This window comes from Pongo abelii, chromosome 23 (genome assembly GCF_028885655.2).
Source record: "Pongo abelii isolate AG06213 chromosome 23, NHGRI_mPonAbe1-v2.0_pri, whole genome shotgun sequence".
NCBI lineage: Eukaryota > Metazoa > Chordata > Mammalia > Primates > Hominidae > Pongo > Pongo abelii.
Window position 1 is genome coordinate 27,823,524 of NC_085929.1, and position 69,660 is coordinate 27,893,183.

Sequence of the window (69,660 nt, forward strand, 5' to 3'; positions counted from 1 at the left end):
CGATCGTTCTCCAGCAAGAGGCTTCTGTGGAGGGGGCGGGGGATTCATGGGTTTCGTGAGGCCAGGAAGGGAGTGGGTCAGGCAGAGGCCATTCCCAGGCCTCGGGACAAAGCCCTTGCCCGCTTGGGGACCGGGCCAGCCTAGGCCGCCACACCCTCGGGCCCGCGCCCCGGGCCCGCGCCCCCGGCCCGCTCCGGCCCGGGCCGCCATCCCCTCCGCCGCCTGCAGGGGCCGCCGCCTCTTCAGGAATGCGCTGCCTTTGTCTGGGACCGCGCGGCGCCGGTGCACCGGGCGGGCTGAGCTGAGCTCCTCCTGCGGCCCGGCCTGCGCGCCCCGGCTCTCCGCGCCGCCCACGCCCCAACCCCGGCCCGCGCCCCTCAGCCCCCGCCCGGGCCCGCGCCCAGGTGAGCGCTCCGCCCGCCGCGAGGCCCCGCCCCGGCCCGCCCCCGCCCCGCCCCGGCCGGCGGGGGATCCGGGCGGATTCCTCGCGCGTCAAACCACCTGATCCCATAAAACATTCATCCTCCCGGCGGCCCGCGCTGCGAGCGCCCCGCCAGTCCGCGCCGCCGCCGCCCTCGCCCTGCGCGCCCTGCGCGCCCGCGGCCCGAGCCCAGCCAAAGCCGGGTGGAGCGGAGCGCGCCGAGCCTCGTCCCGCGGCCGGGCCGGGGCCGGGCCGAAGAGGCGGCGCCTGGATGCGGACCCGGCCGCGGGGAGACGGGCGCCCGCCCCGAAACGACTTTCAGTCCCCGACGCGCCCCGCCCAAGCCCTACGATGAAGAGGGCGTCCGCTGGAGGTGAGTGTCCGCGCTGCACCCGAGCCCGGCAGGCGGCGGGGCGCGGAGTGGGGCGGCTTGCCCCCTCCCCGGAGCCGCAGGGCCCGTCCCGGGCTGCCGAGGCGGGGGAAGCCTAGCCGGGCGGCCGGGAAAGCCACCGCAGTGCCTCGCCAGGCTGGGGCCGCTGGCGCCCCGGCCCTGGGAGGGCGGAGCCGGAGGCGGCAGGAAAAGTTACCGCTTCCCGGGAAAGTTGACGGCGACGGCAGGGCCGAGGGTGGCGGTCCGGGGGTCCCCGATGCTGGGCCAAGTCCGGGGCGGGGGCCGCGGGCTGGAAGGGCGGGGCCCGGCCTCGGAGCACCCCGGCCACCAAGGGGTTAACGAGCGGGTTTTGCAGAAACGTGGGTACCGAGGGTGGGTGGGGGTGTCAGGCCGCCTCCACCCCCGCCTCACGGTCTGGGCTCAGAACCTCCCGTTTCTCCGAGGTCAGTCCACAGTGGGATGAATGGGGGCGTTGGCGACAGTAGAGGGCGTGGGGGACAGGGTTGTCCCAGCGCTGCCTCCAGGGCGGGCAGTGAGAGGAGGCAGCAACGCCCGCCATCCGCAGCCCGAGGGACATTGAGAGGCTTGGTTGGGGGAATCAGGGGCGGTGGGGCAATCAGCAACCCCTCCCTAGCAGCCCTCGTGGGACTCCCCCGCCCCACCGGGTGTGAGGTGCCACGGTGCGGGCAAGGGAGGGTGGGCTCCATGTGAGTTGGGCATGCCCTGCCTGGAGGGTGCTCCCCGGGTGCTCCCCAGGTGCCCACCCAGGCTGCCCTACTGATGTCCATGGTGCCGCAGGCTGCACACACGTTTCCTTGCACGTGCACGTGTCTACACGGACTGCACACTTGCACACCTCTGGTGCACATGCGAGCCAACGCCGCCCCAGTGTGCACATGCACAAACACTGGGTGCACACACGGACTCTGAGGGTGCATATCTGTGTCCTCGCCCCCGCCTGCACGCCCACGGCCACACATGCATGCACGCGGCATGCCTGCTGTGGTCTCCACGGGTGGCACATGCCGGGGCCCCTTTCGCAATACCCACTCCCGCACCCACATGCTAGTGTGTTGAGTGGGGAGGCCAGGCCCACAGACAGGGGCAAGACATCCTGGGCCCCACCTCTGCCTGTCTGTCTCCGTGTCCTGGGGGTCCCCCCGTCGGGTGTGTGTGTGCATGTGTGTAACTTGGTATGCGTCTGCACGTGTGTCTGTGCGCGTGATCATGTGTGCCTGCGGGCACATAGGCATATGTCTCTTTGCCTCCAGGGTGTGGGTGTCCCTTGTGTGCCTAGACAGGCTGTGGCCTAATCTGGAACAGAGGCCCTGGAATGTGTGTTGGGGGCTCGTTGAATACCGCAAAGCCCAGGGTGTGAGGGACAGGGTCTCCCAGCCACTCCCCACCCACCAGGGCTGAGGCAGTGATAGATGATGGTGGGCTGGAACCTGCCTGGGCAGGGAAGACCCATTTCAGGCCATGAGGTCAACACTGTGACTGACAGGCCAGACCCTGGGCACCCTTGGTGGACGCTGCAGCTTGGCTGACTGGAGCACCTGACCCAGCAGGACTGCAGAGGCTCTGCCTCCAGTGCCTCAGTTTCTCCATGGTGAGGACTTTCTTGGTGAGGGGTACCGTGGTGGGCTCCCCTGCCTCCGGTGTTGTGTAGGGTGCTGAGCAGATGGATGCCATGCTACATGATGGGCAAGGGTGGCCCACTGGCACTGTGGCAAGGGCCCTGGGCTGGGGCTTGGATTGGCAGGCCACACCTCCTGCTCCCTTGGCCACCACCAGTGGCTCATCTATAGAGTGGAGACCAGCAGGTTATCCTTGTAGGTTGTGTGAGGGTGAAACATACTAGCAGAGGGGCAGCTGAAGCAGGGGGGCTGGCCAGTCTCTTTTTCTAAGCCTCAGTCTTCCCATCTATAAAGGGAGTACTGTTCCCTGTTCTGCTCTACTGAGGTGAGGAGGAAGTGAGCTCCCATGCCGGGGGTGGGAATGGGTGGCCATCAGCACCTAGACCCTACCTGACAGAGGGGCACGTGCAGGGCCTGCCGTGGCAGAACCGTGACCTGGATTTGGGTCCTGGCTCAGCCACCTGCTGGCGGTGTGAACTTGGGTGTGACACGTCACCTCTCTGCCTCAGTCTTCCTCACCTACAACATGGGCCAGTCATCAGGGATTATCGGGGCACTTCCAGGCTGAGGCTGGGCGGAATTGGCCCGGCTTTCCCTGTGGAGTTCCGACTCCGGTGCTTCTGCGTCAGAATACCCAGAACACCTCCCCACACCCCGACTCAGCAGAGTCCTCCTGGGACCTTTGCACGGCCAGCTGGCCCCTCACCCCATCCATTTGCAGAAGGGACAATAAAAGCCCCTAGTCAGGCAACTCAGGCCACAGGTGAGTGGAGGGGGGACAGGGCAGGGATGCTGCCCAGCTTGGGAGACCCTCCCATAGTACCTTCACTCCCTCCCTGCCCTCCCCCTGTTCTTCACCTGGGTGGCTGTGGAACCCCTGAGCCTCAGTTTCCCTGTGCCAGGGTCTTTCCACTGGGACTGGCAGAAACGTAGGTTTGCATGGAGTGAGAAGCAGGGGAGAGGCTGAGGGAGGGCCTGGCCTAGCAGGTCTCTGAAAGCCAGAGGGCTTGTGGAGGGTCTATGGAGGACACCCCCACAGGGGCTGGGGCCCTGGAAGGTGGGGGAAGGTCCTGCTGTTCTGGGAGGCTGGGGACTGGCCCACAGCCTGTGGAGGGGCTAGGGTTTGTTTGCTGTTGCTGTGAGTGACAGGCGGGCTGTGAGGGCCAGGGCGTGTGGGACTGTGCCCTCCCCCTCCCTCTGCCCAGGGACAGTGCAGCCTTGCAGCATTGCCCCCTCCTCGTCCCTGCCCCAGCCTTGAATTCATGCTTTGTGGCACGGACGGCCCTGTGCAGCCGGTGCAGCACCAGGAGGGTCCAGCTGGTGAGGACAGAACGGGCGGGAGGCAGAGGAGCCCTCCTGCTGTCCTGGGCCTGTGGCCCGGAACCTCTCACCAGGAGCCTCGATCTGTGCACCTGGGAAAGGGGTCAAGAGCAGGAAGCACACGGGGAGTTCCAGGATGACCTGGAAATGAACAAATGCGTGTGTGAGCCAGGCGCCCCGCCCAGCCCTGGCACAGGGTTAGTGAGGGCTCCTGACGCTTGGCTACTGTCTGCTCAATGAGGTTCATGCTGTCCCACCCCCATTCTGGTAAGCCTGACCTCTGACCCCCAGGCTGGCCTGCCTGACCCTCTGCAGCCACCCAGGGCCTGGGCCTCAGGGTCTGCAGGAGCCGGCCTGGCCGCCTGCTGCCTCTGCAGCTGTGCAGATGCCCTCTTGGGGACCTCTCGGCACCCCTCAGTGTCCCTGCTCTGCCGCCTGGCTGCACCCAGGCCAAGGTCACAGGCACCCTCCTCAAAGCCAGATCCCAGATGCTGCATTTGCCCCAACCATCTATCTGTTCACTTTCTCATTTGTTCGTTCATTCACTCGTTCGTTCTTAGCCTGTCAGATTCTCTTCTGAGCCAGGCAAATCAAGGGGTGCGATCCTTGGCATCGTTCGTCTCTAAGATTAAATGCTTTAAAGGATGGGAGGTCACAGAGTGGCCTGGGGAAGCCTGATCAGAGTGGCGGGCATGCTGCCCCACCCCACAAATCTCCCTGCACTGTCCCTGGGGCCCAGCTGGGTTCCCCCACACCAGGTGTTGTGTGCTGCCGTTTCTTCTTTTATCACTGTATTTTAAACATTTTGCACATCGGGAACTATTCTTGTGCATCATGGGTTTTCTGGTATGTGTGGAATCCCTTCCTGAGAATGCACCATCATTTATTTATCCAAACCTGCACCGGCCTCCTGCACTGCCTACAGCCGTGGAGCTGGGCACCGGGAGATGCAGCTCTGCACACCCACCCCACCATGTCCTCAGCTGGCACCCCCCAGGTCTGGGGGCTGGTCACGTGCCCCTCCACTGATGCTTGGGCTGATTTCAGGGGACTCGGCAGCAGGTCCAGATCCCGCCCCTCCTAGCCCGCTGAGGCCTTTGACAACCGTGGGCCGGCCGGGTGGGTGATGGTGAGTGAGTAGAGTCTGGGCGGCCATTTGTGCAGTGGGTGCCTTGGGGCCACCTCTCCGCTGCCTCTTTCACACAGCCTCTGGTCTTGCCCACTATGGCCTGCGGGGCAGCGGGGCAGCGGGGCAGCGGGGCATGGGGTGATACTGGCACTGTTCCGCAGCTGTGTCCTGTCCGATGGAGGCAACCCATGGCAGCCAGATCCAGGAGGTGGAGAAGAAAGTCAGGGCTGTTGGCACACCTCGAGAGTGGCCTTAGGAGGGGCTGAGTGGGCACAGGCCAGGGTCCCCATGTAGGTCTACACAGGCCTGGCAGACGGTAAGCCCCATTCAGGGCCCTGGCCCATGGAGCCAGGCTGATCTGGGAGTGGGGTGTCGGGTGCTGACCCAGCCTCACTCAGAGCCCTGGGCCCCCGGGTGCCTCTCGGCTCTCCAGTCGGCACCCTGGCATTCTTAGCTGGCTGTCACAGGTCACGGTCCATGGAGTTGAAGTTCTTTGGAATGTTGGGAGTATCACATAAGGGCTTTGTGGTCAAATGTGGGACCTGCTGGATGAAATGGTGCTGCTGATGGTGCTCCTTTCCCGCAGGGTGTCTTGGGCCCTGTTTTGGAGAGGGGTGGGCAGCACCTTCTCTGAGAGGCACCCCTATGCAATGTACCTCAGGGCCTGGTGTGCCCAGGAACCTGTTTTGGGAAACTGGTTGAAGTGCCTCGGAGGACCAGAGGAGGAGACCTGTGGGCCCCCAGCAAGGGCCCCGGGATGGGTAGACCCTGCCACACAAACCCCGCAACCACGGAGTGCCCAGTGGGTGGAGGGACCACTGCTTCTCCCAGCAATTTGAGGCGATGTGCAAATTTAACCTTTGGATTTATGACTCTATTTCTTTGCAGCAAATGTCACGGGAAATGTCAGGCCAAGGCTGAGGCTGGGTGAGGGGCCCGTCAAGGAAGGGGGTAGGGCTAGGCAGGCTGGAGTGCCAAGGAGGGGCTCAGGCCAGGGTGGGCTCCAGGCCCCTCACCTCCTCCTGGGAGCCTTCCTGGATTGTCCCTTGCTTGCCTGGATCCCCGGCACTGTGTCCTCAGTTTGTGCTGGCTATCACAACCTTGTTGAGATGTTGCCTTTATTTGCCTTCTGCCAGGGCCCAGATGAAGCCAGCTCGGGGACATGCCAGAAGTCCCCCATTCCCCAAGGCTGGGCAGCCATGGGTAAGCTTATGCAGCGCTGTCTTGCTGTGTGACCTTGGGCAGCTCCACCCTTCCTGGTCACTGTAGGCCTCATCTGCAGTCCACGGCTGGTAGCCAGAGGTGGTGTTCCCAGCTCAGTGCCTTCAAGAGTGGGAAAACGCCTAGGGTCCTCGGTGTGTGGGGTGTGGGCCTCTGGAGGAAGTGGGTGGGGGCTGAGTGCAGGGCTGGGGTTGCGCAGGGCTGGCCCTTGGTGGTCCCAGAGGCTAGAGCAGCCCCTGCACACAGCAGGTGCTCAGTAAACACCAAAAGGCAGTGCGTGGATGTGGAAGGTGGAGGTGGATTCCAGCTGGGAGTCCACAGTCCCCAGTTACATGTTCCCCCTCCACTGCCACATGCCAGATGTCATTCCAAGGCTCCAGCCTGGCCTGTCACCAGCTCTGCCCTGCCTCCCAGGTCCCAGCAGGTCAGGGAATGGTGATTGCCTCCTCCCTGCCGTGTGCCAGGCCTGTGCAGTGGAGCAGGGGTTCAGGCTCCCTAGTGCCCCGCATCTCTCCTGCACACACAGCTCCCCACACTGCACACCTTAGGCCTCCAGATCCAGCCCGTCTGCTAGTGTCACGTCCTCCGTACCCAACGTCCAAGCCCAGAGTCTCAGCCTCTTCCCTCTACCCATCCCCAAAGGCAAAATCAGTGTCAAACTTGCACCCTGTCTCCCGGTCCATCCCCTTTACTCCTCACTGAGGGCCAGCCTCAGACCTGGCCTCTGTCCCCGGCCTGTGGCCACAGCCGGCCCCGGCTCCCTACCTCCCATCTTGTTCCCCACCCCGGGATTCAAGTGCTTCCCTAAGACATGTTTCCAGCCAGGCACTGCCTGCCTAAACTCCCCCATGGCTGCCCCTAGATGAAGCTTTGGCCCCTTCGTTCTCAGGGCCTGGGCTAGAGGGTCTCACATAGGAACCTTCTATTCCATCCTCACCAGGGAAGTCCCTGTCCCTAGTTCCCAGTGCCTGGCACCTGTGTCTGCCTCCCCTTCTCCACTTGAAGAGCCCGGGCCTAGCTTGAGGATGCAGAAATCCATGAAGGGTGGGACAGCTACACTGGCAGGGGTGGAGGGCCCAGGCGCTGGTGAGGAGGATCAGTTGCACCTTCGTGGGCAGTGCCTGGTGCCCGTCTGTCCCTGGGTCAGCTCCGGGAGACCCCAGGGTTGGTGGCCTTCAAGGCTGGCTGTTAGGTGCAGATCAGTTGGCCCAGATGGCTGCGCAAGGGTCGCTCTGTTTCCCCTGAGGAGCCACCTACCCTCTGAGCCTCCCTGTCTGCACGTAGCTATTGTGAAGCTGGAGCGGTGGTGAGTGAGCACTGCCCACGGGACCCGGCCATAATGGCAGCTTGATTTGGGCAAGCTGGAGGCTCTTGGTGCACCTGGCTCCAGGGACCCCTTTGTCCAGGCCAGGCCCCTTGCACGCCCTTTCGTGGCCTGGGCTAAACTAGCTGTGGAAATCGAGACTAGTGATTGGGGCCTTGGGGCCTCGTGGGAAGGGGTGGCAGGGCCCTCACCTCCTGGAGGCCTCCCAGGTTTTCAGCCCTTCTTACCTGTCCTGTCCTGCCCTGGGGAGATCCAGGCTGGACTCTGGCCGGCCCGTGTGGCCAGTGGGGATGGGCATGTGCGCCCCACTGTACTGCCCGGAGCAGGAGCCTCTGCTGAACCCTGGTGGGTACAGAGAAGGAACTGCTATCTGGGGCCACTCCTCCCCATTGGTCCTTCTGCCGTGAGGGTCCTCGTAGAACATCCTGGGAGACACGTTAGTTCATGCCAGGGGAGCCCAAGTGACGGTGGGGCTGAGAGGCTATGACGGGGTGGGAGTGGGGTGCACAGGCTCCGGGCAGGGCTAGCAGCTGTGGAGTCCGGAGGGGAGGCTGGGTGCATGTGGAGAAGTCCCTAGTTCTCAGTGAGGAGCCTGCGGTGCAGTTTGGGTTCCAGCAGGAGCTCTGCCGCAGGACCTCTGCGGTGACTCAGAGGGAAGTATGGGGTCCTTTGCCTTTGTTGTGTGGAGGCTTCTGTCCTGCCCTTCACTTGTGCTGGCCTCGCAGTGCAGTTGGAGAGGATGCCTCGTCCCTGACTGGTCCTTGGGCAGAGTCCTCGGTTGTGGCAGGGCAGTGTGGGACTAGGTATTGGGAGGTTGGGCCACCTGCCCCCGGGCATGGCCCCCACCCCAGAAGCCCCTTCCACCCACTTGGGGAACTCACTCGCCCGGGCCTGGCCAGCTACCAGCACGGCTGTCGAGGGAGGGCTGAGGAGCTGGCCCAAGGTCACGCAGGATGTGCTGCACTGGTGCTCCTGGCCCCACCTGCCTCCACGCGTGCCACCAGGAACCTGGGAGTCGGCTCTGGTGCCCCCTTCTTTGTGGAGCCCAGCAGCGTTCCCTCCCACACACCTTCCACTTGAGTCTCCGCTTCCTGCCTGGCTCTCCCTGGACATCCAGGCCCCTTTGTCAGGGAGCATGGAGCTGGCCGGTCACGCCCTGCCCGGCCCTAGGGTCTCCTCAGGGCCTCCCGAGGGATGGGGCTGTATGAGGTGGTAGCCCATGAGCCCAGCAGGGATTGGCTTCTTGGGGCTCCCATGGGGGCTACAGATGAACCCCCTAAGGCCACGTGAGACAGCAGCAGGACTGCCACAGTTCCCTCAGCTGGGTGCGTCCCCCGCCCCACCTGCTGGGGCCATGGGGGACTGTGGACTTGAGTGTGGCCTGCCGGGTGAACCCCAAGTGTCCCCTAGGGAGGGTCCTCCCCTCCTCATCCTTGGTGCAGTTTCGGGCACCAAGATGCACTCCCAGGGGGCCCTGGTCCAGTCCCTGATGCAGGGGAGGCCCACAGGGGTCACTTGCTTCTCCCTTCATTCTCTTAGCAAATTCTTCCTGGCATCAGTTGGAAGACAGTCCCGTGCTGGGCCGCAGGGACCTTGAGATTCTTGACATGCTCTACCCCCAAGCCCCCCAGATTCCAGGGAGGCATGCTGAAGCCCACAAGGTCCCTAGGAGTGGCAGCGGGGGTGAGGTTGAGGACTCTGAGCCCCCCACATTGACCGCTCATGGAGGCCACACTGGCCCCAGGTCTGAAAGAGGAGCTGGAGCTGCTGGCCTGGGGGCTGAGGAGGCTCCAGTGTCCCCTAACAGAAGCCCAGTGGCTGCAGGACAGGCCACTGCCCGGGTGAGATGCTTGGAGGGCTGTGGGTTGGGGGAGGGCGGGTGAAGAACTTGTGGGTCCAGAGGGGAGTGGAGGGAGGGGCAGAGGCTACGGAGGTGGACTGCGGGGCGAGCTCCCCTTGGCCCCAGCAGGAGGCTGCCTGCGGCTCTGGTGCTCCCTCGGCCTGACACATGGGCCCTGCACACCCGGCTGCGTCCAGGCTGTCTTTCATCTCCCTGCCTCGGCCCCAATTTATGTCAGGCAGAGGCTGATACAGGGACAGGTGTGACAAGTGTCTGGCTTCCTATTTGAAAATTGGCAAAAGAAAAACTCTCCCCATAAAGATATTCCATCTACATACCTCCCGGATGTCACCGCGAGGACCCGTCATGGCTGAGACAGATGGCGGCCCTAATGGATTCCATTCTTCACCCGCTGCCGGAGCGGAGGCCGGTCCCCTGGGGTGGCCTGAGGCGGATGATGGGTGATGGGTGGGGCACCAACCTCCCTTTGTGCCCTCCCCTATGCCTTGGCCTGTCCCCAACCCCGAGCTGCCCGCCAGGGCCTCTGTCATAGCCAGGGACTCCAGGGACAAGTGACCAGGACACCTGAGGCCCCAGTGGTCCAGTGCCTCTACCCTCCTGGCTGAGAGACGGTGCACACTTGACCCCCAGCCTTGGTCCTGTGCCCCCACCCTCCTGGCTGAGAGATGGTGCACACTTGAGCCCCAGCCTTGGTACATGTCAGGACCACCCCCACGCCCCCCTCCTGGCTGAGGTATCACTTCCTCCGGGAAGCCACCCCACCTGAAGGTGCCGCCACTGTCTCCTGCAGGCAGAGCACTCCAGGAGGCAGGGTACAGAGGATCCTCTGGCCCCCAGATCACAGGGAGCTTTATGTTGCAGGACAGTCTCCATCACTGCCTCTGGGTCTTGAGGTGATGAGGGCCCTGGGAGCTGGGGGAGTAACAGGAAACTCTCCAGTGAATTGAGGGGAGGGAAGGGCTGCAGTCCTGCACAGCCCCCTGTGGCTCACTTTCTGCCTGGGGGTCCACCGTGTTCATCATCCTCACTTGCATGGGGCTACCCCAGGCCCAGGGTGAGGTTGAGACCCACCCAGCCTGTCACTCATGCTCAGCCAAGCTGGTGCCCCTCCCTGCCTGAGTACTCCATGGGCAGGAGCTTATGGGCCATTACCCAGCCGGGCTTCCATGGTGGCCCCACTGGGTCTGAGGATGGACACCTTGGGCAAGGCAGTGGTGCAGACGAGGAAGGGATTGGGAAGGGGCCAGCCTCCTTAGGGGTGGCATGGGTGGGGCTGGGGGAGAAGAGGCTCCCAGAGGAAGTGTGTCTGGGAATAGGGCAGGGCATTCTGGAGGGGGAGCTCCTTGAGCAAATGCCAGCAGGGGCAGTGACCTTGGAGCAACAGAGCCCTGGGTGGTGCTGGCTTCAGGCCTGGCGTCAGGGCCAGGTAGGATGCCAGCAGAGCACTTCCTAGCTGCAACTTGGCCTTGGAGCTGGGCTTTCTCCTCTGTGGGGTGGGGATGGTGGTCCCTCCGGGGGCGATGTGAGAAGGTCCTCCAGGGAGAGGCCGGGTGAAGGCTGCCCCATTCTTTGTGGGTGGATCAGGCATTTCCTGTGCACCCACCATAAGCCATGTGCCACCTCTACCCTCCGCCGTGAGGTGAGCCTTCTTATCTCCATTTCCAACTGAGGGAACCAGTTCTGAGATGTTGGGGGGCCTGCCTGAGACCTCCCCAGGCAGAGCCAGGGCCCCAAGCCCTGAACTGTTTCCAGGACTGCCCTGCAGCACCGATCACGATGGGCAGGGACCCTGGGGCGTGGGGGCTCATGGAGGGGGCTCCTGCCACCTGCAAGACGGACTCACCCACCCTTCCATCTGGCCCAGTGTCAGCATAAGACCAAACAGAACAAATGAAAAACACTCTTGATTTTCTGAGGTCATGTTCATTCTAGAAAATCTGGAAAAATACACCAAAGTTTTAAGAAGTTGTATTAGTCTGATCAGGCTGCCATGACAAAATACGATAGACAAGGTATCCTAAACAACAGAAGCAAATTTCCTGACAGTTTTGGAGGCTGGAAGTCTGAGATCAGGGTGCCAGCATGGGCTGGTTCTTCCTGGCTGGTGGAAGTTCCCTTCCTGGCTTGCAGGTAGCCACCTCCTTACCGTGCCCTCACGTGGTGGGGGATGGAGGGGTGGAGAGAGAGGAGGGCATGCACTCTCTGAGGTCTTTCTCTTCCAGGCCACTAATGCCATGGTGAGGGCCCCAACCTTGTGACCTTATCTAACCCTAATCACCTCCCAAAGGCCCCGCCTCCAAATACCATCACACTGGGGGTTAGGGCTTTGACACGTGAATCTGGGGGAGACACAGACATTGAGCTGTAACAGAAGTAAAGCTATCCGTGTTGCTACTTAGAGACCGCGCCCTTGGCACTGGGGTGCTGGAGCCATGCCCCCAACCCAGGAACATCCGTTGCCTCATGGGCTGTGGGCCAAGGCTCTCTCCCAGGGCTGGACATCCTGGGGAATGCTGTCTCTATAGCTGCACAAAGCCTGCCACTTGCCCTTAGTGATGAGCATTTAGTGCATTCACATGACAAACATTTATGGAACACCTCCTGTATGCAGGTCACCAGCCCCTGTGGAGCCCAAAGCCCAGGGTGCCTCAACCGACAGAAACAAGCTACACAGAAGCCTGCTAAGTGGGCCAGCGAGGTGTGGAGTAGAATGGGCACCCTGGCAGTGGGCGGAAGGTGGAGGGGTGTCAGGAGACCCTGGGAGTGGCCCCACAGAAGTGCCTCACCCAGACCCAGCCCTCCCATTTCTCAGATGAGAAATCCAGCCAAGAAGCATGGGCCGTGTGACTGGGCCTGGGGGTGACCGGGCCTCCAGGCCTGCTGCAGCCATGATGGGGGTTGCAGAAGCAGCCAGTGGAGGAGTGAGCGGGACGGGGCATGGCTTCCTGCAGGCCTGGCCTGGGAGAGAGGCACCGGCTGGCTGGCTGCCCGGTGGGTTGCAAGATTTTAAATATGCATTAACAGAAGAGGTGCTGAGGCCTGGCCCAGGGGCTGCCCTGAACAGGCTGAGTCCCTGGACCCTCCTCTGTGAGGCTGGGGGAGGAAGGAAAGGGGATGGGGGCAGGGCTGTTGTAAAATCATCAGGACAATTTTAGGAGAATGGCTTATGCTTTTGCAGGTTTGAGAAGCCACCGTGGGGTGGCCCCGGCAGGCCAGGAGACCAGCTGGGTGCTGGAGTGTCCTCTGTGGGATGAAAGGTCAAGCGGCCCAGTCTTTGGGGCTTACATGGGGGGATGAGTGCAGTATGGCCTGTGCATGGCCCCCTGACCCCTGATGACCCTGTGGTGACACCCAGTGTGGCCTTGGACTTGGGGGACCCCTCTGTGCCCTGGGCTCGGTGGGGTGGGTCCCAGACAGAGATGCTGAGGAAATAAGGCTGGACTGCCCCGCCTCCCGGAGGGCAGCTGACCCCCTTCCACTGGCCCTGCGCAGTGGGGCGGCGCATCAGCCTCAGGAAGTAGCTGAAATACACTGACCTCGTTTTCCAAAAGGCAGCGGCACCTGGGCCTCCCACCCTTGTGGGTGAGAAGCCGACAGCAGTTTCCATCCCAAATTGATTTCAAATAAGGAAGAGTTATCACGCACAATCATATAGGAATAATTTATCACTTGTTAATAAAAGAGCAATTACTTATTCACGTCGCCGCTGCGTGCATGCCTCGGTTTGGTTGCAGAGACGCATTGGGGGCTCTCATAGCAGCTGAGAGAAGCCCGTGTGCACTCGGCCAAGGTCGGAAGGAGGCTCAGGGGCTGCGCACCCACCCCAGTGCTAGGCGACCCCTGCTGGGTGTTGACCGCACACCCCTACCCCCGGCTCCTGAGGGGCCCCAGCCTGGAGTGGGGGGCTCAGATCTGTGACAAGGAGGGGACAGGAGCAGGCAGGGGAAAGGGGAGTCCAGGGGTGGGGCTTCATCACAGTGTGAGGGCTGGGCTGGGTGGGCAGGCAGGAACTCTGAGGCTGAACGAGGGGAGCAGCTGCCTGGCCTGCAGGGAAGGCCCAAGCACAGAGTTGGGCTTTTGGGCCAGAAGCTGCCCCTTCGGGTGTCTGGATTGCAGAGTCTCTGGGGCCAAGAGCCCATAGTGTCCTGGGAGACCCAGATGTATCCTCAGCCACCCTAGGCCGAGCAGGGGACGGAAAAGCAGCATGTGAATCCTCCCTGGCCAGATGCCAGCTGCCCTGGGGCTGTGTGTCCAGGTGCTCTTGAGCTCTCACTGTCCCTCTCTCTCCTCCTGCACCTTGGAGACACCTGCTTCTAACCCACATTTGTCTCCACCTTCTGGAAGATATACTTTCTTTTTTTCTTTTTATTTATCTGTTTTCTGAGATTTTAGTGCCAAATATGCAGTTGTTTTAAAAAAACAATTAACATTCGGTCAACAACATATTGCACAGTTAACACCTGCACCCAGCCTCAGAGGCTGGTCTGGAGAATGGGCTCAATCTGCCCCTGCCCCGCGTCCTCCTGGGAGGCAGCCACTGTCGCCTCTGTTCCCTGGCTTTGCCAGTGGTTGCCGCCACATTTCCTCAGCTTCTACTCCAGCTCTGTCTCCTCCAGCACACTCAGCATGGCTGTCTCGCTGCCATCGGTTAAATTCACAGCCAGTGTTTCCCAATCCAGGTCACATAAATGTTCTTCGCAATCCTGCCTTGGGGTGGGTGACCTTTCTTCTCTTTCATGGTCTTTTTTTCCTTGGGGCTTACAGTTGATGTTTTTTACCCATCCACCACCCTCATGGGCTTACTCTTCCCCACATCAGGGCTTCTATTGGGGTCTCATTTTTTTCCCTGGATAAAGATTCACCCCAAGCACTTGTCCTGCTGCCCCATAACTTCCCTTTACCACCTGTTGAGATTTCAGTTAATGCTTCCTGGGCCCCACGTTTTCCTCTTTTTGGGTTTGCACCTTATTTTGGCAGAAACATAAGCCTGACTCACTCTCTAAAGAAGATATAGTGAAGAATCATTCCGGAAGTCTTCCTGTATTTACAAGTATGTTCAAGCTGGATTGTCTCGGTCCAGAATTCCATGTTGAAATTAGTTTCCCCTCAGAGCTATGAAGCTGTTGCACTGTTGTTGTTTCCTGGCATCTAGTGTGCCATGAAGAAGGCCAGTATGACAGTGCATCTTCTTTGTTGTGTGTTTTTTTGGAGAAAGTCTCACTCTGTCACCCAGGCTGGAGTGCAGTGGCATGATCATGGCTCACTGCAGCCTCAAACTTCTGGGCTCAAGCAATCCTTCCACCTCAGCCTCCCAAGTAGCTGGGATTACAGGCATGCATCACCACACCCGGCTAATTTTTTAGTTTTTTGTAGAGACAGGGTCTTACTGTGTTACCCAGGCTGGTCTCAAACTCCTGGCCTCAAGCAGTCCTCCCACCTCAGTCTCCCAAAGTGCTGGGATTACCAGCGTGCACTGCTGCTCATGGCTTCATGTTGCATCTTTGTGACCAGCTTCTCCTCCTGGAGCTTCAGACTTCTCTTGACCCCTGGGGGCCTGAAAGTGCACTGTGAATGCCCAGTGGAGGACTGGGTACTCAGCTTTGGGAAGTTTTCTGGTATTATTTCTTTGCTAGCTTTTCTCAGTTTTCTGTTTTCTCTTCTGGAACTCCCCTTAGATGTTCAACCTATATTTGTCTCCCAAATCTCATTCATTTTTCTTTCTCCTTTGTTTTTCTTTCTGGAAGATTTCTTTGACCTTGTTTTCTAACACTTGTATTGATTTTTTTTTTAATTTTAGTGATTCTATTTTTAATTTCCAGGCACTCTTTCTTTTTGTCTGATGCCTCCTTGTTCATAGCACCCTATTCTTGTTTTAAATCCCCATCTATGCCTAGGAAGACACAAATTAGATGTTTCTCCTAATTTTTGTCTTTTTCTCACACTGTCGGCTTCCTCTAGCATCATTCTCCCTCTGTTTCTGCATTGATATGTTTTCCGGATGCCTGGTGGTCACTGGTTTTCTGGTCACTTTTATGAGGGAAGTTGGTTGGCTGCTCTGCTGAGATGGAGCTTTTCTTCTGCCCATCGGCCCTGGGTGCCCCTGGATACCAGTGGTGGAACCCCTTTCTCTGGGTGTTTCTCCAGGGGAGCAGCCTGCCACTGGGCTCCCCACTCCTCACTCTGCATCACCCTCATTTCGGTGGGTCTCTGGAAGGGGAGGAACACGTGTCTTTCATGCAGATCCCCGTGTCTAACACATGGTGGGTGAGCAGGGGAGGGGGACCATCAGCGTTGCATGAGAAGCCACAGCAACTCAACTCTGAGCACAGGCCGGGTCTCTCATGAGATGAGTCAGGCTGCACCAGGCCTGTCCTCAAGCCTTCTTTCTCTGCTGAGGCTGAGATGGGCAGAAGCAGCGAGGAAGTGGCTCCAGGTGGGTTTGTAGCACAGCCTGGCTGCTGCCCCCTCTTCCAGCCCAGACGCAGCCAGGATCCTGCCTGCCATATCTCCTCAATAAAGCGGGGCTACTGCCAGGCCAGGCCAGAGTGGCCTTGCAAGACCACTGGAGGAGAGGGGTCCTTGTGGCTCTGGGACACTGTGAGGTGTACCTTGCCTCCCTGGACTCCTCACCTGAGACGAGGCTGACCCAGGTCAGATTGGCAGGCCTCTGGGGAGGCAGGATGCTGGGTGGGAGCCTGGGTGGGGTTTCTTTGGGGTCCTGGGGGGAGTTAGGTATTGGCCTCTCATTGTCCTCACATCACTGGTGTGGGGACAGATTTGGAGGGGGCTGGCAGATTCTCTGCCTACTCTGTGAGGGGGTGCAGAGGCTACATCTGAGCCCAGGGCTGCAAGACCCCAGGGCCTACCTTCAGCCATCCCTGGGAAGGCAGCCTACTGGGCTGAGGTTGAGGTGCCATGGGGGACTAGGGAGCCCAGAGTGGCTGCCCCTCCCTGCTGTGTCATTCCTGGGGCTCAGAGTCTGCTCTGGTCGCCTGGGGATGATCATGGTGATAAGGATAGTGGTGATGAAGATGGGGGTGGGCAGGGATCTTGGAGTCCAGATTGTGTGCACTGTCTCCTGGCCTTGCAAGATGGCCAGCAAGGCCCTTGCCTCAGTCAGTGCCTCATCTGAGGAGTGGGTTGACAGTCACCCCCTCACTGTACTATGGGAGGATGCAGCACAGGGATGTCCTGAAACCTCCAGGAATGAGGAAAGGCTGCACCTTGGGCTGTCCCAGGGAGGCGAGGGGCCCTCATTTCTTACTCCCCATCCCCTGTCCCCTTCCCCATCCTTGGGCCAGGGCCTCTGCCCAGGGATATCTGGTGTCCACCCAGTACTGACCCACTGCTCACCTGGGGCTTCCTATCCTTGTGTGAGGTCAGCCCCAGGCTGCCCTCTATCTAAGGGCCTTGCACAGAGCTGGTGTGATGATAGTGATGATGATAGTGATGATGATGAAGACGATGATGGTGACGGGGATGAGGATGCTGACGGTGGTGATGGTTATGAGGATGATGGTGATGATGAGGATGGTGATGATGATGATAGTGATTGTGATGAGGATGGTGATGATAGTGATGTGATGATGGTGATGATGGTGATGGTGATGATAGTGATGAGGATGAGGATGGTGATGGTGATGATGGTGATGATGATAGTGATGAGGATAAGGATGGTGGTGATGATGGTAATGAGGATGCTGATGATGGCGATTGGGATGCTGATGGTGATGAGGTGACAAGGATGAGGATGGTCATGATGGTGATGAGGATGATGATGGTGATGATGATAGTGATGAAGATGCTGATGGTGATGGTGATGGTGATGAGGATGGTGATGGGGATGATGGGGATGGTGATGGTGGTTATAGTGATGGTGATGAGGATTAGGATGATGGTGATGAGGATGGTGATGATGGTGATGAGGATGGTGGTGATGGTGATAGTGATGGTGATGATGGTAATGATGATGATGATGATAAGGATGGTGGTGATGATAGTGATGGTAATGATGGTGATGAGGATAATGGTGATGTTGATGAGGATGGTGCTGCTGATGATGATAGTGGTGGTGATACTGATGGTGATAATGATGATGGTGATGATAGTGATGTGATGATGGTGATGAGGATGGTGATGATGATGATGCTAGTGATGGTATAGTGATTGTGATGATGGTGATGAGGATGGTGATAATGTTGATGGTGATGAGGATGGTGATGATGGTGATGGTGATGAGGATGGTGATGATAGTGATGAGGATGCTGATGGTGATGGTGATGAGGATGCTGGTGGTGATGGTGATGAGGATGGTGATGGGGATAATGAGGATGAGAATGGTGATGATGGTTATAGTGATGGTGATGAGGATAAAGATGATGGTGATAATGGTGATGAGGATGGTGATGATGGTCATGGTGATGGTGATGAGGATGGTGATAGTGATGGTGATGATGGTAATATTGATGATGAGGATGGTGATGAGGATGATGGTGATGATGAGGATGGTGATGATGATGATAGTGATGGTGATACTGATGGTGATAGTGGTGATGGTGATGAGGATGGTGATGATGGTCATGGTGATGAGGATGGTGATGATGGTGATAGTGATGAGGATGGTGATGATGATAGTGATGGTGATAGTGATGGTGATGATGATGTTGAGGATGGTAATGGTGATGATGGTGATGATGATGATAGTGGTGGTGGTAGTGATGGTGATGATGGTGATGAGGATGGTGATGATGATGATAGTGATGGTGATGATGGTAATGGGATGATGGTGTTAAGGATGGTGATGATGGTAATGAGGATGGTAATGATGATATTGGTGGGGATTATGGTAATGAGGATGGTAATGATGATATTGGTGGTGATGATGGTGATGATGCTGCTGCTGATGATGGTGGTGGTGATAGTGATGGTGATGATGGTGATGAGGATGGTGATGATGATGATGAGTATGTTTACAATGATGATAACAAGGACAGAAAATGCCTCCACAGCCTACTTTTCCTTCACAATCTTGGCCATGGGTCTGCAGGAGCAGCCAGGCCTGAGGCCGTGGAGGGTGGTCCAGGGCATCCTGTTTGCAAGGAGGGACTGCGCTCCCTTTCCTCTCTTGTTTCCTGGACCAAGTATTCTCATCTTTAATATTTCTTTGTTATTAACTGTGAAGATCCCTTTAGCAGAAGCTGGAATCCTGATGTCCTGGGAAGTACATCGACCCAGATCTGCCCAGGTCACCTCTTTCCAGGCCCTGTCCAGCCCAGGGAGGCAGCTTGATGTTAATGGGTCATAAGCCACCTTGGTGTGACCTGGCCAGAGTCCCTGATACAAGGTGCAGGGAGAGGCCTCGGCCCAGCTTCTGCAGGGTTCCAAGGTGGGTGGACTGGCATGGAGGGGCGCTGTCCCCAGAGACCCCCTACCTCAGTTAAACCACTGCCCTCTTCAAAACTACCTGCACTGGATTTGTCTCCTCTGAAGTGCCACCCGAGTCCTTTCCTCCCAAGCCGGACTGTGTCATTCAGCACTTCCTCTGCTGTCCCCCTCTCCTTACAACCATTTTGTTCTCTTTGTGTGTGTGTGTGTGTGTGCATGCATGTGTGTGTGTGTAATCCCAGCTACTCAGGAGGCTGAGGTGTGAGCCACCCCTCCCAACTTATTTGTGTTAAGTTGTCCTATTTTATGCATGTTTGACTGTGAGACTCCTGACAGCGTCTTTAGAAAAATGATTGTTTCTCTTTTGACCTGCAGAGTATTTCAGTATTTGTGAGTCTCTTTCTTGCCTAGAACCCCTCACCCTAGGCCTCCGTGAGATGCTGACCTTGCCCAGGTCTCCGCAGAGCTGAGCCTGCACTGAGGTTGCTGGGCTCTGTTCACCTGGCTATGTGACTTCAGCATGACCATGGCCTTCTCTGACCCTTGGTTTCCTTTTCGTTAGCTGGGGGTCTGAGTGAACTGCTGGGGCCATTGTGAGGGTGAAGGTGGCAGCACCCACACTCGGCTTGCTCACAAACCAAGTCGGCAAACTGTTTCTGTGAATGGTGTGATACTAAATAATTCCAGCTTTGTGGGCCACACAGTGTGTCATAACAACTCAGCTCTGCTGTTGTTGCGGGAAAGCAGCCATGGACAATGCGTGAACACATAGGTGTGGCTGGCTGCCAATAGCACATCCTTTACAGAAGCAGCAGCCAGCCCTTGGGCCAGTTTGCCAGGTGCCAGTAGAATAGGAGGCCAAGGCCCGTTGGCTCTGACAAGGGTTCCACTCTGGCCCCCGGACACGGAGCTCTGGCCTTGGCTGGGGGAATCCCAATGGGAACATCCCAGGCTGAGGAGGATCCTCTCCTGCCTCTTAGATTCCTCATCCCCTGGGGAGCGCTGGATCCCACTGGCCCTGCCTGGCTGAGCTTCTCTGTGGTCCTAGCAGGCACTGCTTATGTGCCGTGGGCCAGCTGCTGCCCCCAGCTCAGTTTCTAATGTGAAGGGCTGGGCAGTCCCTGGGATGGCTCCAATGGGAGCCTGTCCAGCTGCTGTCCTGCTGACTGAGGCTGATCCAAGGCTGCTGAGAACGAGCCGGCAAGAGCCTCAGGACGCACATGTGTCTTTTCACAGCAGAATAAATTCTGCTCGGACAGAGGCCGCTCGCCTGCCTGGTTGATCATGTTTTACAAATGCCGAGGGCAAGAGAACACGTGGGGATGTGCCTACCCGTCTTCCTCCACTGCAGTGGCGTGCAGACCCTCCAGCTGGGCCCTGGCTCCTGGGAGGGGCTCACATCCCAGCAACCGTCTACTGCTCAGTGGACTCTCCCTGAGCCCTGACCAGCCCTGGGGGCTCTTATTGTGTGTTTCTGGTATGCACGCCTATTGTGTGCACCCCCAGGGGTCCCCATTGCATGCCCTGAGTCTGTGCTCCTGGCTCGTGCACCCTGAGCATGTGCTCCTGTACTTCCTCCTGCCCTGTCAAGGCCGACACTCTGGGCTCACAGGCAGTGGTCAGCCTTGTGCGTGCAGCAGATCCAGGGTCCTGGGGGAGTGTGGAAGGGCTGGGGCTTAGGTCTGGATGCTAGCCCATGGGAGTGGATGTGGGCCCTGCAGGGCTAGGCACCAGGTACTGGGCAGGGTCAGGCAGGCAGATGGGCATGGGAGGCAGGTGTATGGCAATGCTGGGCCCAGGCCTGGCTCAGAGTGCATCCCCAGGTTGGGAGCATGCCAGCTACCGGCCACTTCCTCATTAGCGTCCTCTGGGGACTCAGCTTGCTCTGGCTGCTGGATTGAATTAGCTGCAGGACCAAGATGAGCCCTTGGTGGAGATAGGATTCTCCAGATAATTAGGCAGTGGGTGTTTGTTGGCTCCTGATGGAGCTTGGAGGAGCAGGGTGGGCTCTAGCCTCCTGTGGGGCAAGGGGGCACTGGCTGTGCCCTGGGCTGGGCGAGGCCGCCACTGGGCAGAGCCTCCAGGGGCCCCCAGTGTGGGGCTCACTGGGGTGGGAGCCGAGGAGGGTGCACCTCCAGTGAGGGGTGTGTGGGCTGGATGGGGCAAGGTTCTGGAGCCCTCCACACAGGCAACCCAGCCTTGACCAAAGATGAATCCTTGAGGCCTAGGTGCTAGGCCAAGGATCCTGCCCACTAGGGGCTCTGCCGAGACCCTTTGGCTGGCAGTGGGCTCCTGGGCTCCTGCCAACATCCTCATGCTGCCTGGGGCTGGCTCAGGCCTCTGTGGCTCCTAACTCTCCCATAGGGCACCTGCCATGCAGCAGGGTGGCCACCGATGGTCAGCTGGCCATGGACCGTGAGTGCCTGGGACCCGGCTCCTTGGCCTGGTCTTGTGTGAGTGGCACTCAGCACAGCACCTGGGACAGGGGCCACTTCACACCTTGCCAAGGGACGGAGGGAGGGCCAAGGGAGTGGATGATCCTGCACAGTGTGGCCCATGTTGATGTGTCCTTGGGGTGAGGGTGCCATCCAGGGCTGCCAGCTCTCACCTGGGCCAGGCCATCCTCTGCTAGCTTCAGTGTCTGTGACTTGAAAGGTATACCCTCTCAGGGTGCCCTGCTGGCTGGAAACAGGACTGTGGACCTCAGGTTAGGAGCGGAGGTGGCTGAGCCTTTACTGCCCAGCAAGACCTTTTAACACCCCTGGGGCCATGAGGCTGGGAAGCCCGCTAGCCCTGGGGCTGTGGCTTCTCCTGCTTTACTTGTTATTATTTTTCTGGTAATATCTTTAATTACAAGATTTTGTGTACTTTTAGGCATGTTTCTTGTAAGTAGTATGTGACTGGATTTGACCTTGGATTATGTTTGCTATTGATTATACCCACACCAGTTCTTATGTTCCTCATTTGTAAAATGGCTCAATAAACTTGACACTCCCTCCAAGAGAATTTGCTGGATTGAAGGGCCCAGCCTCTGGCCTGGCCTGCTGGCCCTGGACCTACCTACATCTCGTTGTCTCTGATGAGCCCAGCATCACGGGGCAGGGACAAGCCCTGCCGGCCAGGGCAAAGAGTGGAGCCGAAGGGGCCGAGGGAGCACCAGGCACACTCAGGAGGCCAGTCCCGAAGGCTCTGCCTACACTGGGCCTCAGTTTCCCCCACAGCATGTAGCTAGCTAGGCCTGGAGCTGCTTCAGTCTGGGTCCAATGCCCTCTCACCATGGCAGGTGTCCTTGCCTGTTATTGACCTGGTCTGTCTACCTTGCCACTGCAGCCAAGATCAACAAGGAGCAGGGGCCAGGGCCAGGGCATCAGGGGCTGGTACCCACTTCCCTAGGAGATTAAGGACCTCTCAAGGGCAGACTGCCCCCACCAGGAGCTGCTGCCAATCTCCTGCCCCAGCACCTGGAGCCCTGGAAGGGCACAGGAAACACCATGGGAATTCTGGCTGCCCCTGCACGTGTCTGTGGGCCTGAGGATGGATGGCGGGTGGGTGTGCATGTGAGAAGCAAGCGAGGATCGGGGGACAGATGGGTGGGGGGCGGGGGGAGTGAGTCAGTGGTGGAGGGCCAGGAGTGGGGAGCAGGCGTGGGAGGGGTGCCCTGACCCTCTGTGGTGTGGGGATGACATAGGCCCGCCACCCCCGCCTGGAGCTATTTCTGGCCTTAGTGCACTGAGCTGTGGCCTCCTGTTCTGCCTCATAACTGTGGTCTGTGACGTGACCGCCTCACGGGGACATGGCTGGTGTCCGAGAGGATCCTGAGCTGACTGATGTCCCGGCTGTGCTACAGCTGGCCCCACCCCCAGCCCCAGCCCTCTGCAGCCTCTTACCCCAGCCCTGGGAAGCAGCAGCTCAGAGCCTCCCTGGAGATTCCCCTCCCAGCCACCCATGGCACAGGAGGGCGCTGCCTGCCCCTCTGCACGTGGCCTGCAGCCCAGCCCCTCCACACCCTCCCCCATTACTAGCCAGGCCACCAGCCTTCGTGCTTGGGCAGGACATGCCTCGTGGCCCCTCCGGGCAGCACCGTGACTGTCTCCCTTGGCTGCCTCTCCACCTGGGTAGTCTGGAGTGGGAGCAGGGCAGGGCTTAACCACTCACTGCCTCAGTTTCCTAATCTGTAATTGTATTGCTGTCTCACATCTTTTTATAGCAGGTGATGGGACCCTGCGGTGATCCCAGCCCAGGAGCAGCATCGGGGCCTGAGGGCGCCAAGCTGTGCGTGGATGAAAGCCGGTGCTCGGGGCCTCCACAGTTGCCTGCCCTGCGCTGCCTCCTGGCCTCACTGGGCAGAGGCAGAGGCATCCCTGTGGGACCTCAGCCCAAGCTTGGCAGGGCACGGAGGTGGGCGGGGCCCCAGGAACAGTGGGGGCCAGGGACCACATGAAGAAGGTCATCCCTGCTCGGCTTGGCTCAGCTACCTGGGCTGCTGGGGTGAGCTGCTGACTTCAGCAGCCGCCTGCCTGCCCGCTGGCTGGGCACATCCCCAGAGCCTCCCACCGCCACCTCCCCATCCCCCTTCTCCACTCCTCCCCTCTGCTCCTGCCCTCCTCGTTCTCCTCCCTCTGCCTCCTCCCGCCTCCTCCCTCCTCCCCCTCCCTCCTGCAGTGAACGTGAACAGCCCTCCACTCACCGGAACTGATGGTGCAGGTGCCCACCTGGGCTGCCTGTTGCTCCCGTCGGGGGGATGCGTCCTGGACTGTTTGCTTCCCAGCCTCCTGGGCCTTCAGCCTGGTGATCCGGGGTCCTACCCTGCCCAGTCTGGCTGCCGCAGGGAGAGGCTGTGGGTCAGTGTCCGGTCACTGTCCCCGCTGGGAAAGCTCAGAGCCTTCCAGGCAGGAGAGCCAGCCCTCCCCCGACCGTGACTCCTGAGCCAGGCCTGAGCTGAGACAGGAGCTCCTAGCTATGACCCAGCCCTGACAGCCAGCAGGGCCATCCTCCGGGGAGGTCCCAGGAGGAGACCCTGGAGGAAAGAAGAGACGTCAGTTGGCCTGGGAGGGTGGGAGAGGCACAGATGTACCAGTTTGTGTGCAGCTTGGAGGCTGAGGCGAGCCCTCTGGGGCCCTCGCAGGCTCAGGTGGCCGCAGGGCCAACCTGGGTGGGGACGGTGGACAGGCACGCTGTCCGTGGTTTCTCCGTGAGAGCTGGGGCCGTGGCTGGGCTGGTTGTTCACCCCATGTGCAAGGGGCAGGAAGGACAGAGCTCATACTGGAGGCTCCGTGAGAACTGGGGCCAGGGTGAGACTGGGTGAGAGTGGAAAGTGGGGTGATGGCAGGCAGGGAAGCCAGGCTGTCTCCAGAAGGACAGTAGAGTGTCCTATTAGAGTTGGCCAGGGAGATAGAGGAGAGAGAAAGGTGGGCGAGAGGCTCAGAGAGGCCTTGTGGCCTTGAGGCTGCAGAGCCCGGGGGACAGGTCAGGGGCCACAGGCCAGGGAGGTCTTTTGGGGTGGGGAGGGGCTGCAGTCCACCGTGGGGCCAGGGAGGAGGCTGCTGAGTCACCAGTTTGGCCCCTGAGATGGGGTCAGAGGACACCCTCCCACCACCTGGCTGGGTCTCCCTCATCCCAGGGCCCCGGCTGTGAAGACAAACCTATGCTGCAAAGTTGGGTTTGATTATCTCATAAAAAGATGCCCCCTCCCGCTTGCTCAGCAGAGGGGTTGCCATGGAGACCAGCGGGCAGGCCCCAAGGGGGGCCGGGCTGGAGCCAATTACCGTGGCTGCAGCGAGAAGAGAGCCCACCTCACCCGACCCTCAGAAGTTGGTTTACGAAAAGCAGTTGTCTCGGCAGGAACCGAGCCGTGTCTTTGCACCCAATACCCACTTCCTGGCAGAACTGAGCGCCACGTGGCCACTCCCCCAGGTCCTCCCCTGTCTCCCCCGACCCCGCACCACCGTGTGGCTCAGTTCTGGCACCTCGCTGGGGGCATGTTTAGAGTGGACACGCAGCTGCTTCGGGAGGGAGGAGATCCCTGAGCACAGGGCTCGGTTCAAGGGGAGTGAGCTGAGCCCTGACCACAGCCAGACTCACAGCCCACAGCTTCGGGCCTGGGACCACGGGACAGTGGTGGCATGGCGGCGTGGCTCAGTGGTGATGTGGTGGGCGTGGCCACCATGGGTGGCTAGTCTTGGTGGGTGCAGTCAGCCGCATGGTATGGTTGGTGACAAGGCTCAGTTGGTGACCCCCACAGTCAGTGGTGTGGTGTGGTCGATAATGTGGCAGTGAGTCCTGACCCCGCCCCATGAGCGTGTGGGGCCTCCACCCCACCTGGCCCCAGGACAAGAAGTGCCATTTACATAGCACAGTTTTCCCTCTGGTGACAGCAGGTGAGACAGCAGTGGGGAGCTGGCATGGTCAGGCCCCACCTTCCTAGGAAGAGTGTGTAGAAAGAGAGCAGAGAGGGTGTCCCGCAGTTTAAACAGAACACGAGGCCAGGTGCTTTCCTCACCCAGCCCACCCAGGGAGGGGCCTCCAGACCCCCATCCCTGGGCTGCCATCTCCCTGGTAGCCAACAAATGGCCCTGGGGCAGGGGGTGTGGCAGAGGAGGCCCCCAGGCTGTGGGGAGAAGGTCTGAGGACCTATGAACCTGAGTCTGGGAGGACGCACATGCCCAGCGGTCACTGTGCGTGCTGGGCTTGCTGGGCTCTGCGTTTAGGGGGACTGCACTGTCCGCCCAAGCAGAGAGGACCCAGTGGGGCAGGGGCCCCATGTGGGTAGGAGGGCCCCAGGGTCACAGTTCTGGGTTAAGGAAGCTGGCCTGTGGTCCGCTCCTTCCTCCTGCCTGGCTCCAACCCCAGCACTTAGCCGGCCTCATGTCTGCAGAATCCTGCTCTTAGCCAGCTGCGGAGGAAGGTGTTAGCTGTCAACGCAGGTGTTAGCTGATAACTCAAGTGTTAGCTGATAAGCCGTAACCCTCCCAGGGGGATTCACATTTTAATAGACTCACTCCTGAAGGTGGAAAGAATCTTCAGCATTCGAAAGGGGTGAGGGCTCAATGGTGGAATGAGAGGCAGGAATGCTTACTCCGGAGTGGGTGACCCCGCTGGTGAGACCAGCTCTGGATGCGGCACCCCGGCAGGGACTACTGCCCATGTAGGGCCTTGGTGAAGGCCCAGATGTATCTGGCCCTGTAATGGAGGAGGGGTTGCAGACCTCTGGGGCTGGGGGAGAACCCACTGGGAGGCTATCCCTGCTGATGGCGTCTGGGTGGGAGGGGTGCAGGCAGCTGGCACTGCAGGGGTTGGCTGGGGAGGAGTGAACTCCTCCCAGGGAGGAGATGGAGCAGAGAATGAGGCCAGGGGGCGGAGGCTTCAGGAGGGTTCCTGCCAAGTCAGGAAGTGCTTGAAAGGAGGATGTGTGGAGGAGGGAGCAGCCTGCCTGGGTGGTTGTGGGACGCGACTCCTCCCGAGCCCTGGACACACTTGCCCTCCACCCCCGCCCTCGGGCATCCAGGCGCCTGTTTCTGAGATAGCAGACGTGCCCAGAGGGACCCCAGCCCCGTTGCAGTGTTTCCTAGGCCCTGTGGGTGGAACCCCCACTGGGACCCCCCGGGGACTCCTGCAGTGCGGGCTCTGTGTTCACTGGATTCCTGAGGAGGTACCTGCAGTCACGAGTGCCCATTCCAGGAGGCCTTCAAGTAAGTGCCCCTGGTGACCCAGTGGGCTGCTCCCGGGTGTGTGAACACCGGATGTGTGGTATGGGGAGTCTGCAGATGTGGCTTCCAGGGTAGAGTGCGTGGCTCCAAGGCATGTTCTAGCCCAGCATCGTCCATGAGGCCTATGAAGCAGGGATCCCAACACCGCGATTCCCAGGGGTGGTGGCCACATCTTGGACCCAGCCCCAGGTCCTCCTGAGACCCAATCTCCGGGGCCCACCTGGCTCTAGCAAAACCTCCAGCTTCTCCAGTACCCCTGCCCTGCCTGCTAACCACTCTGTCTTCTGCCCACAGGGAGCCGGCTGCTGGCATGGGTGCTGTGGCTGCAGGCCTGGCGGGTGGCAGCCCCGTGCCCAGGTGCCTGCGTATGCTACAATGAGCCCAAGGTGACGACAAGCTGCCCCCAGCAGGGACTGCAGGCTGTGCCCGTGGGCATCCCTGCCGCCAGCCAGCGCATCTTCCTGCACGGCAACCGCATCTCACATGTGCCAGCTGCCAGCTTCCGCGCCTGCCGCAACCTCACCATCCTGTGGCTGCACTCGAATGTGCTGGCCCGAATTGACGCGGCCGCCTTCACCGGCCTGGCCCTCCTGGAGCAGCTGGACCTCAGCGATAATGCACAGCTCCGGTCTGTGGACCCTGCCACATTCCACGGGCTGGGCCGCCTGCACACGCTGCACCTGGACCGCTGCGGCCTGCAGGAGCTGGGTCCGGGGCTGTTCCGCGGCCTGGCTGCCCTGCAGTACCTCTACCTGCAGGACAACGCGCTGCAGGCGCTGCCTGATGACACCTTCCGCGACCTGGGCAACCTCACGCACCTCTTCCTGCACGGCAACCGTATCTCCAGCGTGCCCGAGCGCGCCTTCCGCGGCCTGCACAGCCTCGACCGTCTCCTACTGCACCAGAACCGTGTGGCCCATGTGCATCCGCACGCCTTCCGTGACCTGGGCCGCCTCATGACACTCTATCTGTTTGCCAACAATCTATCAGCGCTGCCCACTGAGGCCCTGGCGCCCCTGCGTGCCCTGCAGTACCTGAGGCTCAACGACAACCCCTGGGTGTGTGACTGCCGGGCACGCCCACTCTGGGCCTGGCTGCAGAAGTTCCGCGGCTCCTCCTCTGAGGTGCCCTGCAGCCTCCCGCAACGCCTGGCTGGCCGTGACCTCAAACGCCTAGCTGCCAATGACCTGCAGGGCTGCGCTGTGGCCACCGGCCCTTACCATCCCATCTGGACCGGCAGGGCCACCGATGAGGAGCTGCTGGGGCTTCCCAAGTGCTGCCAGCCAGACGCCGCTGACAAGGCCTCAGTACTGGAGCCTGGAAGACCAGCTTCGGCAGGCAATGCGCTGAAGGGACGCGTGCCGCCTGGTGACAGCCCCCCGGGCAACGGCTCTGGCCCACGGCACATCAACGACTCCCCCTTTGGGACTCTGCCTGGCTCTGCTGAGCCCCCGCTCACCGCAGTGCGGCCCGAGGGCTCCGAGTCACCAGGGTTCCCCACCTCGGGCCCTCGCCGGAGGCCAGGCTGTTCACGCAAGAACCGCACCCGCAGCCACTGCCGTCTGGGCCAGGCAGGCAGCGGGGGTGGCGGGACTGGTGACTCAGAAGGCTCAGGTGCCCTGCCCAGCCTCACCTGCAGCCTCGCCCCCCTGGGCCTGGCGCTGGTGCTGTGGACAGTGCTCGGGCCCTGCTGACCCCCAGCGGACACAAGAGAGTGCTCAGCAGCCAGGTGTGTGTACATACGGGGTCTCTCTCCACGCCGCCAGCCAGCCGGGTGGCCGACCCGTGGGGCGGGCCAGGCCAGGCCCTCCCTGACGGATGCCTCCCGCCCGCCACCCCCATCTCCACCCCATCATGTTTACAGGGTTCGGCGGCAGCGTTTGTTCCAGAACGCCGCCTCCCACCCAGATCGCGGTATATAGAGATATGCATTTTATTTTACTTGTGTAAAAATATCGGACGACGTGGAATAAAGAGCTCTTTTCTTAAGCTGTGGCCTCTCAGGCTAGGGTGCTGTGGGCGGTGAGAAGCAGGGGTGGGTGCTGGACGGGCAGCCTCTCCCCCATCACAAGGCCCCAGAGGAAGGGGAGTTGCTTGGCACCACGGGTGGGGCAGCCTGGGCCAAGGGCAGCTCCAATGTCAGGTGCCCCTGCCCCCTCAGCCGCACAGATGGAGCGTGCTTGGTGGCTGACGTCATTGAGCCTGGCTGATGGAGCACATGCCAGGTCCATGGGTCTGGACATAGCCCCTGTGGGGACAGTTGCTCTCAGGCCCCCCACCCCAATCAGGCTGCCCGGGCAGCCTCCAGGAGGAGGCTGAGGATGAGGGACCCTGTTCCTACCCCTGGTGGGTGGCAGGACAGGAAGGCCCTGAAGGAGAGTTGGGTGGGTCAGGCCTGGCCTCAAGGCCCAGTGGGGGCTGTATGCACCCTCACACCGCTGCTGGTGGTCACACTAGACCCCACATGCGTGTCCGGGGCACCCCCACTTACACCATGCCCACACCCCAAACACAGGCCGTGGTGGGTCTGCATGTCCCTGCACCCATGTATGCATACACGCATGCACACACAGCAGGGCAGGGAACACATGTCCACATACATGCACGCACCATGGGCTCGAGAGCAGCACACGCATCCAGGCAAAAATATGCACAGGCAGAAATATGCACAGGCACGCTTTCCCACGGCCTGGGCCGAAGAGGACTCAGAAACAAAAGGGAAGGGCCACGTGGCCAGGAAGCCTTCCCAGGAAAGGGCCCCCTCCCCGCCAGGGCAGTGGCTGGGGAGGGGGAGAGGGAGAAAAACAGTGACGTGGGGGAGGGTGTGGGGGAGCGTTGCTGGTGAAGCCAGATGGTCGTGGGGGCGGCCGGGGCTCCAGAAGCCTGCGGGGAGGAGAAGGAGGGAGAAGAAGCGGGGAGGACGCGCTTAGCAGCCAAGGCCCCAGCTCCTCCGCCGGCTTCTCTGTGCCTGTGCTGCGGCCCAAGGCGGGAGCTCAGACCCCTCCCATCAAGCACAGGGCAGAGCCAGGATGCAGTGGTCCTGTCTGGCCTGTACGCTCCTCAGGGTCCTCCCACATGCACTGTCTCTTCTGAGAGACCCTGTGCCTGTGCCCACAGGTGCTGAGGCCGCCCATGTGGCTGTGCACACCTCCACCTGCAGTTTGCCCCTCTGCTCACCTGAGCTCCAGGGCCGGCAGCCTTGCCCCAGGGCTGGGGGCAGCTCAGGCAGGGCAGCCCTGTGGGGGTGGGGTGCTGTTTGCTCAGGGCTCCCTCTGCAGCCCCTCTGGGCCCAGGAGACCCTTGGCAGCCCCAGCAGAGGCCTCTCCGTGGACGGCCTAATGTCAAAATGTTGTGCAGTCTCTGTCCTGTGCCTGGAGCCCCACCATCAGCACCCCTGGCACCCCCAGTCTTTGCGACCCCACAGCCAGGCCCAGGATTCTGCCAGGCTGTGCCTGGGCACTGGCATAGGCAGGGTTTTATTAATCCAGTTTTTCTCACAAGTGGCCCCTGTCATGCCTGAGAAGATACAGCTAAACTGCTAGATCTGGGGTAGCACTCTCAGCTGAGGCTGGGGGCTCCTTGCAGTCAGAGCCAGGAAACCAAAGCCACCCATTTCCAAAGAGCCTTGAGCCCCACCTGAGTGATCCACCTGCAGTGGATGCAGGCACCCTCAGTGGCTTGTGGAAGGACAGCAGGTCCCGCCTCAGCTTGCACACCTCCCAGGACAAGGAGTTCATTACCTCTGCTGGGCCCACTCCTAACTAAGAAGCAGGCACCTGTTGCCCTCAGGCCAGCTTCGGGGCTGACTGTCACCACCAGCTGCCCTCAGGGCTCTGCACCCTCCCCTCCAGGCCGCAGTGGAGGCCTGTGCAGTGGCAGGGGTGGGGAGTTGGGCACAGTCCAACCAGACCTGAGGAGGGGATGAGAGGATCCGGAAGGAAGTGGATGAGTTTTAAGTTGGACTCAGCAGGATGCATGGACGCTCCCATGGGGTGGAGGCGGCAGGCAGGGCTCCCAGGCGTCCGCCCTGAGCAGCCGGCACGGGGCGCCCGTCCCTGAGGTGGGGGCGCCGAGAGGAGCGGCCGCTTTGTCGAGGCCCAGGAGACATCTGGGCGGGGGTGTCGCGTGGGCTGTGCAGGCTGAGCTCAGCAGAGGGGCCCGGCTGGAGGACACATTTGGGAGTCGTGAGCACTTGGGTGATATTTACAGCCCAGGAAGAGATGAGCTCACCGGCCGGCCGCTGCTGACGAGGGGCCCGGAGTGGGTGGGGCATTGGGCCAGGGCCCAGGGACTCAGCTCCTTCCCGCGCCAACCCTGGCACTCCCCAGCTCTACCTGATCAGCCCTGGCCGGCTGGGCCCCTGAGGTCAGGTGCTGGACCAGGCAGGGGTTGGGGGCGGCAGCTGGTGTCCAGCCTTGATCACCCAGACCCCAGAGCAGGTGCAGAAAGCTAATTAAAGCTGCGTGAATCAGCCTTGAGTGTATCAAATCCTGGCCCCCACCCCATGCGGGCTGCTGATCTACCACAGACTCTCCTGGCCAGCCCCAGGGCGCCCTGTGGACCAAATCCTTCACAGCTCATGGGCCTGTCCCTGTGTTGAAGGCCCAGCCAGAGCAGCACCACCCAGCACAATTGGTGGAGGTGACAGCTGGGGCTGGGCTTACCACCAGGTGGCTGTAGCCGACCTGGATGGGGGATAGGGGCAAGCAACCCTCAGATGTCGGGCCCAGGCTGGGCTGCTCCCGGGGATTCCTCTCAGCCACCCCGACTCCACCCCTGCGGCCCTGGGGGCTGAGCTGCACCAGAGCTGACCTGCACACCTGTCTGCCCAGGGCTGCAGGGGTGGCCCTGTCCTTGGATAGGAGCTCCTGCCCCCTGTTTATCTGGCTGCCCAGGGCTTTGCATAGTAATTGGGAGAACTATTTTTTCATCCTTAAATTAGTTCTGAAATAATAGAAGCTGCCAAATGTTCAGCAGCCGATGGTAAACTAACGTCCAGTGAGACCGAGAACACGCCGGAAACAAGTTGAGAGGGAGGCAAGTGTTTGTGGTGTGAGCTGGGGCCCGGGGCGAACCACTGCGGCGGCGGCAGGGGTGGGGGCTCCTCACTGCCAGGCTGCCTGCAGCTCGAAGCCTCCGTGGGGTGGGATGGGCACCTCACACTCACATCTCCATAGGAAGTCACTGCCAATGTCCCCAGGGCACAGATGAGGAAATGGAGGCCCAGAGACATGAAGCAACATGTCAGGCAGGATTGGGCCCAAGGCCACGCAGGAGCAGACCCTTCGCTGCCAACTGTGTTTGTGCTCCAGAGTGCTGCGCTGCTTCTCCATCCTAGTGCCCGGGGACATCACAAGACCCTGGGTGTCAGTTCCCTCCACTGTGCCAGTCGGCCTAGGGATGTCACTCGGGGTGGTACCCTGAGCTGCGGCACCTCTGTGACTGAGGCAGCTGTGTGTCTGGTCAGCTGGCCTTCGGGCCGCCTCCGGCCACAGTGAGGAGGCCCAGCCCTCAACTCAATTTGCCCCACGGTGCCGGCCTTGTGGCCACCCTCATGCCCAGATTTCTCACTGGTGGCCTTGGCCTCGGAACTGCCTGGACCCCAGCTGGCTCCTTTCCCACCCTGCTCCGGGCTAGGCCGCTCCAGAGCCCTGCCCTGCAGCCCAGCGCCTGTGTACACCACAGCCTGGGCTTGGCAGGGCTCCCCACATGAGGCCTGGGTGGGAAAAGGGCAATGGCCACTGTCAGCAAAGGGTGTATCTCAGCCCACCCACCCAGGCACAGTGGCTCAAGGACCCCATTATGCCAAGGCCTTGGAGAGTGGCTGTGATGGGCTGAGCCCAGTGGCCCCCCCGGAGCCCCACTCCTGTTGGGAGGGTGCATGTGTCGGGGCCCAGGGCTCCCCAGCAGCTGGCCTGACCCGAAGTGCCAATCCCAGGTCTAGAGGCGGAGCTCCAAGCTCCATGGAGGAGGCCGTGGGACTTCTCTGGTTGGTCAGGCTTCTCCAGGGCTGGGGCCTGGTGCTACTGTCTTTTCCTGGGGGAGGTGGGGCTCTGCCAGGGCACACCTCTCCAGAAGCCCCTTCCAGGTAGGTTGCACTCCCCACCCGCCTCTGTGCTGCAGGAAGTCCTGCTCCCAGGGGCAGGGGACCCTTGCCAGGCCAAGCCTGGAGTCCTGAGCCAGTGGGTGGAGGAACAGGCACCTGTCCAGCCTCGTCTCTCCTATTGCTCCCAATCCCCAGCCCCCAGCCCCAGAACTCCTTAGGATCTTCTTCTTGGTCCTTCCGCTTTGCTCAATATTCAGTTCTGACACTACTCCCTTCTCCAAGAAGCTCTCCCTGATCCTCCAGGCTGGTCCTCACCCAGCCAGCTGGTCATGGAGTGGATCCACAGTGCCCAGACCCGCATGGCCAGAGCCAGGGGCAGGTCACTATCCCTCAATAGCCCTCTGCTTTTGTGCCTGTTTTGAGGAATGAGTTAAACCCTCATGGAGGAAGAGGTCCCTGCTTGGGCCCAGCCCTGGAGGAGCTCACAGAGGGACATGATGGCTGAGGCCTCCACGGAAAGGCCAGACAGGGTGCTTCTGCCACACAGTCCCAAAGCTGAGGCCGAGGCTGTCCCTCCCTCCAACTGTCCCCACCCACAACCTGTCTTCTTGGATTCAGACCACAGGACCAAGCTCGCGCCTGGTTCCCCAGGCCCCAGAAAGCGAAGGGAGCCCCCCCAGGCCACACAGTAAGCAGTGGAACCAGGCTGGGCCAGGCTGGCTGCCTGGACCCCCCTCACGCCCTGTGGGCCCCCCAGAGCTGGCCTAAGGACTCCTGACTCTGACCTCAGTGGAGGAGCACCCAGCCTGACATTCTGAGAGCTGCACAGGCAGCACTTCCTTGGCACCAACAGCAGATTGCGTGCGGGGTCAGCACAGGCCTGCTGACCAGGGGCAGGGCCAGGCTCACAGCCACCAGGGCGCAGGAAAGGCTCGGCAGGAGTCCTGCCCTCCCAGCCTGTGCTGTGGCTGGGCTCCTTCTCTTTCTGACCAGTTCGCCGTGCATTTATTAGGCACCTGCTGTGTGCTGGTGAAACAGGAAAGGTCCCCTTGTTCCCCTCACAGGACATGCAATGGGGATGTGGCTTGCTTCAGTGCCCTGCTGCTCAAATCTCTAGGGGAACATACAGACGGACAGGCTGTGGAGCTCCCACCCCATGGCAGTGTCTAGGGGTGAATGTTTATAGCTGAAGCCCCAGTGAGCTTGTTACAGGGTGCTCTTTTAGTTTTGCTGTTCTAGTTTAACTCTATCGGTGGCTTCTGTTACTCAGCTCAGGTAAACCCCAGTTAGAGCCCTGCCTTATCGCAAGGACAGAGGGCTTTCTGCATCGAAGGTTCTTGCCTTGGTGTAAGAATTGGACTACATGTGGGCTCGGAGAATGAGTGCAAGGTTTTATTGAGTGGAGGTAGCAGATAGGGGAAGGCAGAAGGAGATGGAGTGGGAAGGTTTTCACCTGGAGTCGGACCCGGGCTCTCCTCCAGCTGCCCCAGCCAAACTCCAGGTCATTCTGCTGCCGGTTGGTAGCCTGCCGGCGTGCCGGTGCCCGTCAGTGCGTTCCTCTCGACGTCTAGCTGCCTGAGTGCTCCTCTGCCAATCCGCTCCTCTCCACGTCCAGCAGCTTGTGTGTGCCTGCTAGGGTCTCGGGGGTTTTTATAGTCATAGGATGGGGGTGTGGCAGGCCAGGGTGGTCTTGGGAAATGCAAAGATGCCTGTCCTTACCTAGGTCTGTGGGATGGAGCCCCAGCCAGGGACCACACCCTCCTCTACCCAGCACTTCCCCTTTTCCCTATCATTCATTTAAAGGGACCAAGCTCTTCCTTTCCCAACACTCCCGTATCACCGCAACAAACCCATGCGCCTCCTTCCTAGAGGTTGCTGCTGAAGCTGCAGGCATCACCCCCTGGGTGAGACAGGGCCCTGCCTGGGCCTGGGCTGCTGCAGGGCCACGTGGATGCGGGGAGGCCATGTTTTGGAAGCCTGAGGGAGGATCCGCACTTTGTCCCTGCACATGGCCCAGCCTCAGACACTAGACAAAGTGAGGGGCAGAAAATGGCCCCTTCTGCTGATGCAGTGCGCCTGGCCCGGCCCACAACGAGCCTCTCCTGCCGGGGCAGCCTCCACAGGAAGGGCCAATTAAACCCACCACCGACCGGCCTAGCCAACACCGGGGAACAGGAGGCCTCCGATTTGTCTTCACAAAGGGCTGTGCAGAGATTTATGGGCAATAAATGAACATCCATCTCGAGGCGGGCAGAGGAAGAGCGGCAGGGCCGGCAGGGCCGGCAGGGCGGGGGCAGCCCCCTCTGATCATGGCGCGGAAGCCGCATTAATGACGCTCACCAAGGAGAGACAAGGCTGAGGCTGGCAGGGCCACTCACCAAGGAAGGAGAAAAATAAATGCGAGCAATTAGGGAATGATGAAGACCTTGCAGGGAGAACACCTCGATACACACGGTGAGGCCAGCCTGGCAGAGTCTGGGGACGCCGAGCCAGGGACCTGGCGGAGTAGGGCAACCTACAGGAGGGGCACGGAGACAGCCTGGTGCTGCTGCACAATTATTTTTGAAAAATGACAGAGCAGAGAGAAAGAGTGGAGGCGGGGCAGGGGACTGCAGCCTCCAGGGGTGCCAGGGGTTTCTGGGAGGCAGTCACTGCTACCTTCAGGGGGAGCAGGAGGGTCTTGAGGCCTTGGGAGCCAGGGCCCCAGCCTCTGAAGCCCTCCCTGAGGTCCCTTAGCCAACAGTGGTGGAGCCACAGCCCTACCCCTCTAGGCTCCCCCGAGGCCACTCCAGCCTCCAGCCCCACCCCTCCACCTCAGACTGTAGGGTCTGAGCACCCACGCTGTCCATACCCATCCCTGCATGCCTGTCCGTTCACCCACTCCTTCAACAGACCATCCCCTGCTCCTCTCAACAGGCCCCTCTCTGCAGGGGAACCACGGACAGAGGTCTTCCCATCCCCAGGCCAGGATCATCTGGGCCCCCCACTGCAGCCAAGGACCCCTCCAGATCCTCAGAGGGACAAACTGACCATGAGGCCACGACCAAGCCTGACTTGGGTGGGGACCCAGCCTGGGGCAGTCCTGCTGTTGCCCCCCACGCCCCGACATCCTGTCATGGTTGGGAAATCTCGTGGCACCAACTCCCCAGATCTCTCCTGGCCCCATCTCTGGGCCTGGTCGGGGGATCTGGAGGATGGCATCAGTTCTGCCTGCCTGCTGTGGGCCTGTGGGTGGCTGTGCTCAGGGGGCATGGGGGAGCGAGACTGCACCCCAAGCTCACTCTCCACTTTTGGGTTACCCTAAACACCAAGGCTGTGCAGATTTTCACACCCCATGAGGCTCATTCTGTAAAAGCTGGTCTCAATTAACACAGCCAAACAGAAGCATCCAGCACTACACTCTGGAAATAGGACACCCACGCCAGGGTGAGGGGGTGCCCGGCACTGTCCCTGAGGCAGCCACAGGCCTCAGCGGGCACTGGGGAATTGGTGCAGACCCTGCCCAGAGCCCTCCCTTCCTCAAGGGATGGGAAAGTGGGCCCGTCACCCACCGACTCCCCACATAACAGACATTTCTAGGCACTTCTAGGCCAGCCAAGGGGGACAGAACAGTTCCCCAGAGGGGCAGGCGTGGCCTGCCGACAGTAGGGCTAGGGGTAGGCGCTCAAGGTCCCCATGCCCATCAGTGCCCACCCAGCTCAGCAGGGATAGTAGCGTTCCTTGCCCAGCCACTCCCACACCACCACCCAGGTTGGGGGCAGGCTCCCAGTGCCTGGTGACAGCAGTGCCACCAGGCCTGCAGGTGGGGGTCACCGTGTCATCACTACAGATAAAGAGAGGGCAGCCAAGGAGTGGCATACGGACGCAGCCTGTCCATGGGGGTGCCCGCTGTGCACCCGGAGCTGCCTCCTGCCCAGGACGCCCTGGACAGGGCCCCATCACAGTGCTGAGTCACAGATGCCAGCGGAGAGCTGGACAGAAGCAACTCAGGAGCCTGAGGATGGGGAACACAGCCTGCCAAGCTTCCCTAGGTTTCCTGGGAGCAGTGAGAGGGCCAGGCCAGGCCCCAAGAACTAGGACCCTTATGCCCAGAACCAAGCAAGACATGGGGGAAGTGGGATCCCCTGTGAGTTCAGGGCCCCAGCTGACCCCAGTCCCTCCCTGGGCCCACCAGGGTGTCCCTGCAGAGACTGGCTGGGCCAGCAGCCTGAACCTCTCCTGGTGAAGGCCTGAAGGCCAGAGTAGGTGGGACCATCCTCACCGAAGCCGGCCTCAATTCTCAAGGCCATGCTGTGGAGCCAGTGCCATCTGGACCCTCTGGGTCAAGCAAAGGGTGTGTGCTAACCAGAGGCAGGCCCTCGAGGATGCCAAAGGCCTGTGAATGCCCAGTGGACCATGAAAACCTTCTGCTGACAAACCCTGCAGGTGTTGGGGCCACAGGGAGGGAGGGTAACTTTGCCTTTCAGCAGCCAAAGGATTTCACTGGAAGCCACTCTTTTGGCAAAAGCAGCCAAGTGATAACCAGGCCTTCACCTGTGTCTTAGGCTGAACCACAGTGGACCAGGAAACTGCAGGGAAGGCCACAGGGAGCCACCTTCCAGGGTCGGCGAAGGGCCCAGCCCCTCAGTCCCATCCTTCCACTGACCCGTGCCCACCTCCAGGGCGGGGGAGGAGCGAGAGCTGTCCTGGAGGCTGCCCGTTGGATGGAGCCTCAGTGACCTCGCCAGCTGCTGGGGGTGTTCCAGGAGGAGAGGTACAGGGTCCTACACCCAACCTTCTTCACCCAAGACCCGGCCTGAGACCAGGAACAGTGTCTGCCATCTTGAGTTCACAGGACAAGCCAGAGCCAGAGCTGGGCCACTGAGGACAGCCAGCTCCGCTGAGGGGTCGTACCTCCTAGGACGTCCTGGTGGCCGAGACTGGGCCACCTGCCATGCTGGCCATTGTCTGTCTCAGTTGGGGCATGTCTGTCTCCTGCGTCCCCTAGGGCTGGGCCCTGCTGTCCCACTGGGTTCAAGGAGGGAACTGGGGCTGCCAAAGAAGGAAAAGCTGGGCAGGCGGTGGGGGGCCTGGGAAGGGTAACTGGGGGGCCGGAGGAGCTGGAAGGGTCACAGGCCAGGAGCCAAGACTGCACACCAGGGACCCAGCGCCTGCAGCCCTTCACCTTCCACCCTACACGCCACAGAATACCCAGGCAGAGCCGAGCAGGGCACCCTCCAGTCCAGGGGGTCTCCCCGCCTCAGAGAGAGGCTGAGACACACTTGCCCCCACAGAGAGCTAGGCTGTGGCGTCTGAGGTCTTCTCCTGCTGTGAGCATCACAGCTGCATACCCTGATAGCCACTCAGTTCCTGAGAATCCCTGAAAGGAGGGACTCGCTTCTCCCCACCCACTGGCTGGGCAGGAAAGCAGGGATAGCCTGTGTGCAGAGGGAACAGCCTGTGCGGGGGCCCTGAGGACCACTCACCCGGAGCCTGGCCCTTTGGTGGGGGTGTGGTGCTGAGCCAGCAGGAGGCCAAGGGTGGGGGTGGGAGTGACCCTGGACACCTGTGGAAAGACAGGGCCTCGGGGTCCACCCCACCTGGCTCTGGGCCCCGGGTCCCCTGGCCGGCACGGGCTGCCGCCTCATTGCAGTGCCTTCTCTGCTCCAGCTGCTCTCCAGCTCTCCATGCATCAAGCTGGAAACAGAGCAGAAGCACAGTAATGCGGGATTTGACTTGCAAAGTCGGGGCGAAGCAGCACTAATAAGGCCGGGCTTACAAGGAGGCTGGGGGTAGGGCTGAATCCAGGCCCTGAGGGCAGGAGAATGACTGAGGTCTGGCGGGCGAGGGTGCAAGTGGAGGAGGGAGGGCATAGGGGACCCTGGGTCTGTCATCCTGCCCCTGCCACGCTCAGGGCTGGGGAACTCCATGCCTGCCAATCCCAGAGCCTTAGGTAGGCAAAGCCAGGATGGGGGCACCAGCCCACGGTGTGTGACACCCCCGCCCTTCCCTGAGGCCTTGTGGGGAGGGGACTGGGCAGGAGGGGACTGTCCCCTCCCACACACGATGTGGTCTCTCTCCCACAGCCCTTGTGCCCCAGCCGGACACCCTCTGCAGTGGCCAGAGTGCAAGTGGTCCTCAGTCCTGAGCCAAGTGGCTCATCCTGCTCCTCTGCCTTTCCCCTCCCCGGCTGACCGGCCTCCAGCCTCCAAACCCTCCATGGGGACTCAGGGGCTGACAGGGTGGTCCAGTAGGGCCCGGGTGCTGAGCTGGGCTCTGAGATGGGTGGCCGAGATGACATGGAGGGAAAGGGTGCTGAGGGGTGGGGATGGTGCCTTCATGGACTCACTCTTCTGCGATCCTCCAGCCCCAAGCTCAGGCCTGGCGAAGCTTGGCCCAGGAGAGGTTGTTGATCCCAGGGCCAGGAAGGTCCACACTATCTGGTCTCTTTTCACCGGGCCCTGCTGCCTGCTCCCAGGAACCACCCCCAAGACAGGGTTTAGACCGCGGGAGCCGCTCAGGCAGGGCAGTGGGTGGGTAGGTCTCCCTCTCCCACCTCAGCTACCTGACTCAGGATTTCCAGACAGCTCTAACAGGGGGAGGGGCCCAGGACCCTGGCACCTCCTCCAAACAGAGCAGGCCCCCAGGGTGGGGGCTGCAGCTTCTCACCCCGTACACTCGGACTAAAAAGAAAACAGCATGTCCCTGTGCCTGGGGTCTGTGAGTCAGGGGACCCTGGCCTGGCCTGGGGCGTCATGTGCAGTGTCCAGCTGGAGAGGTGCCCAGGCCCATGCCCCACCAGCGCTATGTGGCCTCCGCCCACTCCCCACCCCTGTGCTGCTCCTCGAGACTACGAGGTGGGTCCTGGCTGCTAGCAGACACCTCTCGTGGGCTCTGATGCCCAGGCTGCTTCTGCAGGGCCAGGTCCTGCACCCAGACATGCTGGCTCAGGAGTCTGGCAGGCTTGGCCCCACACGGGCCCCTGGGGAGAAAGGCACCCTCCCCAGGCTCACAGCACCATCCCCGCAGTTCTGCACAGTCCAAGTGCTGGGCTGCTGTCGAAGGCCCTGTCATCACCACGGGCTGGCTGGGTTCTGGGGCTCCCTCTGCACTCCCTACGCCTGCCCTGCCCCCACAAGCCCCTCCTAATTGGGCTTTCTCCCTGACAGAGCGCCATAGCCTCTCTTTTCCGTTCTGTTGACGTTGGCACAATCTTAGCTCACTGAAGCCTGGCGGGACTGGAGAGGCCAACGCAGCCGAAATAGCTCTCAGTCCCCGGAGCCCGCAGCCGGAGCAGAGAGTGTCCCCTAGGGTGGGGACGGCCTCCCCTGCTTGGGCCACCGTTTGGTTCAGGACCCAGACAGCTCCCACAAGACTCAGGGAGCCCAGTGCCCAGCTCAGGGCCCGACAGCATGGGGCCAAGACAAAATGTGCCGGTGCCAGCCTGGGCAGCAAGACTCAGAGGGACCCAAGAGTCACCATCATCTCACCTGCCACGCAGCCACTGGCAGAGCTGGGGAGCCACGGGGGACTTGAGACTCAAGGGTGTTTTTCCCTGCGTGGACTACCTCCTCCACAGGATCTCTTGGTTCTTGTTAAAAATGCGAGTCCAGGCCCCTTTGCTAGAGGGTGGGTTGGCAAGGTTTTTTTGTGTGTGTGTCCACACGGGGGAAGGTGTTGTCTTGGGCTGAGCCAGTGCCGTGGGTGACTCCTGTAATTGGGTACATTTAGGACAGACCCCAAAATGCTGCCCCTCAAATGGAGAGAATTCAGCAAGAACAACCAGGAATGACTGTTGTGATTTTTTTAACTGGGGAAACTACAGATAGGGGCCCAGATGGGAGCGCAAGGCCGGCGGGGGACTGGGCAGGGCTGCTGGGCTGGCCACATGCTACGGGTGGCCCTGGGGGTCCCATCACCTCCCCATGCCTCAGTTGTCTCTTCTGTAACAGGGGGCAATGGTGAGAATCACAGCAATGCTAGCAAGGGCAAGAGCCCTAGAGCTGAGGGACTCACCTATGCCGAAGCCCAGACCGTCCCAGTGGCACCCAGACCCACTCCTCCTCAGCCTGGCTGGCGGCTCATGGCATGAACTTGCTAAGAAACCGAGCTCCATGCACAGTGCAGCACCGCAAGCTGGGCTGAGGAGGGGGCAAGCCAGGAGCCACGCATGAACTCCCATGCACCCACACATGTGCACAGGACACAGGAGGGTGATCTGAGCACAGCCCTCACCTGTCACCCAGCTGGTTATCTGTCAGGGTTGGGATGTCAGCAGACATTCTCTTTTGGGTTCATGTCTCTGTAGCCCTCCCCCAGCCTGTGTCCCCTGGCCTGGGGTCTTTGGTGTGCCAGCTGTATCCTTACCTAAGGCTCCTCACACATGGGCCCCCCTCGTCACCAGGCAGCCCATGCCAGCCAGACACATCGCCAGCCAACGACCCTCACTGGGGTATAGCTCCTGGGGCAGCACTGTGGGACTTGAGCTTCCATCATGGACACTGAGCCGCCCCAGTGGGCTTCCCCTGACATGCCAGCCCAAGGAAGCCCCCTGGTGCCCACACTGGCATTTTCTGGCACCTCTAGGGTCTCGCTGGTGCTCACCTCACAGCCCTCCCATCTGTGGGGAGCTGGCCTGGCTGATCCCAAGCAGCAAATGGTGCTGTTGTCAGGAAGGCTGCCCCCAGGCTTGGTGGGGTCTGCAGTCTTGGCCTTCTCCCTGGGCAGCAGCTGACCTGGCTCTGGACCCCGGCACCCAGTGCAGCAACCGGGGATGTAGGGGAGAGTGGCCTGGAGGGTCTGTTCTGAGAAGGGCCCAGAAGCCAGAGATCCCATAGCCCAGCCCCACTTAGGACTCACCTGGGCTGCTGGGTGCTGCGTACTGTGTTATTCGCCAGCCGCTCGGCATTACAATTCAAGGCTGCTGCTGAAACTCGGGCAGATCCCAGCTGCAAAGGGCAGTTCCTTCCTCGAGCTGCAGAACGTGGCTGGAGGGGCTGGCTCAGCCCGAGGTGAGTGTTCACACTGGGGCTGAGTCCAGAGATGAGTAGGTATGAGGGTGCAGGAAGGCCCCCAAGGGCACCCAAAGGCCCCGGAGTCCCATGGGGGAGAGGCTGGAGACAAGGCCCTGGTCCAGCACCAGGCCCTGCAGGGCTGTTGGGAGGCAGCACCAGGGCCAGCTGGGTTTTGCCTGAGTCCTGGCAGGGGCATCCGTGACATGGTCGGGCAGTGGCCCAGCAGTGGTCATTGGGAACATTCCCCGGGTGTCTCAAGGGGTGTCACAGAGACCAGATGTGCCCTGAGGCTCTTGTACCATTGCACAGGAGGACACCAGATCAGATAAGGAGCTTCGGCCCAGCTTGGCTCGGCTTCTGCATCCTCCCTGGAGGGGGATCCCCCGCCTGTGCCCCCAGCTTTTGCTTGGCTGCATGTTGGGCCTTGAGGCCCCAAGCATCCAGGGGCTCTGGGTCTCTTCCCCCAAAGTCCAGGCTCAGTGTCCTTCCAGAGGAGCCTCCTCCCCAAGACCCCACAATGACTCAGGCCAGGAATGTGAGGTGCCTTGGCGGCCTGCGAGGGAACAACTGGCTTCTCAGACACAGTACCAGGAGCTGGACCTGGGGGTCTCCACAGGGCACCTCTGACTGATGTCCCTGTCCCACCTAGTTTGCTGTGGCCTTGAAGCATCCCTCAGGAAGTCTTTGTGTGCCCCCATCCTAGACAGAATCAGCCCGTCTGTCCCTGCCCTGCCACAGGGGCCATCTCTCCAGCCCTGGAACCTCCCCTAGGGATCCTGGACCTCTGAGGGTACAGGTTCCAGGGAGACAAGGAGCTGCCCTATCTGGCCACTCCCACCCCCACAGGGTCCTGTGCCAGGCAGGTGAGTACCAGCAGGTAGCTTTGAACCTCGGCGGTGTCCCGAGGCTGCAGGTGTCCTGCCCCTGCGCTGGCCTCCAGGCTTTGGCATGCATGGGTTCCACCCTTGACAGCCCCTCCCTCTGCACTCAGAAACCAGCTCAGGGCTGCCAGGGGCTTGCAGGAGCCCAGAATGTGTGCAGCCCAGGCCTCAGTCCTCCGTCCAGGGCTATTGTCAAACCCAGCAAGTGTCTGTTGAGCACCTACTGTATATGCATACAGTTGAGGGGGACTGTTGCTTGGCCCCGACATTGCACACTAGTCTGGTCTAGAGAGCTAAACCAGTTTAGGGGCATCGGGGCCCATCCCCCAGGGCATCGCCATACCCACTGGGCTTTGCCCTTGCTGGCTGCCCCCACCCTGCCCCCAGCTATGCACGCTCTCCAGGCCCTGGGCAGCACTCCCTGCCGGCCTTCTCAGAAGGCCTCCCTGACCTTTCCACTGCACCTCACGCCTCCCACAGTTGTCCTCCCTCCCCACCCCCTCGCATCACCATGCCATTTCGTATCAGCCTCAGGGGGCCGCCCTTCCTTGCACTCTCCCAGGGCAGCACAAAGGACAGCAGCCGAGGGGACGTGGAGTGGCGAGGAACATCATGGCCTGGCCCCCAGTGGTCTGCTCTGCCCATCCTGACTCGAAGCCTGGGATAACCCCTCCTCGCCGGAAGGCAAGGGAGGGCTGGATTGGCAGAATCCATCACCCAGGGGGCAGCTCCCACATGCTGACTGTAAACAGCTGTTAGCTTTTTGAAGAGCAAAATAAATTGTTTTAACAGCAGAGCAGTTACCCTTCTCTGCGCTGCAAGCTAAGGGCCTGGGAGTTCCTGCACCCTGCTAGCTGCCCCTCAGCCTGGGCCTGGCCCCAGACAGCTGCGGAGGCCCATATGCCTGAGGACCAGTCAGCCTGGGGACCTGGGACCAGCCTGTCTGGCATCCCTGGACTCAGATGCCTCCTCCAGGGAGTGATGGATCCGACCCAGGCCTGGCCTGGGGTCCCCAACACACTCACAGGGCCCAACCAGACCTGGAGTGCTCCTACCCCACTCCAACAAGAACACAGGGCGGCCCTGCACCTCCAGCCTCCTTCTTCCCCATCTTCACGTCTCCACTCCCCGCACTACTGCCGTGCTGGGGGACCTGGGGATGTGCAGGATTTGCAGGGGCCAAGGCACGTCCGGCCAGGCCCAGCCTCAGGGATCACATGGCAGAGTCCCGCACCCCACGGCCCCTGCTTGGGATGCTGCCTGCAGGTCCCAGGAACCACTGCAAGGTGGAGGCGGGGCCTCAGAGCCCTTTCCCAGAGCTGCAGGCTGGTAGCCATCCTTTGGCCTTAGAGAAGGTGAGCCAGGCCTGTCTACCAGGGACTAATTATTTCTGCAGCAGCCGCCTTGCCTGCCTGGCACCCCCGCTGTCCTCACCGCAGGCCCCACAGCTTGTTCTGAGTGTGCTTGTGTGTGTGCATGTGTGTCTGTGAGCATGCTGCCTCGTGTATGTGTGCTGCACGTGCATGTGTAAATATGCTGTCCAGGTGTGCGTGTGTGTGCTGCCCACATGAGTGTGTGTGTGTGAGCATGCTGCCTAAGTATGCACATATGTACACGTGTGAATATGCTGCCCATGTGTGCATGCATGTGTGTGAGAATACTTCCCGTGTGCATGCATGTGTGCATGTGTGTGTGAGAATGTGTGGCCCACATGTGCATGTGTATCTGTGTGCTGTCCGTGTGCACATGTGTGCATGTGTGTGAGTGTGCTGCTCATGTATGCATGTGTGTATGAACGTGCTGCTCCTATGTGTGTGTGTGAGCATGCTGCCCATGTGTGCGTGTGTGTGAGTGCTGCCCATGTGTGCATATATGTGAGCATGCTGCTCATGTGTGCGTGTGTGTGAGCATGCTGCTTATGTGTGCTTGTGTGAGTGTGCTGCCCATGTGTTCATATGTGTGAGCATGCTGCTTGTGTGCATGTGTGTGTGCTGCCCATGTTGTGCATGTGTGTGTGTTGCTCTTGTGTGCATGTGTGTGTGAGTGTGCTGCCCATTTGCATGTGTGAGTGTGCTGCTCATGTGTGCGTATGTGTGAGTGTGCTGCCCATGTGTGCATATGTGTGAGCATGCTGCTCATGTGCATGTGTGTGTGCTGCCCATGTTGTGCCTGTGTGCATGTGTGTGTGTTGCTCATGTGTGCATGTGTGTGAGCTTGTTGGTCATTGTGAGCATGCTGCCCATCTGTGCATGTGTAAGCATGCTGTCCACATGTGCATGTGTGAGCCTGCTGCCTATGTGTGCATGTGTGAGTGTGCTGTCCCTGTGTGCATGTGTGTGTGAGCGTGCTGCCATGTGTGCATGTGTGAGCGTGCTGTCCATGTGTGCATGTGTGTGTGCTGCCCATGTGTGCATGTGTGAGTGTGCTGCCCATGTGTGCATGTGTGAGTGTGCTGCCCATGTGTGCATGTGTGAGTGTGCTGCTTATGTGTACGTGTGTGCTGCCCATGTTGTTCATGTGTGCATGTGTATGAGCATGTTGCTCATGTGTAGGTGTGTGTGTGCTGCCCATGTGTGCAAGTGTGAACATGCTGCTTATGTGTACATGTGTGCTGCCCATGTTCATGTGTGCATGTGTCTGAGAGCGTGCTGCCCACGTGTGCACGTGTGAGCATGCTACACATGTGTGCATGTGTGTGTGCTGCCCATGTGTGCGTGTGTGTGAGCCTGCTGTCCATGTGTGCATGTGTGTGCTGCCTATGTGTGCGTGTGTGTGTGAGCGTGCTGCCCATATGCACATGTGTGTGTGAGCATGCTGCCCATATGCACATGTGTGTGTGAGCATGCTGCCCATATGCACGTGTGTGTGAGCATGCTGCCCATGTGAGCATGTGTGTGTGTGAGAGATCATGCTGCCATATGGGCATGTGTGTCTATGTCTGTCTGCCTGCTGTGCCATGGTGTGTGCCCTCCTGGGCTCGCCTGTCCCTTCACCTCCATGATGCCCTTTGGTCCTTGGCTCTCCCCCTGTGCCCAGTTCCTTCCTCTCCCCCACCCAGCATCCCCACTCCACTCCTCAGTCCACCCAGTGCCGATGGGGGAATCAGGGACCAGGGTGTGCACCTCTCCAGGCCTGGCTGTGTGACTGGGAGCTGAAGAGCTCTCTCTAGGCCCACTGCCATTGCACTGTCTCCCAAGTGAGGTCACTTGTGCGCCTGACACAGGCTGAGCTCAGCAATTGTGTCCCTGTTGCTCCAGCCCTGGAAGGGGCCCTGAGGATAGGACCAGGGTCAGAGGCAGCCTCTAGGCTGGACAGCTGCCCACACCGCAGGGTGGGCCCAGCACCCATGCCAGACAAAGAGCCACCAAAGGGAGCCACAGAGTGACACGGGAGAAGAAAACCCCCCAGCTCTGGAAGGTTTGGGTCCCCTCAGCCCCTGCCCCCACAAACGAAAACCATCCCCGGGCCTGACCACCGCTCAGCTCCTGCGCCCTGCTGGCTCTGCGGCCTCGCTGAAGACAGGAAATCCATACCAGGCTGAGGGATGCTTCCAGCGAGGTCAGGCCCACTGGCAAGAGAGGCCAGTGGGGGCAGCGGGGCAGCGGCTCAGCAGCAGGCCCTACTGCCTCCCCTCGCCGGCTCCCAGGCTTAAATCAGGCCAAGGTGTCCAGGCCAGCTCCCATCAGGCCTTCTGAGTACACCAAGCTGGGCTATCGCAGGGCCAGGTCCCGCCAGGCTCTGTCCAGCTTTGCCGGGTCTCCGGCACACAAACCCTGAGCCTGGGGCCCAGCTGGAGCCCTGGCAGCCCGGCTCCTCACACATGGGCAGCGGGGATGCAGGTTCCACTCCACATCCCAGGAGCCAGCACAGGGGCCAGGACGCGAGAGCCCTTGCTAACCAGGACGGAGCCACCCAGCAGAGATGGAGCCTCACTCTCCTGCTGCCCCCTGCAGCCTCTTCCCCGTCCCTGACCTGCCCCAGGGGCTGGCGGAGCTTCAAAGGCCCCTGCTGGGGTTCCACTTCACTGCCTCAGGGCACAGCTCTCTCCCGCCCAGGAGCTGTCGCCCTGGATACCACCTGCACCCACAGCAGCTCAGAGAGGCTTCCTCTCAGCCTCCCAGACCCCCGGCCAGGCAGGTGACTAATGGGATCAGCATCCCCTCTCCCCAGGAGACCAGGCAGCCAGCTCTGGGGCATTTATGGATAAATAAATGAATGAATGAACAAAAGAACAAATGCTCCAGGCCTCCCCACAGAGATAGAGCTGCCCCAGGTGACTGCAGGAGGAGGAGCTCCTGGGACCTGAGGATGGGGAGCCCAGTCCACAGGGCCCTGGACCCAGCTTTGTTCACAGTTCCTATCAGCGCCCAGGATCAGCGACAGGACAGCAATGCCCAGTGTGGGCTCGGGTGCCTGAGGCCTGGCACAAATTTCCCTGTTGCACACAGCTGGGCAGGGTGTGCCATATAGTCTGCTGAAGAGGTGGAGGCAGAGGGAGTGGAGGCTCCTGTTGCTGTTTCCCAAGTTGCTCCCATCTGCCCCTGACTGCCTGGCAGGCTGGCCCTTTCTGGTGTGGCACCACCACGTGGCTGGTTCTGGCTGCTGGGGCATGGCACACCTAGGTTCGGGCAAGGCCTGCAGGCTCCCTCTCTCCCTCTGTCTGGGATCCAGCAGCATCTGAGAGGGTGGCTGGGTCATCAAATGACTTAGAACAGGGCCTCACCCACCCACCCTGTGGGGATTTGCCAGGCCTCTGGCCTGGGTGCCCAGACATGTAGCCACTGTCCTCTGGCACTGGCCAGGGTGGCCTCTGTCCCCATTTCTCTCCTCCAAGAGGTGGGTCTGCTGCCCAGCCAACCCCTCCTGCTGCTCCCTCCCTCCTCCAGGTCAGACCCCAAGCCATTCCCCAGGCTGACTAAGGAGGGGTGCAGACTGCCCCCTGTGCCTGCCTGGTGACCAGTGCCCACTATGCACTCCCCCAGGCCAGCCGAGCCTGGCACACATTGGGTGCTCCCTAAATAGCCATGGAGGATATCACAGCCACCCCCATTTTATTCAGGGGTCACCAGCTCCCTGCCCTTAAGGCCAGGCTTTCCCTGAGCCCTAAACCTTATTTGGAGGGAGGCGGGGGCCACGCCTGCAAAGCCATGTTTTCATTAGCAAGAGATGAATAATTAATGCCACAGCGCCTTGAGAACTGTTTTGGTTTTTATTTTAAACATTTTTTTCTATGTATAGAAACAGCACTTCCGTTAGGCACCAAATTTATTTTTTTAATAAACGTGGCAGTTATTTATTCAATCCCTGGTGCTCCCTGGAGCGGCTGGCACGAGGGTGAAGAGAACTTGCCGGGGCTCCAATGGCAGGCTCCACCATGTGCCTGCCCAGCCCCCGCTGTGCATGGCCAGGGTGGAGGCCACAGGGCAGAGGGCAGAGGTTGGTAAGCAAGTCCCGGCCAGAGGCCAGAGCTGCAGTGCAGTTGCACAGTGGCCAAGCCCTGTGACACACTGGGGCCCTGCCTGGGTCCTCAAGCTTCCCAGCCTGGAATGGGGTGATGGTGCTGGGGGCCCCAGGTCTGACCACGCTGCCCAGGTATTCCAGGCAGAGGCTGGGAGCTCCCCTCAGAGAGATGCCAGGAGGCACAGAGAACCCGGCAGGGCCACTTGTCCCAGGAAGGCAGGCTGAGCCAGCCGTGAAGTACAAGGCCAAGCTCCGCACCACCCACCAGGCCCACCTCTCTTTGTGCACAGAGCCTGGGACCAGAGCTGAGGCCCAGAGAATTCATGGGCTCCGTAATTCTCCAGGTCGAGAGGCAGTCAGTGTTGATTTCTTGGCTCTTCAAGTCCATCTACAAATCCCATTATTTGGTGCTTTCTCAGAAATTAAGTGGGAAACACTTTTAGTTTTAAATTACAAGTCGAGGAGAGTTTGCACAGCAGAAGACAAACAGTATGTTGACACTCTCCAAATGCACCTTCCCTGGCCAACTGCCACAGCACATGAGCCCTCTGGCCCATCCACAGCCAGGGGCCAGGGAGTGGACATCCCGGCTCCACGCCCACCTGCCACTGCCCGGCTGCGTCTGCCTGGCTTGGACACAATGCTAAACAAAAGAATTAGGATGTAGACATTTATTTTTGCAAAGAGTCATCATTAATTTTTTAAAGTGTGCAATATTGTTCTCAACAAAACACATGAAAAATGAGTTGTCTGTTCCTAATAAATATTTTCTAGATTAAGTATTTGTAATGCTATCAATTATTTATCTCCATATGTGGAGTACGCATAACTTGTAATAAAATGTAGAAAGGGTTTTAATTTTTCCACACAATATATGAAATTGAGTTTTTTACTAATACAGGAATAAATTGACTCTAATCCCTTCCTGTCACAGCATAGGGTATTGTTTTAGGTATAAATCTCTTATTTTATAGATGTTTTCCAAAAATTAATCTACGATGTTTAAGGATCGGTGTAAATCTCTGTAACGGGGTGTTCTGGTGGGTTCACATTTATAAGGCGTGTCGTTTGCACATGTCCCCCCCGAATCATCAGCTGCACACGACAAATCACACCAGGGCTCCAAAAACACTTACACATGCTCATCATTCACAAAATCGATGCTGCTTTGGCTCTAATGAGGTGGTGTATGACCCACGGGCGGGCAGGAGAAGCCGTGTCTAGCCCCACCCTGCAGGCCATGGGTTCCGTGTGGCTCTGGATGGCTCCAGGCTCAGGGCTTGGCCACTGACAGGCAGAGGCACAGCCGGGCCCTGGTGCGGCTGAAGAAGCAGGTCTGCCCTGGTTGCACAGCCCAGGGTCTTGGGGAGGGAGGCAGAGCAGGGTCGTTGTGCTGAAACATGAGTAGGGCCTGGGCGAGCCAGCATGTGTCTAGCCAGGGCCATCGAGAGAATGGAAGGTAAGCAAGAGAGCTGAGGCCCAGCCAGCCCTTCCTGCTGTCCCTTCCTCCTCCAGGTCAGTCCCCAACCCATTCCCCAGGCCCGACTGCGGAAGGGTGTGGACTGGCCCCTGTGCCTCCTGGTGACCAGTGTCCACTGTGCACTCTCCCAGGCCAGCCGAGCCTGGCACACACTGGGTGTTCCCTAAATAGCCATGGAGGGTATTGTGGCATGGAGAGCTGTCGATTCCAGAAACCTCCTGGACATAAGCCTGGGAGCTCATCTGCAGAAGCTGCCTGAATCCAGTAGCTATGTCCTGGACACTGGGGATAGGTGCCTGGCGGGGGCGGGGGGGGGGGCTTTGTCTCAAGGGGATGTGACATCAGGTGGTGACCACCCCAGGCCTGGCTTGACCAAGCCAGGAAGGCTTCCTGGAGGAGGTGGTACAGTGTAGACTGGAGCACCCATTCATGCCACCAACTCACCATGTGACCCCAGTGAATCTGCCCCTGCTTGGGGCCTCAATTTCTCCACCTGGAATCAAAGAACCCATGTTTGAGTCCCCATGAAGTTGTGAATCAATCACAGGGCTAGGCAGAGCACTTTCTTCTCAGAGCCAGCTCAACTGCAAAGTAGGACTGACAGCTCTTCAGGCGGCAGCACCATTGGAATGGCTGAACCCTACTCCTCTCCCCTGGAGACCGACCCTGCTCCAGGCAGCAGGGGAAGGCTCTGACCCAGGCTGGGCCAATCACAATACCGCATTCTCTTGGCCACAGTGATTGGACAGAGGGAGTGTCATGTGACCTGAGCCACGCCATTCAGGTGCTTCCCGGGACTTTTTTAAGCCAAAGCAGGAAGTGGCGCCACTTCCTCCCTGGAAAGGCTTTGGAAGTACAAGCCTGGCCGTAATCCCTGTGATCCCAAGGCCATCCTGGGAGCCCATGGGATGGTCCCCAGCCTCTGCCCCTCCTGGGCTTAGGGGTCCTCAGTTGGCCCCTTGTGCAGCCCACAGCACGGAGCAGGGCTCCAGTCCTGAAACACTTCCCTGGGCTGTGGGGGGCTTGCACCAGAGCCTGGGTGCTCTCAGGCCCATGAGAGGGCATGCTCCCGGAACTAATGTGAATGATCTAATACCTCAGCGTTACCTTTTTTATTGGGTGATGAGGTGGAGGAGGTGCGGATTCCTGGGGCTTGACTTAATCCAAATGCTGGCTGAGATGTCTCTTACACAGTCTGCAGTGCTAGGGAGCAGCAAGTATCATTTCATGGCAAATGCTTGATAATTGGAGAACCAGAGATTAAAGTGTGTTTTTGAAAACTGAGAAGCGAGCCCTCAGAATTAAAAGCAGGACATCCACTTTACCACCCACCGCCGCAGAACATAGAAAGCCAAAGCGCCATGCAGCAGAAAGGTATAAAACAGAGGGGTGAAATAGGCCAGTCACAAAAGGACAAATACTGAATGATCCCACTTAGACACACTGTAGTCAAATCCATGGAGACAGAAAGTAGACAGTGGTTGCCAGGGGCTGGGGAGGGTGGGGATTTGTTATTTAATGGATACAGAGTTTCAGTTTGGGAAGATGAAAAAGTTCTGTGGATGGATGGGGGCGATGGCTGCACAACAATGTAAGTGTACCAAATGCCACTGAACTGCTCACTTAGAAGTGATTCGAGTGGTCAATTTTATATTATGGATATTTTACCATAATTAAAGAAAAAAAGAATATCCCCCCAAAAAATATTAGAAGTCTATATGCCACTAAATTTTTAAAAATTTATAAAAATAGTTGTCTTTGTTTCACCCGAGGTTTACTATGCAGGTTCACCTACTGAGTGAACGTCTTGAATATACAATCTTTAACTCAATAAATGGATCGTTTTAGTTAAAAGAAAAAAACAAAACATGAGGGGAAGAAAATGAGTATAAAATGGGACACATAAAACTGGATGACCAAAGCAAGACCGGGCATATGTCGTGCTGTGATGAAAAGGTTTCAAGTCGCCCTTCTAGAAGGAAGGTGCCCTGGGACAGGTCAAAACAATGAAATGCTGTCTACAGCTTCACCGGAGCCGGGAAGGAGCTCCAGGCAGAGCTCCCGGGGAGGGAGGCACGAGGACAAGCATTCACTTACAATGCTGAGTGGCCTCTCCACTGTGGAGCTTGCGCTGGGCTCAGGGACACCGCTGCTAATGGGACAGATGGGACATTCTCAGGAAGACAGAGATAGGAAGCAGGAAGCTAGAGCCACACAGGAAAATGCTGATGTCAGAGAGGTCCTGATAGATGGCCCCGCCGGGAGGGGCTGGCTTCTCTCCCAGGGCGAGCAGCCCCCAGACCTACCCGAGAGTCAGGGGCTGTGGACGTGGTGGGGGTGGACTACACCCCCCCTGCAGTCTGGGCACACCCAGGGGTCATGGGCAGCCGGGGGGTCCAAGGAGCCTGGGAGGAACGGCCCCTGCAGTGTGGCATGTCTGGTGGGAGAGGGTTACACATTTTTGGCCCACATTCTTTTACTTTTAAAGTTTCTCCAAACAAAAATTATAATGAAAAGATGAAAGAACCAGAAACCATGTGAAGGCAGGCGAGACAGCAGCCAGGAGAGACCGGGGTCCAGCTGGTGACAGGCAGTAGGGTTTGAGGGGGCATGGGGTTCCCCTGCAGACAGGGAGACTGGGCTGTCACACCTGCTGGGTGCACTACCATCCACCCTGCTGTGGGCCTTCCCGGCAGGAGCAGTATTAACTATGCTTTTTTTCCTCTGTATTTCTGATGCTGTGACATCTTGGGGCCTAGTTACCTAGAGGGAGGTTGGGGGACAAGCAGAGAGGTCGGCTTGACCCAGGCCTGGAGTCACAGAGCAGCATCTGAGGGGCCATGTGGGTCAACTCCTGGAGCAGCACCGAGACCCAAGGCCCAGAGCCTGATGCTGGCCTCGCTGTGGTCATCAGTGCCTCAGGGGCTCTGCCCCTGGGCATTGGCTGGGCACTGTCCTGCTCATCACAGCCAGGCCCACCCACAGATACTTGTGGCATCTGGTCCCTAGCCTCTGCCCCTCCTGGACTTAGGGGTCCTCAGTTGGCCCCTCGTGCAGCCTGCAGCACTGAGCAGGACGCCAGGCAGTTCCCTATAGGCTGACAAGCCTCCTCAGACACTCCTGCAGCCTGGGCAGTAGGCACCCACTGCACTAGGAGGGAGACTTAGCATGCCCAGGGCACAAGATGGGATTCAAATCCCTGACTCAGATTCCAAATCCCATGCCCTGTGGCCTCCCTGCTTCCTTGGGAGACTCTCCATTTGAATGCTGGAAGGGCTTGAGCCCCAGCGCACCACAGTGCCTGACTCCCCTGGGCCCCATCCAGCCTTCCTGTCCCGCCCCACTGTGTATGTGCCTGGGAGTGAGCGTGTGCCCAGGAGTGAGCGTGTGCCCAGGAGTGAGCGGTGCGCACATACGTGTGCGTCCATGTGCATATGAGCATGTGTGTGCTCATGTGCATGTGCCCAAATGTATTAATGTCCATTAACTATGGACATTATATGGACATATAATGATATTAACTATGGACATAGTTAATATCATTAACTATAGTAGCTGTCCCTAAAATGGGCATCCAAGAATTCTGCCCCTGTGTCCCCTCATGCCATTACACGATGGGGCTGTGTTCTGAGAAATGCATTGTTTGGTGATTTCGCCATTGTGCAAACATCATAGAGTAACTTAAGCAAGCATAGATGGCAGAGCCCACTACACACCTAGGCTGCTTGGTTTGGCCTTTTGCTCCTAGGCTACACACCTGTGCAGCGTGTTACTCTATTGGACACTGTAGGGGACCATAACACAGTGGTATTGTGTATCTAAACATAGAAAGGGTATAGTAAAAATACAGTATTCTCATCTTATGGAACCACCGCTATATACGCGGCCCATAGCTGACTGAAATGTCATTATGGTATATGACTGTATTTGGAATATTATGGGAACAATTTTTTTTTTTTTTTTTTGAGACAGAGTCTTGCTCTGTTGTCCAGGATGAAGTGCAGCGGCGCAATCTCGGCTCACTGCAACCTCCGCCTCCCGGGTTCAAGTGATTCTCTTGCCTCAGCCTCCTGAGTAGCTGGGATTACAGGCGCCCGCCACCATGCCCGGCTAATTTTTGTATTTTTAGTAGAGACGGGGTTTCACCATGTTGGCCAGGCTGGTCTCAAACACCTGACCTCAGACGATCCACCTGCCTCAGCCTCCCAAAGTGCTGGGATCACAGGCGTGAGCCACTGCACCCGGCCAGGAACAAATTTTTTAGTGGGCAGGGGCTGAGGCAGCCCGCTGGCACTGGGTAAGTCACCCACGCCTAGGCCAGGCTGCAAGAGGACAGGAGCCAGGCAAGGGCCCTGCCACGGCCATCTACAAACTCCAAGACCAAGTTTGGGGCATGCACGCAGAGGAAGCAGTTCCCAGAGGTATGGGTTCTGTCACTGGAGGGAGTGGCCTCCAGGTCTGCAAGCTGATTGATGGAGGAGCTCCTGGCCCAGACCCTGGCCTTCAAGGATGGCAGCACTGTCCCCCAGTGAAGCAGGGTCTCAGGCCACCAGACCAGCTACTCATCTGCTGGACAGTGACACAGGATGGGCAGAAGCCTAGAGGAGTGGAAAGGCATCATGTCCCACTTACTGAGGGAAACTGAGGCTCAGGGGTTGCAGGCCTAGGCCGAGGAGCAAGGACTTGCTGTGTCTGGCCTCAGTGGGGCCTGTGTGACCTCAAAGGGAACCCCTGAATTCTGAGAGCCCCCAGGGCAGGCGTTTTGGAAATGCTGCTCCCCCTAGCGTGGGGATGCGACTGAAGATGGATCTAAGGATGGGACATTGCACCAGACCCTGGCAGGGCCCTCAGCTGGACCACTCCCCTTCCCTCCCCTCCCTGCCCCTGCCATGACCCCCCCAGACAGTCACCCTGTGCAGGGGAAGCACGCCATCTTTGGCTTCACCTCCTTTCCTGCCTTTTCCCACTCACTTGTGGATGAAGAGTGAGGCCCGCCCACATCACCTGGGTCCACCAAGTGGCAGGGTGGCTGCCAGCTAATGGGACCCTCGGTGACAGGAGGAGCATCTGCCCAGGCTGGGGAGGGTCAGAGGAGATCAGGAGCCCTCGCAGGAGGTATCACAGGCAGAGGCCACAACATCAGCCTGCAGGGTCAGGTCGGGGACCAGGGAGGATCGGCTGCCAGAGAGAAACTGAGGCAGAGAGGGCAAAAGAGCCTCAGGTCACACGGCTGCTCTGTGGAGGGGTGGGATTTGCACCAGCTCCCCTGAGGCCTGGTTCCACAGCTGTCAGTGGACTCTCAGGGAGACCTAGACCCGACACTGCACCCTCAGGCCCCAGCCCCGTGTGGTGCCTCTGCAACCACCTCACCTGTGTAAGATCTCAGGGATCCTGCTGTGGCCACCGCCACACTCCTCCTGTCTCAGGAATCAAAGATCGAGGCAATCCTGATTCCAGCTGATGGGATGCCATCTCAGGCCGCCAGCCTTGCGCCCAGGGCCTGGGCCCCATACGCCTCAGTTTACTGTCTCCTTGTCTGGAGTCTGTGGACACGCCCTGGTGGCCAGCCTGCTGGGCAGGGTGGAGGCAGGTCCAGCATCCACCTGCCTCGTCAGGGGCCAGGACCCACCACCAGCCTTGTCCTTGAATCCCACCTTCCCACTTCCTATGGGCTGCCACGCTGGCAGTGACCTCCCCCAGGACTGCGATGCCCTCCAGCAATAATAATGTGATGCGCCAGACAGCACCCTATTCCCTGAAGACGCGGGGCCGTGACTGCAGGTAAAATGGAATCCTTCCCCTGCCTCCTATGAGTTGGCCCTTTTCTTTGAAAATTGCCCTGCGTGTGACTTGCTGCCCTTTCTGCCTTTCCTCCAAGTCTCGGGAGTAGGGCTGAGTCCACACTGGTTTACGAGACCTCGAGGAGCTGTTCTGTGCCCTGGGTAGCAAATGTTTCTTTCCAAGAAAATCTTTCTAACAGTCCTCAAGGCACTTCAATGGTTCAGCATCCTGGGAGACCAGCCCCGAGCAAGGTGGGGAAGTGACAGAGGACACCGTGCCTCTGTGCCCAATGCCACCCAAGTCCACAGGTGACACAAATCCACAGCACAGAGTCAGAACACAGGGGGTGACAGCAGAGCCGCCAGGCAGCCGTGCCCCATGCCGGCGTGGGGCTATGGGCAGTCACCTTGGTCAGTCCTCACAGCAGCCCCGTGACAAGGACTTGCAGGTGGGAATCTGAGCAGTGGAAGGAGCAGTGTGGGGCTCAAACCCACCTGGGCTAATGGAGGACACCCCGCCCCCATGGGAGGGTCCCACAGGCAAAGCTCCTGTTCCGGAACCACAGGCCCATCCCACCCAAAGTCGGGAGGTGCTCCAGGTCTCTGGGGAGGGGGTGCCAGGAGATCCAGGCAGAGGTTCAGATTCCCCCAAGGACCAGTGCCTCCCCTGGAGACCCCCCTCGTGGCTCCTGCCTGCCCCAGCCTAGAGCCGGCTCCCTGAGTGACAGCAATTAGGACCACGGCTGGCAGAGCAGCCCACACCCCCAAAGCACCTGACGTGGCAGCAGCTCCCTGGGGGCCGTCGCGCTCCGGCTGTGGCTGAGGCGCTTGGAATCGGTTTCTTTCTGCTGTAAAAATGGAAACATCCCCTATGTGAGAAACAAGCTGGCGAGGAGAACGCTGCTGCCAAATCACACCCGCGGTGGGGCACACGGCGGCCGGGGGCCCCCAGGCCTGCCAGGCAAGAAGGGCTTCGTGCACGGGCATGGGGAACCAGGAACCCGGGGGTGCAGGGGCGAGGTGCAGACCCCCCCCAGCCAGACAACCCTGCTGGAACATAGGCTGGGCCCTCCCTGCCTTGAACCTCTCTTTTCCAAAAACAGCAACGGTACCGGCTGCATCCGGCTTCCCGCACCCGCCCAGAGATGCTGGAATAGCTGTGAGGGAGGTGGGCGAGCTGCACAGTGCAGGGGGGCTATCCGAGTTGGAAAGAGCAGCTCCCCTCACTTGGGGGAAAAACAGCAAGGTTGGGTGTGGGGTCTGTGACAGTGTCTGGGCAGCAGAGAGGGTCCCCAAACACACTGCATGTGCCAGGCCTCCCTGGGGGCCTTCAGAACCACACATGCCAGCCAAGTGCATGCAGGACCTCGGCTGTGGGTCCCCCAGGCGCACCAGGATGGCACGGCCCTCATCATCCCAGCTGGACACCGCAGCCACTGATGAGAGTCACCCTACTTTCCTGGCTGGGACCTTCCTCCCCAGCCCTCCCTGGGCACTGCTCAGCTGCAGGCTCTGCACCTTGGGTCTGAAATCCTCACGTAACTGTAAACCAGCCCGCCACACACCCACAGGCGTGAGGGCATGTGTCGAATGTGTGAAACGCCCCCACCCACTGAGCTGTTCTCATCTTCAGATTTTCAAGGACACAGCACAGCACCCACATCCTGTGGCCAATGGTGGACTTTGGCGGGCGGAGGCCAGGATCCAGGATTGGCAAAGCAGGGGTGGGGGCTACGGGTGCGGCACCACCTCCGCGTGACTTTCCCCATGAGGCTGCAGGTTATCAAGGGGTGAGAGGAGGGCCAGGCTCGCCAGGGCCAGGGATGGTAAGGGGTGTCCTCCAGCCCCGGAGCCCATGCCCAGCTCCCAGGCTGGTAATGATGGATCCATCAACCCCGCGTGTCCAAAGACTGCACTCTGAGAGCCCCGGCCTCCTGGGCTGTCACCGCATATGAGGAGCCAGGGACTGCTAGCCTGAAAACTGCCTCAGGGCCTGGCCAGCCCTTCCAGCCCACTCTGCTATTAAAACGGATTCCTGGGGAGGCAAAGACGTGTGGGTGTAAAACCTGGACTGCCAGTACACTCACACACACATTTCCACACTCAGCCATGTGCACATCCATGGCAGTCAGCACAGCTGACACACACACATGTGCCCACACATACATGCTCATCAAACATGCACTCACACACTCATATGCACATGCACAAACACATAACATGCACATCCACACACACGTGCTCACTCACTTATGTACACACATTTGCATGCTCACCCACATGCCCACACCCACACATGTATGCTGACAGGCTTGTGCTCACACATCTTTCCACACTCACCTGCACACAAGTCACACACCCGGCCACACAAGCACATTTGGTCCATTTTGTCTTTTGTTTCTCACTGAGGCCCTTTGCACAGACCCCTAGCTGATGTTCGAAGGTGGTGTCCTGCCCATGGCTGCCAAATGCCCCTCTCACGCGTTGGGTGGGGGTCGTGGGCCCTTCCTGCACGCCAGCTACACAAAGTCTGCCCCCACCACCCAGGGAAGCCTGGGGCCGGCCGCGTGCCGGGAGCAACTTCAGCAGGACGGGTGCTGGGCTGGCAGCCGGCCGGCACCTCCGCTCAGCTGGCCGCCTACCCGGTGGCTGCGGAGACTGTGCACTGCGGGGCTGGGCCTTCACTGGGACCCCGGGAGGACACGGGGTGGAGCATGCGCCAGGCAGCCACGTGGCAGTGGGAGCCAGGCTGGAGTCCGCTGGTGGAAGACAGGACACAGGCTGGAAAGGCAGGTGCTGGGGGCAGGAGCTCGGGCTGCGGGGAATGGGCACAGAAATAAGACAGCAGGCTGGGGAGAAGGCCCCTCCCCATGTGAAATCATCCCTAAGATTCCAAAGGCCTGGAAAATACCTCACTAGGAGAAGCTTTATGGATCAGGCCAGGCCCAGCACCCAGACAGGCGGGGGCCGAGCAGGGCAGGGCTGGACAGGCTGGGCCAGTACCAGCCGAGGAAGCCCCCTCTCCAAAGCCCCCTCCCGTGCCCCTCTGGCCCTGGGCTAGCAAGTCTGAGCATCTGGGGTCAAGGCGGATCGCTGGGGCCCGGGCACCAGGAGTGAGACAGAGGGGCAGCGCTGTGTGGGCCTCCCCAGGGACAGAGCATGGAGTGGGAGCTGCGCATGGAGCCCCTACTTGGGCAGCTCTGAAGGCCTCCAGGCCACCAAGGCAGCACAGTGGTCCTGGCAGGAGGGTGACAGGGCGGCACATTCCGGCCACAGCCCACCTCTCCTCCCAGGAGGCCTGGGGAGGCGCAGGAAGAGCCCTGTGGGGGCGGAGATGGGAGCTCCGGCCATCTTTGGAGAGAGGCTGTTAAGAGAAGGGAACAAGATGGGGCTGCAGGCCATTCCCTCCCCATGACAATGAGAGAGATGCAGCCACAGTCCATACGGCCCCCTGTGCCTTCAGCATCCAGCCTGCTGAGACATTGAGGGTGATGGCAGCTGAGGGTTCATCGGGGCCAGGCCCTGTCCCAGGAGGCATGGACTTGCTGGAGCTCAGCTGGTCAACTTCCAGGAGGCTCTGACCACCACAAAGGCCCAGCCATGAGGGTCTCCTCCTCAGCCAGGGGCACCCAACCCCTTGGGAAAAGAAGGGCTAGGCAGCTCCCATACCCTCCCTACCCCAGGACGAGCCTGTAGAGAAGAGCAGCTGTGTTTTCAGCTAGAGCCACAGGCACGAGGGGTCCAGGGAAAGGGCTGTCCGTAGAAGCCACCTGCAGTGCCCACGGCCCAGCCTAAGGCAGCTCACTCCCACCCCAGCCCCCGCCCAGGCCTGAGCCCACCGGCTGTTGGCCAGGCCCGAATGGCCGAGATCGATGAGTGCCCAGCACACGAGCCTTGTTTACCAGGCCGTACTCTGTCTGCTCAGCATCAGGGCCTCCCACTGAAGCCCTCCCACACCCTCACATCCTTCCCTACACCCTGTGCCCTGAACCTGCTATGCACAGCCCTGGCCACCCCAGCGCATGGGGTCCAGTCTGAAGCGGTTGCCAGTGAGGGCTGCCCCGTCCCCAGGCTGAAGCCCAGGCCCACACCACAGCTGAGGTGAGCGGGATCTTCCACCAGGAAGCCCCAGCCTTCCAGAAGGGAGGTCTTGGAGCTCCAGGACAGCACCCCAGGACTGCCAGCACTCATAAAGCAGCAAGGGGGAGAAGCTCGCTGGGTTCCCACGGGCTGCGGGAGGGTGAAGAGGTGACCCAGTTGTGGGGCAGGGGAAGTTTGGCTAGCATGGCCACCTCAGGCCCTGCAGGCCGCCCTCATCACCTGGGGAACCCAGGTCCCCGAGTGTGGGCCAAGGGGCAAGGGCGATGGTGCTCACCTTGATGGTCCCAGGTGCTCACTGCTGCAGGGACAGAGGAAGTGAGCCTGGACATGGGACTCAGCCAGCTGGGGTCCTCATGGCAGTGTGAGGCAGCCTGGGGGCCAGGCCTGTCCAACTCCTGGTTGTCAGGGGACGTCAGGGCCTAACGGGCTGTGGGGAGAGCCTGGCCTGGGGCTGGGGATGGCAGAGCTCTGAGTGTAGGAGCTGCTGCCCAATCCAGCAAGCTGGACCGTGGACAACAGGTGGAGGTCCCTGCAGGGAGCGTGGCAGGAAGGGGTGTGCAGACAGGTGCACCCCCGCAGGGAGTGTGGCAGGAAGGGGTATGCAGACAGGTGCTCCCCTGGAGGGAGTGTGGCAGGAAGGGGTGTGCAGACAGGTGCTCCTCTGCAGCTAAGCCTGACTTCCCCGCTTGCCCTGGAGCCTGGCAGGGCTCTGGAGACCAGGAGCCACCACACAGTCCTAGGCCACTTCTACTTTGGGGGAGTAAGTGAAGTTTAGAGCTCTTCACACCAGTCCATGGCACAGTCAGGGCAGGGTGGGGCCCACGCTGCCAACCCTGGCTGCAGACACCCAGAGCTCAGAGCCAGGAGTGGCTGGGGCTTGGGGTCTTGAGTGTGAAGATGCGGCCGGCCTGGCAGGGCCTCAGCTGGTGCCTGGCACTGTCCCAGGCCCTGGCCTAGGTGCTCGGTGGACTGTTCCTTCCTAGTGCCTGGTCCACTTGCAGCTCCTGGGAGCTGCCCCGGGAGCTCAGCCCTGGGTGCCCCTGGCTCTCCCAGCTCAGTGTTTCGCTATGATCAACCAGGGTATCGCCAGGAAGGGTCAGGGCTGCCACCTCCCTGGGCCACCTGGACCGAAAGCTGGGAGAGGCTGCCACAGACCACCTGGGTAGGTGGTCCACAGGGGCCCTGTCTCACCCTGGGCCAGGCCTACAGCCTGTGTTTAGTCTGGGGTGGGGTGGGATGGGGGACTTTGCTGCTTCACTGCACCCCACATAAGTCCTGTTGGGAGGGCTGCCATATGCAGGGAGACGCAGAGGCACAGGTACACATTGCTCCACCAGCCAGACCCAGAGCTTCCTAGCGGGGACCAGTCTGGAGCTTGAAATCCCAGCCATCACTCAAGGGGTTTCACTTGTGCCAACACCTTTCTTTTGGAGGGGGGTGTTGGGGGTGTCCAGTGACAGGATTAATCCCCACAGTCCATGAGGCCAGTGATGTCATGGGGCTCCTGGGGCCCATGACACTGAGACCAGGTCCAGCACGGATTTGCCTGCTCTTCCTTCAGTGCCTTCTAACACCACCCAGCCACCACAGCCAGGCTGGAAGGACACCACACCCCAGCCACTCAGGAGCCACTTCGGACAGCCCAACCTAGGGGCTTAAGTCCCAGTGGGACATGCCCACCCAGGCTGCCTCAGCTGCCCATGGGGCCTCCAACCACAGCCACAGGCTCCACAGGTATGACCACCCTGCCCAACTCAGCCCGCTTGGGCCATCCAGTTGGCCGCAGAGCAGAAGGATGGCGATCAAACCACAGAACAGAGTATGCGGACAGGTGGGCGGGGCACTGCACAGTGGAGGGTGGACCTGGAGGGTGCCTGGGAATCCGCACACACCAAGGCTGGACCTCACTAGAGGAGGGGCGGGCATGCTCCATTCTGAAGTCTGAATAGTCCTTGGCCAGCCTGTGGCTGCTCTCGCCTTTCCTTTGCTGCAGTGTGTGCCAAACGCATGAACGAATGAGCAAATGAGTGCATCAGTCCCTGCCACCAGCCCCCACAGGGTTACATCAAGGCCACCGAGGCTCAGCCAGGACAGGACTGGCCAGTATCACACAATCGGTGGGGGGAGGGCATCACACCCAGACTTCTGCACACAGGGCCTCTTTACCAGAGGCTGGGCTGGAGCTCGACCCCAGGGCCACCTGGCTCACCTCATCTGTCCCCATAGCCACCTTTCAGTCCCCACCATGGCCACCACCCCCTTGTCCCCCACCTCTGTCCCCACAGCCACCCTGCCCACGGAGTTGATCGCTTGATTAAGCGCAGCATTTAAGTGCCCAGGGAGAAAAATCAATTCGCTTGGTTCCACTTTAATCCATCAGTTCCATTTCTGATAAATGTCCCAGTGCTGGAGTCACCATGTAGCCGCAGTGCCCTGTAGAGATTAGCTGCTAGATCAGGGCAGCCAGGGCAAGCATCTGGTGGGCTGGAGCAAGCCTGGACCCTCAACTTGCCGTGACTCCCCACCCCCTTCCCAGCACTTTGCATGGTGGTAAGTGTGGGTACAGAGGTCAGAGCCCAGCTCTGGCCCCACCTGCCAGGGCCTGGATGAGCCCAGCTCCCAAGCTGTGAGCTGGTGACATTGTGGGGCTGGGATTAAATGGGATCTGCGGCTGCCAGGCTGGGCTTCTCAGGAAAGAGCTGGCACTGGAGGACGAGTGGATTAGACGCGAGGTCAATATTTGTGGAATTGAATTAAATCTGTCACTTGGGGCGTGTATGTTCCAGGTAATTTTGCAGTTTCTGCCTCTGGCAGGAAAACCCAACACGATGATGGCCCCTTGCAGGCCACAGTCAGCCCGGCCCCAGGAGAGAGACCCATGGAGCCCTATGTCTCAGCAGGTAAGGTAGGGGGACGGGGCAGGGGCAGGGAGGTCCCCGAGTGCTGGCCAGGGGAGGAATCTGCAGTGGTTGCCGGCTAAGGAGGGTCTGCCCTGGCCCCTGGGGCATAGAGGCCCCACAGCCAGGCCCCACCCGCAGCTCCTGGGACCTGCTGGCCTTTTAGGAGATGGGGGATGCTGGGCCTGACCTCTCTGCAGCTGGTGTCACTGCAGGGCCACAGTGCACTGTGCTGGTTGTTGTCCAGGGTGGGCAGATAGAGGGATGTGGACGGTGGGGGCCAGGGAAAGAGCAGAAGGGAACACTGGGCCACCCTGGAGAAGCCAGGTCATGGCTGGCCCAGCGGGAGGGGGCTCTCTGCCTCTATGGCCAGCATTCCCAGCTGAGTCCCCAACTCTGCAGCCAGGAAGCCCCATAGTGTGAAGGATGGGGACCTCGTGATGCCCTGGCCCTGAGCCCACCAGGTGACCCCAGGGCCCCACCCTGCCTGGCTCTTTCTGCATGGGTCTGGGGTGATGGGGGCTCATCTGAGGCCCAGTGCTGCCCACCTCCAATCCCCAAATCCCAAATTGGATTAGTTATGTTTAGAAAGCAGCAAAGCTGCTATATTTGAGCAAAGGCTCAGCAGATTACCCTGGGCCAAGAGGGTGTCTGCCTGTGTGAGGGGGATCTGAGGAGGAAAAACTACACTAAACAAGTGTTCATTGAAAAGAAACTTGGGGGATGATCTGAGTCAGCCGGGCCCTCCACCTGCCCCATAACACCTTCTCCAGCATGGGCTCCTGCTGCTGCTGGGACAACCAAGCAGGAGTGGATGGGGTCAGGCCACAGGCCGCTGGGCCCAAGGCCAGGAAGGGGCGCCCAGGACTGCCCATGGGAGAAGGGTGTGGTGCCGACACGAGGTCACCTGGAGTCCCTGGGACTGGCCCTCCACCTCGTGACTCAGTCTCCACCCTGTGGCCCTCTCAGAAGCCCAGGGCCCAGCATGCAGGAAGCTCCATGAGTGCTCATCATCACACTCACTCAAGAGGCTGAGAACGCCTTGGAGGCCTGGGGCCTGCTGGTCAGACCCTGTCCTGGGTCCTGAACACAGGCTGGGCCTGGAAGGGACAGTGAGGGGGGCCGGAGCCCATGCCTGCTTAGTGCAGTAAGCCCAGGCACCTGGTGGGTGGGCCCTGCAGCCAGGGAGGCCCCTGCACCCCACCCTTCCCAGCCCTGCCCTGGGTACCGTGTGCCACATCACAGAGCCCACCCACGGGGCCCTCCCAACTGCAGCCAGGAGGGAGGATGGAGAACTTTTATTTCAGAAGAGTGCAAATAAATAAATCTGTCCTTCCCCCACCATAAAGAGCCTGGCTGGCTTCAGGAGGGAAGGCAGAATTTTTAGCCTCTCCTTTCCTCAAGGCACAGCAGGCCAAGCCTGTGTCACTCATGGCTCCTTTTACAAGTAAAGAATCCAGCTCTGGGCAGTCAGGTCTGCCCAGTGGAGGTGTTTGCCCTGGGGTGCCGGCTCACCTATCCGTAGGACCTGGCTCCTAGGGGTCCAGCCGGTCCCTGGCCTCCTGTTGATACGGAAAGGAAGTGCCGAGAAGGGAAAAGTGTGGTCCCTTTAAATGATAAAGAAGGAGGGACAGGAAGTGCTGTGTAGAGAAGGGTGTGGTCCCTGCCTAGGGCTCCACCCCCACGAACCTAGGTGAGGACAGGCATTTCCTGCCCAAATGTTGCATTTCCAAGACCACCCTGGCCTGCCATGCCTCCATCCTATGCCTATAAAAACCCAAGACCCTAGCAAGGCAGAGACAGAAGCCGCTGGGTGGCGAGAGGAACGCACTGGTGGAGGAAGACAAGCTGCTGGACATCCCGAGAATGTTGCCCGACTCCAGGGGAAAACCATCTCCCTTCTGGCTCCCCCATCTGCTGAGAGCTACTTCCACTCAATAAAACCTTGCACTCATTCTCCAAGCCCACGTGTGATCCAATTTTTCGGTACACCAAGGCAAGAAACCCTGGGATACAGAAATCCCTCTGTCCTTGTTATAAGGCAGGGGTCTAATTGAGCTGACTCTCACCAGCCACCTACAGGCCGCTAGACTAAAAGACCACCCGGTAACACACGCCCACTGGGGTTTCAAGAGCTGTAAACATTCACCCCCAGACACTGCCGTGGGGTCAGAGCCCCACAGCCTGCCCGTCTGTATGCTCCCCTAGAGGTGTGAGCAGCGGGGCACTGATGAAGCGAGCCACTCCCCTACTGCATGCCCTGCACCCTGCGGGGGGAACCAGGGAACCCTTCCTGTTTCACCGTTTCACTGGGTAGAGATCTCCTGGCTGGGGGCAGAATGTTGGGAAGAGGCCAGATGTGCCCAGCAGGTGGGGGATTCTCCTGGGGGGAGGCTGAGGCTGTTAGGAAAGGAGGGGCTGAGGGGGCACCACAGCCCTCCCCCCTCCGCACCACACCCCACTTTAAACCCTTGTCCTGCACTCCTCCCCTGGGGCTAAGGAGGCTGAGAGTAGAGCTCAGAGGCCCATGCCCAGCACACAGGAGGCAGTGGGGGCTGTGGACGGGGCCAACGAGCCATGGGGTTGCTGGGCTGAAGCACCGGTGATGACAGGCGTGTGAGAGGGAAGTGGGGGTGAGCCAGCCCTGTGGGCCTCTAGGCCCAGCTTCTGGGGATCCCAGCCCCCTGGAATGACCCAGGGCAGGAGCCTCTGACACTCGACCCAAATGCCTGTGACCCTGTCCTGAGTGGGGGGTCCTCCATCTGGCCGTGACCGCCCTGGAGTGGCTTCTCAGCATTTTGTGATCAGCACTCTCAGCCCCTCTGCCTTGTGCCCTGTCATTTTCAGCAGATCCTGAGCCAGAGAAGGCCATCAATTATTCAGCTCCTGCGTCTCGGCCTCCTCCGTTAGTACCTCGTAAAGCCGGGAAGATAAATCTCTCCGCTTGCTCCATGGCGCCGACAGGGAGCAGGGCGGCACCAGGACCGTGACAGGCCCCGGCTGGGCCCCAGTTTCCCGAGCCAGCACAGGCGGCCTGCAAGGCTTCTCTGCTATTAAATCCATAATTCAGCGGCAACGCAGCTGGATCCTGGCACACAGGGTCCCTGTGATGAGGAGGGGCTGCCCCTTCCAGAATGCACCAGACAGAGGCTGCCACCAGGGAGAGTTACAAGGACCACTTCTGCGGACCTGGCAGGTCCCAGGGCCCCCTTTAAAACTGTGCCTGGGGAGAGTCCCTGGTGCTGCTCCAGAGGATCATGGAGCCCGACTCTGCTCACAGGGGAGAACACACGGCTTCTGCGGAGCAAGACAGCTGAGGAGCATGCCAGGCAAGCGAAGGGCATGGAGGGTGGGGGGAGCACAGTGCGGTCTGCATGCCCTCAGCCACGCCCAGGGTGACCCTGGAGGCCGGCATGGAAGACCCTGGAAGCGTCCTTGGCCACCCCTGGTGGAAGAGACAGCTCCAGCCTCACCTTTCTAGGACAGCGCCATCTGCCACCGAGGCAGCTCCAGAGAGTGGGATGGCTGTGAGAGGCAGGACCTGTCCAGGCTGCCCTGATGGGCACTCACAGCCCCCTTCATCCTCAGCGAGGCACTTGTCCCAGTGAAAACTGAGCAGTTGGACAATCTGATGTCTTGGAGGGTCCAGGTCAGCCCCCCACCCCGATGCCCAGCCCTGCATAACCAGGGAAGCGTTTGTTGAATGGCTGAGTCCCACCCCTGCTCCAACCTTGGCAGGCCTTGGAGTGTCCCCGGCAGGAAGTGGAGGGTGAACACAGGGGGACAAAGTAACAGGGCAACAGAGCTGGGGTGGGGCCAGGCTGGGCAGACTGGGGAATGAGACCCACTCAGAACACTGCCCTCGGCAGAGCCACCCACCCCTACCCTTGCAAACCTTCTGCCCCAGGGCCCACTCTAAACCCACCAGAGCTGTGGCAGGACAGGGTGACTCCAGGCCGGGCCAGGAGGCTCCGGCTGACTCCGCCCCCTTCTCCTTCCCCTCCCCACTTCCCATTCCACAGGCCTCCACAGGGCAGGGGCCGTGACAGAGGTGACAGAAGTTCAGAGAGGTCACTGAGTCCCTGCAATTAGCAGTAATGAGTTGACACAGGCGGGTGTCGGCCACAGGTCAAGTGCTAATGGAGGCTGATAATTAACTCAACCTGCTGGGAAGCCGTGCAGCCCCTCCTCCCTCTGATCATTAACCCTCAGGATGTCGAACAGCCCTGCCCCAGGGCTAATGGGGTCACATTCCAACCACAATGACCTGGCTGCTGCACCGGAAACACTGGGCTGGTGCCGGGAACACCCCCATCCCAGGCTGGAGACCTCCCCCAGCCCCTCCAGATGAGGGTCCTGCCCTGCTCACTGGCTCCTGCCCCAACTCTGCTCCTGGGGCCTTCCTGACTCGACATCTTGCACTTCCCAGGGACAGTACGCCCAGCAGCCTGTCCCAGCCTATGTCTCAGCAGACCAGGCTCTGCAAGACACCCCCTCCAGCTTCCACCTCCCAGCACTGCCTCCAGAACAGAGGCCATTTGGACTCGTGGCTTGCTGTCCTCTGCTCTGCATCTCAGGCCGCTCCCAGCCCATGTCCAGTTTTGGGTGCTAGCCACAGTGCTACACTGGCCATCTGGTACCTGCTTCTGCCGCAGCTTCAGGGCCCTTCTGGGGCCAGCCAGCCCTGGACAAAGCAGACCCAACCCCTCCCTCCCTCTAGGCCTTGACTTCTGTTCCTGTGGCCAGCTCTGGTAGCTGAGCCAGCATCAACCCAAACAGGGAAGCAAGAAACTCTGTAGCTGCTTCTGTGCCTCTTTTTTCTTGGGGACAAGCCAAGCCTGTGTCTCCATCTCACTCGATCGTCGGGTCTGTGCCCAAGGGCAGGGCCATCGTGCTCCATCCATGGGCTGGCCTTGTCTTAGAGGCCGAGGGGCCTGGTCCCCATCCGTGCCTGGCTTGCAGTGTCCCAGGAATATTCCCTTGCCCATCTCAGGACAGGAGCTCACTCTGAGGGCCTGGCCTTCTTTGGGAACTACCCCCTCTGGCAGCTGGGGGTGAGCATGCTGGGTCTCAGTGAGCACATCTCTCAGGTCCCTGACCCCTGGGCACCCCCATAGGCTTCTTGTATTGCCGGGGGGCAGGAATGGGCCTCTCCTGCATGCTGCCCCCACATGGTAGGGCCCAGACCTCTGTCTCCCCTGCAGTCCCACAGCCCCTGCCAAGGGCATCTGCGACTGGAAACTCCACTGCGGTGATCCTGAGCTGCCGGGAAGATGGGTTTCGATGGTACCACTGCTCAGAGGACAAGGGGCACCAGTGCCGGCCACCACATCAGGCACCATCTGCTGGTGCAGGAGGCCGGTGAGGGAGCCGAGGGGACGCTCAGTTCAGAACGTCCTCTGCCCTGTGGCAGCGAGATTGTTGCGGCTTCACAGCGAGCAAATGCATGTTCCATGGGCTTAATTCTATCAATCCCCAAAGACCTGATTGACCCTGCGTGCGGGGTATCGCGCTTCAGTGCACACGGGAGGCCTTAAGCAGCGAGGTCCACACAGACCCCAGGAGTGGCCAGGAACTCTGTAGGGGCTGTGGCACTCAGGCCAGAGGCTGGGAATTCAGAGCCTTATGACCAAGGGGCCCAGGAAGTCCTTGAGAAGAATCACCTCTGAAACATTCTGGGAGCGCCTCCCAGGCAGCCGGCACTACACAGGACACCTACACGCGTTTCCTTGCTAACTGACCATCCCATTGTACAGGTGACAAAACTGAGGTTCTGAGATGGGCAGAGGCTCAGCCCTCATCTCACATGAGTGGCAGAGCTGGGATTCCTACCCAGGACCATCCAGGTTAGAGCCCACCCAGCTGTCTCCAGTAGGTGCAGACACAGGTGGGGCTGAGAAGCTGGCAGACAGGCTGGGGCACCCAGCCCCCTCCCTGGTGGTTGCTGTCCTCTCCCCACGGGCCATGGCGAAGCTCTCAAAAGCAAACGCTGGGCCGTGCCCCAGCCCCTGGGTCTTCAGCAGTTGTTCCCGTCTCTCAAAAACTAGTTCTCACCTCCAGTGATCAGCAGCTGGGACCACAAAGGTTTCATCCCATTCGGGCCACCGAGCAGGCTGTGGCTCTCTGGGCACAGGAGGGAGGTCAGCTGTCAGCCAGTCCCATCCAGCCCCTGCCCAGGTGTATGGCCTCCTCCCCTCCGTCTGCTACCTCACCCCTGCTCCTGGTGCTGGAGCATGTGACCCAGCGCCAAAATGTGCCTCCCCCGAAAAGCCACCCCTTACACCTGCCCACCGTCATCAGTCATAGCTGCAAGAGTTTTCCAGTGTCCCCAGCTCACCCTGCAACTCTCTCCCCCAGCCCCCCAGCAGACCCCCATCCACCCCCAGTCCTTAGCCCTGACTTGAATTTCTGCGTTCTGTACTTTGCACATCTGTGCCACCAAGTCACTGAGGCCAGGGGCAGGTCTTAGCTGCAGCCTTGAGGATATTGAGAAAAGTTTAAGCAGGAAGGGAGGAAGGAAGAGAGGGAGGGAGGGAAGAAGGAAGGAAGGAAGGAAGGAAGGAAGGAAGGGCAGGGAGGGAGAGAGGGAGGGACACAGGGTGTCCTCTTATTTTTTACTTTTTCTTTTTTTTTTTGAGACAGAGTCTCACTCTGTTGCCCAGGCTGGAGTGCAATGGCATGATCTCGGCTCCCTGCAATCTCCACCTCCCGGGTTCAAGCAATTCTCCTACCTCAGCCTCTTGAGTAGCTGGGATCACAGGCACACACCACCATGCCTGGCTAATTTTTGTATTTTTAGTAGAGACGGGGTTTCGCCATGTTGGCCAGGCTGATCTCCAACTCCTGACCTCAAGTGATCAGCCTGCCTCGGGCTCCTAAAGTGCTGGGATTACAGGCGTGAGCCACCGCACCCGGCCATAGGGCATCCTCTTAATTAGAGTGTGAGGCCTGCGGATGTGGGCTGGGGAATAAGTTGATGCTGACAGAAAATAACTTAAACCATTGAAAGGAACAGGAAGTAAACAGAAGCAAATATTTACCGAATCCCTGGTGAGAAGGAACTTTCCAAGAATAAAGGGAAGGATGAGTTCACTTTGACTGTGTGGAAGCTAAATTCTCAGGCGGCTCAAAGGAAAACATCAAGCTAAAAGACAAGCAATGAGGCAATGACACTAACATGACAAAAAATTAATAGCATTAACACGGCGGGAACTTATCTGAAGCAGCAACACCAAGGGCAGTGTGAGCGAACTGCAGACAAGGCAACCCGGACGCCGTGGGACGTGCCACAGAGCAAGCTGCCCTGTCCCCACTCTGCCTACATGTGAGACCCACCAGACTCACAGTGAACACATCCCAGCCCCTCCGGCCGGGCACCACGGAAGGCCCTCCCTCCTCCACCAAAGGCAGGGATCACACGGCCAGGTTTTTGTCATCAGACAAGGGGTGTCCCAAGTCATGAGATGCTTAACCCATGAATGCCCCCTCTTGGAGTCTATGCTAATTAAACACTCAGAGGGGCGGACCTCATTCTGCCGGCTCAGATAATGACCACAGTATATTTGTAACTGCAAAAAGGTGGAAACAGCTACGCTATCCAACAGTAGGGAAATGTTTAAGTGGGGAAA

At 59.9% G+C, this 69,660-nt stretch overlaps 1 protein-coding gene and 1 long non-coding RNA gene across 2 annotated transcripts; one reads left to right on the forward strand and one right to left on the reverse strand.

The window, feature by feature from the left end:
- Positions 1-515: 515 nt before the first annotated feature.
- RTN4R (reticulon 4 receptor) lies at positions 516-28,383 on the forward strand. Its single transcript, XM_024240218.3, has 2 exons — positions 516-794; positions 26,689-28,383. Exons 1-2 carry the CDS (start codon positions 773-775, stop codon positions 28,086-28,088), a joined length of 1,422 nt encoding a protein of 473 aa, XP_024095986.1. The 5' UTR covers positions 516-772; the 3' UTR covers positions 28,089-28,383.
- On the reverse strand, positions 14,090-24,337 carry LOC134761194 (uncharacterized). The gene is made up of 2 exons (XR_010139492.1): positions 23,376-24,337; positions 14,090-15,511 (listed from the first exon to the last, which is right to left on the reverse strand). It is a non-coding gene; the product is annotated as an uncharacterized LOC134761194 (long non-coding RNA).
- Positions 28,384-69,660: the final 41,277 nt, after the last annotated feature.

Bases quoted from the DNA above. Each gene is read 5' to 3' on its own strand.
- RTN4R (XM_024240218.3), top strand. From the start codon at position 773: ATGAAGAGGGCGTCCGCTGGAG. The intron at 795-26,688 runs GTGAGTGTCCGC...TTCTGCCCACAG, and splicing joins GAAGAGGGCGTCCGCTGGAG to GGAGCCGGCTGCTGGCATGG.